Genomic DNA, 70810 nt, shown 5'->3' with positions numbered 1-70810 from the left:
GTGCCCCCTTGGGGAGGATATTGAATACAAGACAAAGGCGTGTGAACTTTATTGGGTGGGCAAGAGTGAGCTACCGGAGTTTCTGACCAGGAGGTAATAGCACCTACATTCAGTTCCTGGTTCTGATCCTTAGTGATTATGGGATCTCTTTCCTTATATATAATATGGCAATAATAACATTTGTATCTCTTGCCTCATAAGGCTGCAGTCAACAAAGAATGTCACAAGCCAGAAAGCAGCATGTAAAAGTGGGTCCTTGTTATTATAATCATTATATAACCAGGTCTATGAGCAAGATTATTCTGGCACTAGAAAAAAAAAACTGAAGAGAGGAAAACCTGAAGATCCTGGGAGAAACTCCTGCTCCCTCCCATACCTAGACACATCTCTTCTTAAAAACCTTGAAGAATGCATTTTGCTCAAGGCCTGCTTCACTGTGAATCACCCTTATCAGCTTGCCCCAAAACCTCAGTGTATCTACTTAGGCATACCTCTGCCACCAGCCCATTATCCAATCCCAAGAAGGCATTGACCCCTCCTCTCCCTCGTTCACCCCCCCCCCAGTCTCCAGGTAAGACTAGTACTGCTTCACCCAGGGAAGCTGGGAGAGTGATTCCTCTGTCCACTCCTCAGATAATTATGAGGCACAGATCTTAGATCTGGCTCCCTCCCCTTCCCCTGACCTCTTTTTCCAGAGTCCAATCAACCAATCGACAAGCATTTATTTATCACTGACTTATTTGTCAGGCACTATTCCAATGAATAAAGTAATCCCTAGTCATAGAATGACATGGGTGGTAGTTATCTTTTGTACCTGTTTTGTCAACAGATATCTAGTTACGTCCCTGAAACATAGTAGATGCTTAAAACACACTTATTGGTTGATTAATTCTTATATCTAACCAAATTCTTTATTCATTTACATTCTATGAGCCTCAGTTCCATCCCCATCCAGCAAGATACCAGGGCCTACCAAGCACAGGCATCTTGCCTTCTGTCCTTCCCCCTTATACATGCCATTCTCTCTACATCCCCTATCTCTACTTCATCTTATTCTAGGTGCAATAATTAAAAGTCCATGTAGGAGGGCGGCTAGATGGTGCAGTGGATAGAGCACTGGCCCTAGATTCAGGAGGACCTGAGTTCAAATCCTGCCTCAGACACTTGACACTTACTAGCTGTGTGACCCTGGGCAAGTCACTTAACCCTCATTGCCCCACAAAAAACAAACAATATACTCAGACGACTCTCTAGGATGGTAAGATATGTCTGAGCTGCTGATGTGCATAGATGTAGAGAGTTACCCGCATGGATAAAAAAATGGATTTGAAGACTGAATTCCCTATCCACGGAGACCTTGGAGCAGTCGATAGCCAGAAAAGCATTTTAAAAGCTGGAAGGGACCTTGGAGTTCATCTAAGAGAAGCAGCTTCCTATGATAGAAAGCACGCTAGACTTGATAGCCAGAAGATCTGGGGCCAAATCTTGATGGCCATTTTCTAGCTATAGAGACTGGGGCCATGCTACTCCACCTCCTTGGGTCTCAGTTTCCCCATCTATGAAAATGAGGGTTCTAACATTGTTTTCATGGTTATAATTTTCTCTGGGAGACAACACTACAGGGGTATGCCGGTAAAGGTTTAACTACTAATTTAAAAAAATGTTCCTAAGACTTACTTCTTTTTTGAGGCAATCAAGTTTAAGTGACTTGCCCAGAGTCATACAGTTGGTAAGTGTCTGAGGCCCGATTTGAACTCAGGTCCTCCTGACTCCAGGGCTGGTTGCTCTATCCACTGTACAACCTACCTGCCCTCAAGACTTACTTTTAAATTCAATCTGAATTATCGACACTTTCTTCTTCACTTTCTTAAGTCTTGAAAATCAGCAAAACAATAAATCAAATTCTGATTTGTCAGATGCCAATTTCTGAGGTGTAAATGTTCACACTGAAAGTTTAACACCCCTCCTCCTTCCCAAGCTAGTTTGAACAGACTCCTGTCTGGCTCCAGTCGCTTCCTCCTTTTCCAAAGGGTTAAGGATCTGGCACCTTTACCCTTTTCCTTCTCCTTCTTCTATCTCCCAACAAACAGAATGATGGGCTCACTATGGGTATAAAAGGAGGCCTGCACTGCCAGACAAGACCAGAGGATTGGTTTGTTTTGCTTAATTGGATGTAAAATTACAAAATTACAGGGGGAGGGGAGAGTGAGAAAAGATAGGGATGTTATTGTGGGTTTGTTTTTTTAAGAACATGAACAAAACACTTTAAAAAAATAGGAGTTTACCAGAAAGAAAAAAAACCCTGCAAACATCTTAGAAGAGGTTGGGAGGATACTATCCCAGGTAAAGGGAAGTGACCCCAAAGATTCACCTGTCCCCAATCCAACCAGATTTCAACTAACACTGGTGCAGAACAGGGTCCATTAGACTGTGAACTCCTTGAGATCAGTGACTATTTTTTTGTTTTGTTTTGAGGTTTATTTGGGTTTTGCCTTTATATTCATAGTGATTAGCACAGTCCCTGCCACATAAATGCTTATTGACTTGATTTTTTATAGGGCTCTAGAGAATCGGACAGAAGAAAGACTATTTCACACACACACACACACACACACACACACACACACACACACACTCCCCAGGGTACATATCTCAAACCCCAGGGTTTTCCTATAGACAACTCCCTTGCGGCAACAACCCCGCAGACAATTAATTGTCTTTTGTTCAAAGAGAATGAACAAGATCACATCTTAATTGTATCCATTATTCTCCCTCTACAGTAGAGTCAACACAAGATTAGGCTTAATTTACAGGAGAAGAAAAAAATACTAAATCATCTTTCAATGGTTGATACAAATTAGATCATCTTTGTTTGGCAATATTCACTTCAGCCAGCAGGGGGCGGGCAGGGATGACAATTTCCTCTCTATGGTGGAGAGAAGATAAAGGATTGAGATGGAACCAAGCTCCTGAAAGCCGAGTGTGTGTGTGTGTGTGTGTGTGTGTGTGTGTGTGTGTGTTTGTATGTGTATATCTCACCCTCCCCAGTCTATGTACCTTTGTACTGGTATGCCAAGAATGCCTATCTTCTTCATCTCTTAGAATTCCTTTCTTCAAGACTCAGCTCAAGCATCACCTTCTACATGAAAACCTTCTCAATCCCCCCAGTTGTTAGTGTCTCCCACAAAAATTATATCTATGCATTAATTTATTTCCCTTATTTTTTTGGTTGTTGTTAAGTAATTTTTCAGTTGTGACCAACTCTCTGTGACCCCATTTGTGGTTTTCTTGGCAGATATACTGGAGTGGTTTGCCATTTCCTTTTCCAGCTCATTTGACAGATGAGGAACCTGGGGCAAACAGAGTTAAGTGACTTGTCCAGGGTCACACAGCTAGGAAATGTCTGAGGTCAGATTTGAACTCAGGAAGATGAGTCTTCCTGACTCCAGGCCTGTCACTCTGTGCACTATGGTGCCACCTATCTATTCTCCTCCCTCACTTTTGATAGATAAGGAAACAGACAGAGGACAAGTGACCCCTCTCCATGGGGCCTGAAAGGATCATAGAATTTATAGCCAGGAAGACCCTGAGAGGTCATGTAGCCTTGTCCAAAATCAAATAACCACTAAATGAGGCAGATCCAGAATCTAAACTAAAGAGCCAAGGTTCCCACCCTCATGCTGTGCTTCATCATTTGGTCTTTCAAGCTCATGGTATGGGGCAGCTAGGTGGCGCAGTGGATAGAGCACTGGTCCTGGATTCAGGAGGACCTGAGTTCAAATCCAGCCTCAGACACTTGACACTTACTAGCTGTGTGACCCTGGGCAAGTCACTTAACCCTCATTGCTCATCAACAACAACAACAATGAAGCTCATGGGACCCTGTCCCAACCTAAGGATACAGCAAGGGTTTAACCTTCCAGAAATTCTGGGCTGGGCCTGGACCACTGGGCGGGGAGAATCCAAGGGGCTTGAGTGCCCAGCTGTCAGACGGTTGTTCTCAGGGATCACCAGCTCCAACGTCTAGGAGCAGACACACTTTGCCTGGCCCATGGTTCCCCAGGTTCCTCATTACCATCTCAGCTGGTGGTGCTTAAAGCTCTGCCATGTCCTACCCACCAAAAATGCTTCCTTTTTATTTATTCCATATGGCTCTGAAGGGCCACACTCTCGTTCTGGGGCTCAAGCCTCCATTCCCCTTTTCCTACAACATGTAGACACCATCAGACCCCCTTTTCCTCCTCTTTATGGTTTCTTCCCATTGGAATGTCAGAAGGAAATAATTTTTAGTTAGTAAGTACTTAATAAAAACTTGGTCTAGCCATCTATTTTTCCATATGCTAATTGGTACATATTTTATTTTCTCCCCCTCCTTGTAGATAGTACTTGAGGGCAGAACTGTCTCATTTTGGCCCCCAGCACAGTACCCAGCACACAGTAAGGACTCTGCCTAAATGCTTTTTGAATTAAATTGAATTAAACAGAGACATTCCATCACAGCATATCTCTGTCTCCTTCCCCAGACCCTAGAATGTTCAAGGCTTGAATTTGCTTGTGGTTTGTAGCTCATGCTCCTCCCTCATGTTCTCTTCCAACCTGAGCCTCCATCCCTAAACCACGTGAAGGTCATGTTCCCCAGCCCTCCCCCCAAAATTCAACCTTCTGCATCCCGATCCCAAAGGAACAGAGAAGAACATACTTCTTCTATTCCAAGAAGTTTTCCATCCTAGGCAAAAGTGATAGCAGACCAAAGAGCAGCCCTGGGGTGTCTGAAGCTACCTCTTCACTAGGTCCCTTATTCATATCCTGGGGCAGGATGATTCTGGAAAAGGGTTCTCACCTTTTGGGTGGGGAAAACCAGGGCATTCTCAGATGAAGTTATATAGTCTATTCCCACAATCTTCATGTGAAGGGAGACATAATGCAGGAATGAAAGCACTTTGGGTGGAAGAGAGAAAAGAATCCAAGTCCTGGCTCCTTTTCCAGGACACCAGCAATACCCTCACCCACAGAAGAACCCAGAAAAACTTGGCCCACGGGACTCAGTTTTCTTATCTGGAAAATGGGAGGATTAGGCTACATGATTTCTAAGGTACCTTCCAGCTTTAACAATCTATGAGCCCGTGAAATCACAAAATTTTCTTTCGTTTAACCACTCTGGTCCTCGGTTTGCTCTTATTTAAAATAAAGGGGTTGTACAGGACAGTCTCTGAAATCCCTTCTGAGTTCTGAGATCTTGCTGACCTATGAGGACCTAATCTGGGGAACTCCCTTGACAATACTGACACCTTGTGGCCACCCTGAGAACTTCTTGTGATGCTTCCATACAAGCCAACCTTGTTTTGAGTAAACCCAACAATAGCTAATAATAAGTTGATTGATGCGTAGCTATTCATTTCACATAAAATATCTCTTCTGAGCCCCAGCATAGCCCTGTGAGGCAGGAGGCATTGGCATTGGCCTACTGCTATAAATAAGGAGGTTGAAGCATAGACAAATATTGTGACTTAGCCAAGGTCACAGTAACTGGAGATGCCAAGAATCAAGGTTGGGTCCTCTAACTGCAAATAAAATGATCTGACTATACCTTTATATCTTTTCATAATGATCTGTCATGTTTCTATAGCATTTGAAGGTGATTAGAAGCTTCACAACAACCTTTAGAAGTGCATGATCACTTTACTTTTGAAGAAACTGAGTCTGGGGACTACCCTTCAGTAGTTTTGCAGAAATGACCAAATCAGGAATTAGGAGAACTTCATTTTTTAAATGTGTCATCAAACAATATGGTTCCCCCAGGACATGGAAAATGAGTTTACCAAAAAAAAATTGCCTATGACTTTTTATAAATGCATCTCCTCCTTCCCACCTGGACTTAGAATCAAGGACCTATCTAGATTTTCATTCCATCTTTACCACTTATAGGCAAGTTGCTTCACCTCCTAAAGATTCTTTTTCTATAAACAGGGAATAATAATATTTGCACAATATCCGTTGAGATAAAAGTACTTTGTAAACCTTAAACTACTACGGTTCCTAGTCATTATAATACCTTTCCAAATACTTTTGCTGTTCAGGCGTGTTTGACTCTCTGTGACCACTTTTGGGGTTTTCTTGGGAAAGAGACTGGAGTGGTTCTCCATTTTCTTCTCTAGCTCATTTTATAGATGAGCAAACTGAAGCAAACAGGATTCAATTACTTTCCCAGGGTCACACAACTAGTGTCTGAAGCCAGATTTGAACTCTTCCTGACTCCAGGCCCAGCACTCTATCCTCTGCGCCACCTAAGGCTGAACTCAAGTTCTGTTGTCTCACAACCAACATGAGGAGAGGTAGAACTGGGACAAGGGATCCCAGTGAAGGAAAGGCTAGAACAGGTTTAGGCCTATGCTGTGGGATGGTGTTTAAATGTCAGTAGGCATAGCTTCCCTAACCAGAGCTCTTGCAAAGCACTTCACCCCCATTATCTCATTTCTGACTCATAACAACCCTGTGGGGTTGGCAATGTGGGCATTATTCTCCCCCATTTCAGAGATGAAGAAACTGTGACTCAGATGTTTAGGACTTAAACTTCAGTTGACTTGTCACAAAGCTAAGTAAATGGCAGAAGTGGGATTTGAACCCAGACTTTCCTGTTTCCGGTCCCAACCTTCCCTCAGCAGAACCAAAGAAGTCTCAGCATTGGTAAGTTGGGCTCAGCGAATGCAAACCACTTCAGTTCCTGGTAAACCCAATACCAACTGGTGAAATAAAAGTATACCAGATGTTTTTAATCACAAAGTATTCCTGTTTGTTTCCTTGAGCAGAGAGGAAGGTGCTAACCCCTTGGTCTGGGGTCACCCCTGGCAACCCCCAGTGCTAGGTCACATAAACTCAGAAACTCAAGAATCAATGTGTGTTGCTATAAAAAGAGCCCAGGACTAGAAAGCCAAAAAGGAAGTTCTTGGTTCTTGTCTTGGCTCTACCTCTTATTAGATGTGTGTCTGTGGGCAAGTCACTTGCTTCCTGGAGCTCAGTTTCCTTTTCTGTAAATTGGGAATAACAATGCTTTTCCTTACTTGCTTACCCCATAGGGTTTCTTTTATCAAGATCAGATTATATTATGGATGTATACCACACAAACGTGAGCCCTGGTCCAACCACCTGTGGAATTTTGTGCTCAGTCCCGGGTACCACATTGTAGGAAGGATGTTGGAAAGCCAGAGAGCATCCTCAGGAGGGCAGAGTGATGAGGAGCCAAAATATGGTCCATGCCACATGTGAACGGTGGAAGGAATTGAGGAAGACTCATGGAAGACATGAGAGCAGTCTTCAAGTATTTGAAGCCTTGTTGTATGCTAAAGAGATTAGATTTGGCCTCAAAGGGCAGAATTAGCCACTATGGGGAGGGGGTGCTTCAGAGATAAACAGACTTGCTAACGGGGATCTAGAGCTCTCCAAGAGAGAATGTATTGCCTCGGGAGGCTGGATGCCTTCAAATACAGGCTAGATCAACACTTGGTGGTAGGAATTCTTTTAGGACAAGAATCTGGTACAAATTCGGGGCATTATTCATAGTCAATGCCTACCACAGTCCCTTCTTTGTCCTCCAAATTACACAACTTTGCAATTTTGTCACCTGCCCCAGAGGAGAGAATTGTGGTCACCAACTCCAAATCACAGTGCTTTGTACACAGCGAGCACTTAATAAATGCTTTTTCATTCATCCATTTGTTCCAGCTCCAATGTTACGCCTTCTTGCTGAAGGGCAAACCCTTCATATCATCTGTGCAGATCATGGGAGGGTTGGAAGGGTCCTTGGAGTTCACCAAATCCAACCCCCCCCTTATCTTGCAGATGAGGAAACTGGGGTCAAGAGAAATGAAGTGACTCTGCTGCTGGATTGGCCTCTAAGATCCTTTCCAGCACAAAATCCAATGACCCTCACTCAATAGTTGGTCATTCTCGGGGCAGCTAGGTAGCACAGTGGATAGAGCACTGGCCCTGGAGTCAGGAGTACCTGAGTTCAAATCTGGCCTCAGACACTTAACACTTACTAGCTTGTGACCCTGGGCAAGTCACTTAACCCCAATTGCCTCACCAAAAAAAAAAAAATAGTTGGTCATTCTCAACAAGACACTTGTTCTCACTGAAAGGCATCTGGGCACAGGAGCACTTCAGTGAGAGACTCTATCCAATGTGTTCCTGGCAGGTGGTGCCAGTGGCCGACCCATCCACCAAAGGTCCCCAAAGAGAGCCAGGACCCAGTGGCAGCAGACACAGTGGTTTTATTAATTGCCCTCCTCCAGAGGTATCAACTCAGCCCATGTCAGGTCTCCTCAGCCTCAATCAAAGTGGGTGGCAGAAAAACCAGATAGCTTGACTAGAAATTTGCCCCCAGTTCTGTAGAATAAGGAAACTAGCGCTGGCTATTAAGGGGTTGAGATAATCCTTTGAGGGGGAAGAGGCTTGAACAATGGAGCCAGGGGTGTTAGCAACCATATTTCTGGCCCCACCACCCCACCAGCCACCATGGTCAAAGGTGCAACTGCAGAGGGAATGGGAGCTTAGTTTATATAGATAGTGCCAGGGGAGAGGGGGTGCTGTTTCAGCCCCACTTTATGCAAAAAATGTAGACGGATCAAGTGCCTCCTGAGGCATTCCAAGAGGGCCAAAGGAATGGGTTGGGCCAGACAAAGACTTCCCTTGGTTCCTCTGGCTCCTGCCACCAGAATGCTCAAGTATCAGCCAGGCTCCAGGCTCCCAGCTCTCTGATTCTCTCTCTCCTTATCTCCTCCAGTCCTCACAATCCCAGCCCTTGTTCTCTGGCCAGACCCGGCAGCGGCTGCTGAGCCTGGCCCCAGATCCCAGGCCCTCATATGAAGCCCAAAGCACAACAGAGCCTGGACTGATCCCAGTTCTAAAAACAGGAAGGGTTAGGGCCCAATGAATTACTTTTTTTCAGGCATTTTTGTCTAATTCATACTGGGAAACTTTGATTAGAAGAGAAGATAGTTGGGCAGACATGCAGACAATATGCAGGTATAGGCTAATGCATACTCTTCCCCCTCCTCCAACCTTTTAGGAGTTCCCATGGGAGCAAGGTATAAGAACAGGAGGGACACCCAAGGAAGAAAGACAGAAATCAGAGAGTACATGGTGTAGAGACACAAAGCCTAGCTTCCAGGACACCCTCCGCCAGGTTTCTGCCAGAGTCAAGGACCCACAGAAGAGGAAGAACTCTAGAACTGAGCCCTTCCCCAAACTACAGAGCAGCACCCAAAGTTGAGACAGCTCCTAGCCCCTGGGGAGGAGGGCCCAGGTCAGGTTAGGGTACCACCATCACGCTGCTGTTGGTCACTCGAACACCAAACCAACCCTTCCAGTAGACTGTGTCCTGGCCTCCGTGCTCAAAGCGGACAAATCGAACTCCTGGTCCATAGTTTGTGAAGGTATGAGAGATCTGAGGAGATGGAAAGCAGGGTCTCTGTCTCTGTCTCTCTCTCATACACACACACACACACACACACACACACACACACACACACACACACACACGCTCACACTTTCTGCCCCCGTTGCAACCAAGGAGACAACAATAAAACCAAGCCTTCCAAAGCCCCCTCCTTTCCTTTTCCTTCCCAACAGGGGCTTGTGTATTACAGTTATCCATATTTTTGGCTTACTCACTGCCACTAGTCCCCTCCTTTAGAACCTACCTTCTTTTGGGGGGTGGAACAGGGTAGTGAGGGTTAAGTGACTTGCCCAGGGTCACACAGCTAATAAGTGTCTAGTGTCTGAATCCGGATTTGAACTCAGGTCCTCCTGAATCCAGGGCCAGTGCTTTATCCACTGTGCCACCTAGCTGCCCCCCTAGAGGTTACCTTCTTAAACTGAGTGTGAGGGTTGCAAAAAATTTGACAATAGTAAAAGGTTCTGTATACCTATTTTATATACCTATATACCCAAGGTCTCCTAAAAATTTCTCAGGAGAAAAGTAGTGAGAAAAGTTTAAGAAGCCCTGCTTTAGAATATGTTTTTTAAAGAGCCTTCTGTGACAACCTTCCCCCTAACATACATACATACATACACACACACACACACACACACACACACACACACACACACACACACACGGCAGCTAGGTGGTGCAGTGGATAAAGCGTTGGCCCTGGATTCAGGAGGCCCTGAGTTCAAATCTGGCCTCAGACACTTAACAATAGCTGTGTGACCCTGGGCAAGTCACTTAACCCTCATTGCACCGCAAAAAAACAAAACACACACACACACACACACACACACACACACACACACACACACACCCCTCCCTTATTTTCCACAGCCTCAGTTTAAAGTAACCAAAGTAACACTTTGCAGAGGAAGGGAAAGAGTTCCTAAATTTTCTTCCCCTGAAATGAATGCAGGGTCAGAGGAGCTCTGATCATATCCACTGACATTGCCTGTGTGACCTGGGGTGATAACCTCTCAGGACCCCAGTTTCCTTAACAGCAAGTCCAGTGGCCTAGAGTAGATGACCTGTGAGGTCCCTTCCAACTCTGTTCATGATCCCACGATTCTTTGTTGAGTTAGAGTGAATTCCCGGGGAGTAGAGATTGTCTCTACCCACAAATCCTCCCCCAAAACCAGTCTTTGAGTTCTGTTCTCCCTTAAGACAGGGCTGATTAGCATCAGATACCAGCTAGAGAACTAGGGCACCATGGATCTGGGTTGGAACCTTTCCAGTCCAAGGAACTACCCGTCTCAAGCTCTTTTGTTCCCAGACTAGCCTGCTTCAACCTTTTTGGCTTTCCTAGCCCTGAAGGTGAGAGACAACTAGCTCTCAGTCCATGAACCTTCTCTCCTTCTCCCCCCCACCCCAACCCCTACCACTAACCCATTCCCCTGTTCTGAGCTGCCCCAACCCTTCCTCTCTCTGTCATAGGAGACAGATATATATCTACTTCTCAGATTTCAGAGACAAGGAAGAACTGGTTCCTGAGTCCCTGTCCTTGGGGCTCTAGCCTCCTCTCTACTGCTTTTACCCTATCCCCTGTCTCCATCCATTTGCTACCCAGGGCTCCAGGGAAGAAATCTCATAGACCATCTAGTCTAAGCTTTGCCTGACCAGAAATCCCTGCTACAACATTCTTGCTAAGGAATCACCTAACTTCTACTCGGGGATGAGAATCCACGGTCACCCTCTTGGAGAACTGCAGCTGTGGGAAGTTTCCCCTTTACATTAAACCTCTACAATTTCTCCTCACTATTCTACATTCTGCATGGCCCCCGAAAGTCAGAACAAGTCTGTTCCTCTTCCAGGGAAACAACCTTTGAGGCAACAGTCCTGCTTCAAGTTAATCCTTCTCTTCTTTCTTTTTCTTTTTCTTTTTTTTGGTGAGGCAATTGGGGTTAAGTGACTTGCCTAGGGTCACACAGCTAGTAATGGTTAAGTGTCTGAGGCCAGGTTTGAACTCAGGTCCTCCTGAATCCAGGTCGGTGCTCTATGCACCACCTTCTCTTCTAAGCCCCAGGTTAAATATTGCAGCTCCTTCCCAGGGTGTGGTCATGTGGTATGCAGTCCTCCTCTGAACCCAGTTAGTTCATTTCTTTTCTACTCATCCTATGCTTTACAGTTAGTGATTTTTGTTTCACCCACCATCACCAGTCCTTCTTCCTCTAAGAGCACCATGACATCGGGAGGTGATGTCATGACTTGCGGTGAATTAAATTTAAGTGAAGGAATGCTGTGCAAAGTCACCAGCCTCACTCTCTCCTCCAGAGCCTCCTTGTGTCCAGTCACAAGATATACATTGGGAGGACTAGAGATGCGCCTGGATGTTTTTTAAGGCAATTGGGGTTAAGTGACTTGCCCAAGGTCACACAGCTAGTAAACGTCTGAGATGACATTTGAACTCAGATCCTCCTGACTTCAGGGCCAGCGCGCCATCCACTGTGCCACCCAGCTACCCCAGTCCTAGACTGTAAGCTATGTGGTATCAGCTGCCTGGCCGCCTCTCCCTAGTTTCCCAGCCGGGGGAGATGCCCCCACCGCACCCCCAGTCCCCTGTGCTCTGTCCCCCGGCGCGCCCTGCATCTCCACGTGCTGCTCGTCACCTCGCTCCAGCCTGTGTCGCCGTCCTGATCCACCGCCACCGTCCCGCTCTTGTATTCGGCCAGGACATCCTCGTGTTCTGACAGCAACTTCACACCCAGCTCGTACAAGCAGCCGGCATCGCTCCTACCGGAGTACCTGCGGGGGAGCCCTCCCCTCAGCCCAGCTCTCACCCGCAGCCCTCTCCACCTTCCCGAGTGCTCGCCCACCTAACTCCGCCCACCCCAAACGAAACTAACAAGTCCCCGCAGTTCTCGGAAGGGGGAGTGATGCTGTGTACACCCTGGCCCCCCGCCCACCTCCGCCCTAGCCCGCACCCCATCCCTCTCCGCCCTAGCACCCTTCCATCCTCTCCCCTCCCCCTCTACAAAAAAAGAAATCAAGTCACCGCTGCCCTCGGCAAGGGGAGCGAGGCACTGTACGCCCCAGCCCGCAACTCAACCTCCTCCCGAGCCGAAAGTTGTCCTCCCTGCCCCCCGCGGTGCGTCCCTCACCAGTCCTTGACCACAATGGCGGGCTGAGTGGTGTCCAGCAGCTCCTCCCAGTACCCCTCTGCCCGGAGGTCGATCACTTGGGCTTTGCGGCAACACCTGAGAGAGCAGGGGTTAACGGAAGCGAAACCCACCCGGGCCCCTCTCTCCCTTCCCCCAGCCAGGGCCCGTCCCGCTCCCTCACTCGTAGGAAGTGACGAAGTATTTCTTGACATTCTCATCCTCCGGAAATTCACAGCCACAATCGCCGGGAATGTCCTCCACTTTCCAGCCGTCTCCACCGTGCTCGATCTCCCCCCAGGCCTCGAACTCATCTGTGGAGAGCCAAAAGCAGAGCCTGTCCACCCGCTGCTGTCAGGGCACCCTCGGTTTCCCTTCTTTAAATCAACTGGGCCCGGGGCCGCTAGGTGGCGCAGTGGATAGAGCACCGGCCGTGAAATCAGGAACACCTGAGTTCAAATCCGGCCTCAGATGCTTAACACTTACTAGCTGTGTGACCCTAGGCAAGTCACTTAACCCCAATTGCCTCACCGGAAGAAAAAAAAAATCAAATGAGCCCAAGGCTGGGTAATGTGGAGAGAAGAACAGGTGGGGCTTGGGCTTGAGAAAGATCTTTAAAAACCAAAAAGTGTAAACTGGGGTTAGCTGTTTGAGAATCCAGCCTTGGTCTAGAACTGGTCTAATGATTGGAACACACGGAGTGGGGCATCTGAGCATCTGGGAACCGCCATTCCATGGTTACTCCTTCTCCTGGGCCCAGTGAACTAAGAAGGGATGGTCACCAAGTCACAAAGTACCCTGTTAAGTGACAAAGTACCATCTCTCGTTTTTTCCCTACCCCTAAGTAATCAAACAAACATTTATTAATGTGCCAAGGCTCTGTCCTAGGCAGTAGGGATACAAAGTCATGAGTCAAACAACCCTTGCCTTAAAGGAGTTTAGCCTTTATTCCACAATCACCCGGGGGTCTTTGTCCTGAACACTTTGAGGTCTTCCCCAACCCCACCCCCCTCACAGAGTTGCAGGGACCCATCAAGAAAGAAGGGGGGGAGGGGAGGGAGGAAAAAAGGAAGGAAGGAAGGAAGAAATACTTCGAAAGCATCTCCAAACTAAATGGACATTCAGACTTTGCTTGAAATGAACACAAAGTTTTAAAAAATTGATGTTAAAATTTGTTTTTACATATATTTTGGAAAATAAAATTCTATTCAAAGGAAAGGAAGGAAGGAAGGAAGGAAGGAAGGAAGGAAGGAAGGAAGGAAGGAAGGAAGGAAGGAAGGAAGGAAGGAAGGAAGGAAGGAAGGAAGGAAGGAAGGAAGGAAGGAAGGAAGGAAGCCTCTTCCTTCTAAGGAAGAACTACCCCCTCCAGGGGCAGTCCTTCTGGACCGCTCCAATCACTCAGAACAGAAACCAGCTCCTAGTCCCTTCTTCTTTGAGATTTGCAGGGAGGGGGAGAGGGGGAGATAGAAAAGATTTGAATCCACCCTTTTATGACACCTTTCTCCAATGACTGTTTCCCAGAAGTGAATAGATGGGTCAAGTCTGCAAGGGATGGCTAACAAATTGGATGACTAAACTGGGATCCCCAAAAGACCATAGCAACCCATAGAGATTCAGATTTAGAAGTATAAAGGACTTTCAAGGTCCTCCAGGTCAACCCCCTCAGTCTATAGATGAGGAAACTGAGGTTAGTGATTAAATGATTGGCCCATAGTCACACAGACAGTATGCAGTAGTGCCTGGAGACAAACTCAGGTCCTTGACACCCCATAGCCTTTATCTATATGTTGGGCTGAATCTATTAATGTACAATTTAGTAGAAATAGAGGTAAAGGGGGCAGCTAGGTGGTGAAGTGGATAAAGCACAGGCCCTGGATTCAGGAGGACCTGAGTTCAAATATGACCTCAGACACTTGACACTTACTAGCTGTGTGACCCTGGGCAAGTCACTTAACCCTCATTGCCCCACCAAAAAAGAGAAAAGAAAGAAAAGAAATAGAAGTAAAGTCCTGGCCTTGGATTCTTAAAAAAGGCTCTAAGTAGAGTATAGGGGTAGACCAGTGGTGTCAAACTCAAATGCTGCTTCTAAACCAGACATAAGGATCCCTGTGGGCCACAGATTGACTTAGAAAACCAGATATTAACATTAACTATGCTCTAATGTATTTTAAAATTACTTTTGTTGGGGCAGCTAGGTGGCACAGTGGATAGAGCACAGGCCCTAGAGTCAGGAGTACCTGAGTTCAAATCCAGCCTCAGACACTTAACACTTAGAAGCTGTGTGACCCTGGGCAAGTCACTTAACCCCAATTGCCTCACTTAAAAAAAAAATTACTTTTGTTAAATATCTCCTAATTATGTTGGGGGGCGGGGGGAGCAGGGAAGCAATGAGGTTAAGTGACTTGCCCAGGGTCACAAAGCTAATATGTGTCAAGTGTCTGAGGCCAGATCCAATTACATTTTAATCTGGTTCATCATAGCCCTTGGGAGGGTTGTTTGACACTCTGGGCTAGAATAGTACATGTAAAATAAAAGATCTAGGGTTCTGAGTGGGCCACATTTCTGTATGAGTCAATATGCCAAAAGAGGGGATGGTATCTTGGGCTACATTAACAGAAGTAACAGCCCAGGTCAGTCCCTATCTAGTGTCCTGAATTCAGTTCTGGGCCTCACATTTTAGACAGGACATTGATCAGCTAAGGAGTGTCCAGAGGAAGGAAGTTAGGATAGTAGAAAGTCTCAATTCCATGACATAAGAGGAGAATTTAAAGGATCTGGAGTTGTTTAACCTGGATAGAAGAAGATATGGGCCAGGGGTGTGTGTGGCATGGAGTAGAGTGCTATGGTCTCCATCTTCAAGTATTTGAAAGGCTAGTTCGGGAACAAAGGTTTAACCTTTTTCTACCTGACTCCAGAAGACAGAACCAAGGGCAATGAGTGGAAGATGTGGAGAGGCAAGTTTTGGATTGAGGTAAGAAGCTTCCATACTTTGGGATACTTTGGATACTTAGAAGTATCCAGAAATGATAGGCAGCCTCAGGAGGTAGTAAGTTCCTGCCTGTCATCTAGAACTGAAAGTGTTCTTAGAAACCTAGTCTAAATGTGGAAATATGTTTAATGCAACTATACATGGATAACCCATATCAGATTGCTTTCTGTCTTGGGGAAGGGGAGAAAGAAGGGAGGGAGGGAGAAAAATTTGCAACTAAAAATCTTAGGAAAACAAATGTTGAAGGCAGCTTGGCAGCACAGTTGATAAAGGACTGGCCCTGGATTTAGGAGGAGCTGAATTCAAATCCAACCTCAGATACTTGACACTAGCTGTGTGACCCTGGGCAAGTCACTTAAGCCTCATTGCCCTACCCCCCCAAAAAAAATTTTTTTAATTTTTAAAAAGAGTTATAACAAAAATTAGTTATAACCAATATAACTAAATCACCAATTAAGGTTATTTAAGAATGACCCTACCTGGAGGAGTGGGTGGATGAGGTGATTTGCAACTCTGTGTAGTCTATGACCTGTCCCCAAACCCATTGCCTCCAGTGCCAATGACACAGGAGCTTTTACTGCTAATCAATCAGCTGTCCTTTTACTTGCCTCAGCTGCCAGGTTGGGGTAGGGTGGAGGTGGAGGTGGTAGTTATAAGTTCAAATTGAGATTTCTGCCTTTCCTTCCCAACCTCTCCTCTCTTTTCTTTTCTTTCCCCTTTCACTTCCCCTTCCCTCTCCCTTTCATCTTCCTCCCCTTCCCTTTTATCTCCCTTTTTCCTTCCCCCTTTCCCTTCTCTCTCCCTTTCTTCCTTTCCCTCTCCTTTTCTCTCTCCCTTCCCTCCACTACACACTCTCTGTTCCCTTCCTTTTCTCTCTTCTCCTTCCACTCCCCTCCTTTCCCCTTCCTCTCCTTCCTTCCCACATCCTTTCTGTTCCCTCTCTCTCCTCCTTCCCCTCCCTCCTTCCCTTTCCCTGTATTCTCTCTCCTTTCCTACCACTTTCCCTCTCCCTCCCCCTACTTGTCTCCCCTCTCACTTTTCCTCCCTTCCCTTCACTCCCCTCCCTCCTTAGATCATTCTTCTTTACCTTCTCCAAAAACATTCTTGAGCAGATTCCTCTTCCTCTTGCTGAGAAAGTAGAATACCTGCCAGTTGTCTCTATCCTCCTCAACCTGGTCCTCCCCTGCCAGCCCTTCCTGCTGGCACTTGAGGACCCAAAGCGAAGCGCCATCTACCAGGGCCTTCCACTGCAGGCACACCAGGCGGCACATGAGCACCAGCTCAGCGGCAGGAACTGAGGCCAGAATTTGGATCAGGACAGGCTCAGGCAGGGCCTCCATGCCCACTTCCGGCTGATGCAGACTCTCTGGGGACAAAAGAAAACAGAGGTCTTGTGAGTCCTTTGCCTTGGAATGGTGGCTTCTCTTCTTCAAGGTTCCTCCCTGAAAAGAACAGCTAAAAAATATCACCTCCCATCAGCTCTCTCTCTTCTGTCATATTAGGGGATTGTGTTAGACTCATTGGCTTCTTGAGGTCCCTTCTAGCTCTACATGTAGGATCCTAGTATCCTCAATTTCACAAACAATGCTCTGGAAATACTAGGCATTTAAATGATGTTTCTTTGAATTGAATAGAATATTCCAGGGACAGTGACAGAGACTGTAGTACATTAGGTAACAGAAACACAGGGCTCTTGGGCTCTGAGATAGCAGTACCACATATTTCTCTAGTGCTTGGAGTGTTTTACAAGTGCGTTCCCCAGAACATCCTTGAGAGGTGGGTAGTGCAAATTCTGTTAACCCCATTTTTACAGATGAGGAAACTGAGGCTCCAGGGACTTCAAGGGATCATATTACATCCCTAGGATCCTATTATCCTTGGAGTGCTAGAGTTGAAAGGGACCTCATCTAGTCTATTTAATGCCCTCATTTTATAGAAGATCCAGGGAGGATTAGTAATGTCCTCCATGTGGCACCCAGGTAGAAAATATAAGAGGTGGGGCTCAAATCCATGTCAGCTGACTCCAAAGCCAGAATCCTTTGGATCTCTAACAGGCTTCCTCTGGATGCATCATAGGACATTCAATCTAGAGCCAGAAGGATCCTTAGAGACCCTCTAGTTCAATGTCCTTTTATAGCCAAGAGACTGAGAGTGGGGGAGGGGGAGCAGCATATGAAGTTCAAGATCACACAGGCATCTGAGCCAGAATTTGAACCTGGGTCTCATTACTCCAAGTTCAGTGCAAACGTATCCAATTCAAGGTCCAGCTCAAATGACACCTCCTCCAGAAAAACTTCCTTGATCTTCACCGCCCCCCCCAACACTGACACAGTTCCTTCCTCTGAATACATAGAGCACTTTGTTATCCTTCCCATATACTGCTTTATGCTAGAATTATTGATCAGTCAATCAACAAGCATTTATTAAGCACCTACTATGTGTCAGCTCTGTGTTAGACACTGAGGCTACAGATACAAAGAATAATACAATCCCTACCCTTGAAGGTATTCACATTCTACCTATTTGCCTACCTCATCTCCCTGACAAGCCTGTAAACTCTTCAAGGGCAAAACACATCTCCAGGAGTGTTTTGCCAAGGGCTTTACACATAGTTGGCACTAGATAAAGATTGATGTGAAATGGAATTGTGTGCCATTTTAGGTACTGAATGCATGTAGCCCAGCTTCCCCTAGACCTTTGCCACAGTCATGTGGGAAGAAGATAAGAATCATTTCTTCCCATTTACAGAAAGGGAATCCGAAAGAACCATTGGAAGATTTGAATGAACTGATGCAGCGAAGTAATCAAAAAGAGAGAAACTGACCATAAGTGATGCAGAAGAAAATAAGAAAATGAAGGAGGTATAATTGTAGCCACCAATCTCGAACCCTTCAAGACAGGACAGGAAGTGCATCTTCTTCATTCAAGATGGGGTACAGTGTTGCAAACACTATCAGATTGGGTCACTACATCACTGGTTTACTTTGTCATTTAAGAAAGGCTGGTGGAGGGGGGCAGCTAGGTGGCTCAGTGGATAAAGCACTGGTCTTGGATTCAGGAGGACCTGAGTTCAAATCTGGCCTCAGATACTTGACACTTACTAGCTGTGTGACCCTGGGCAAGTCACTTAACCCTCATTGCCCTGCCAAAAAAACAAAAACAAGAAAGGCTGGTGGGGATAGGGAGGGAATGCAAAAATGATTTTGATATAAAAAGAAACAGCTTTGAATGCTATACAATGATGATAGCGTGGCCCTGAAGCATGGCACCTTCCTGACTTCTATACAGAGGTGAAGACTAATGGTGTGAAACACAGTTATGATTGATTAATGCCAGTTTTGCTAAACTACTTTTCCCTACCCTATCATTTTTATCCTATATTATAAAAAAATAACACTGAAAGAATGGGGGATATCTTGAAAAATGTAAATGTAAAGTAAAAAAAGTATCATTTTTTAAATTAAAGAAAAAAGCATAAATAAAATGAAAGAAGAAGAAATCAAGAGAAGCTGAGGCCCAGAAGGGTTTGCTGACTTTCCCTAGGTCACTGAGATTAAAAGCCTGGGCCACTAAGGCTCTCTACTCCTTAGATGAGGACATTCTCTTGGAACCAGGACCCAGAAGTCCTAACCACCCCTTTGTCTTCAAGGTCCAGCTCAGGCCCTGGCTGGACACTTGATGCTCTCAGGAATGTACACCCTACTTCAGTCAGTTCTCCTGGCCCCTGGCCCTGTGCGCTGAACCTAGGATCTGATTACCTTCTTACCCCCCTATCTCTTCCACACACAACTACCTATATTGTTGCTGGTTGGAAAGTTATCTGGCTCCTGGAAACTGCCACAGGAGCTGACTCACTCACCTAGATTTGGCCCCTGAGACCAGGGAATTAGTGGACACTGCGAACAACAGGTCCTTCATTCTGGGGCCATGCAGAGGGTACAGTGGAGAGACAGTATGGCACCATGGAAAGAATGCTGGCGTTGGTATCAGGAAACCTGGGGTCAAACCCCAGTTCTGCTATTCAATACCTGTGTAACCCTGGGCAAGTCATTTCATGTCTCTGAGACTCATTTTCCTCATCTGTAAAATGAAGGTATTGGACTAGATCAGGGCTTTTTCAACTTTTTCCACTGGAGACCCCTTTTCGCCAGAGAAATTTTTACTTGACCCGGGGTATATAGGTATATAAAATAGGCATACATAACCTTTTACTGTTGCCAAAATTTTCGCAGCCCCCACATTCAGTAACTTGACCCCAGATGGGGTTGAGACCCACAGTTTATGAAGCTAGGGACTAGATGAGTTAATTCTATGAGGCAAGTATAAGGTAAACCATAGGTCAAGCTAATCAAGAATGGGTGGAACTTAAATTATTAGATCTGATTTAAGTAGGAAGGGAATTTAGGGATCTCAGACACACAGGTTCAAATACACCTGGACAAGATTCCCTCGGAGGACATCAATCAATCAATAAGGATTTATTAAGGACTATTATTATTATTATCATTATTACTACTAATAATAATACCAAGCATTGTGCTGAAGATAAAAAACAAACGAGACAGCCCCTGTCCTGGAGGAGTTTGGGTATGGGTGCAAAATGAGCAGGAGATAAACTTAATCTTAAAATAGTTGTGTGTCGTCCCCCCCCCCCCCCCCCCCCCCCCCCCCCCCCCCCCCCCCCGCCAATCCAGCTCTAGTCTTAGCTTTCCCCATCAAGCCCAAAGGTACAGCTGGAGACATCCCCATGTCCCCAGATGTGCACACTGACTCAGCAAACGGAGGAGCATAGCTTCATGTCTTCAATCACTTTTATCTCTCTGCACACACTCTTGACCAATCCCCTACCGTGCATAGCACTCGGTGGGTTTCCCTTTCCCCAGGCACCTAAATGCAACTTGGCCCTTGCTGCCTTGCTGCCCAGCCTGGCACCATTGACAGATGAGAGTGCCAGTGAGGTAAAGAAGGGAGCAAGACAGGTATCAAATAGTGAGAAGAGAAAGGAGGGCAGGGGAGGAGCAGGGAAGAGAAGGGAGGAACGGCTGTGGGAGCAGAAGCTTAGAGGGAAGGGGAAAGGAGCCGGGAGAGGCACGAGAAGGAGATATAGCACACCTGGAGATGCCGTAGAGAAAGAGATCACGGGTGACAGATTGAGACTAGGAGATACTGAACCAGTCTGAAAATTAAACAATGTTGCTTCTCCCTGACATACCTGACTCAGCTTCTGCCACAAATCCACCCCTCCTCCCCAAACTGAGACAGGCGCACAAGCCTCAAGTAAGTACTACGTCAGACCCCATTGGCATGGGCTCCTCTGGAGAGGCCCAGAAGCAGTTGATGGAAGAGACTAAAAGGAAAATTCGGTCTGTGGCCCAAGCTGATGGGGGAAACTGAGGCCGGGGGTAGGTAAATCCGGTGCATCTCGTGCAAAAGCCCAATAGTGCCAAGCTCCTCTCCGGGAGGCCACCTTCCCGCACTTTTCCTGGAAATGGGAAATTACTTTGCTGCCCTCTCCTGTACCCCACCTCCCCTTCTTCACCACCCATCCCGTTGGGGGGGAGGGGATGACTTCGGTCCCCCATGGTCTGGCGACTTCCCTGCCCTGCCACGTCTCCCCCGAGCCAGGCTGGGAAGAGTTCATGGTCCTCTCCGGCTCCAGCCAGGTCCTTTCTCCTTCTCTCTACCTGAGTCACCGTCTCCTTCCATGTCTTCCTGGGGCAGAGGATGCAGCTATGAGTGGAGGAGGAGCGGAGGAGCGCCGCCCCTGAGGTTCCTCTACCGCAGGTCCCTGGCAGACAGATGCTACGCCCTCCTCTGCCCTGCACAGGCTGTCACGGCTCTGCTCGGCTCTCCGTTCTCCGCCGGTGCCGGTGCGGGCAGGCTAGGCTGGTCAGAGCTTCTTAAAGGGAACCGCTACCCCGCCCCAGCCCGCCGAACTCCTCCCCTGCCCTTGGCTCGGGGCCCAAGCCGGCTCCTCTGGGAACTGAGAATCAATACGGGCCCCTACTGCGGCGCATTGCCCTGCCTCGTAGTCAGCTCTTTGGCCCTGTGGCCACCCAGGAAGGGCACCCAGGAAGCCAGGAGTCCTCGGAGGGCCAGGACATTCATTCCTGGGACATGGATGGGCGGGGGGGGGGGGTGCGCTTTCAGAAAAGAGGCCTAGGACGGGAGTCCGCATCTGCTGGACTCTGCCAACTCTCCTGCGGGGGGGGGGGGGGGGGGGGGGGGCTGCCAGGGATAGAGGAATTGAGGGAAGGGGGGGCTGCTTCGGGATCGAATTGAATTGGGGAGGGGACAGTGCCAAGGGTCTGGAGGAAGGATGTTGCAGCCCAAAGTAGCAGTGGTCTGAAAGTGGAAGATATGGGAACCTAGACATTCTGTGTGTCACCTGAAGCAAGTCATTTCAGATCTTTATTAGGTTCACTTTCTCCCTCTGGAAAATGAGGATCTTGGACCCAACACTCTCTAAAGGACTACGACCCCCCCCCTTACATTCTCGGTTCTAAAGATTCCCCCCCCCCCGTACTTCCCCCCCCCACTACCACCACCACCCCTGCCGAGCTCTGACATTTTAGGATCTTTCCCGGCTCCGACTTTTCGGTTCTGAGGCCCCTCCAGGCCCCTCCAGCTCTGCCATTCCAGGTTATAAGGTCACCTTCACCTCCAAACGTGTCTCCACTTGGGTTAGTATTGGGGCCAAAAGCTGCATAGGAAGGTGGCATTTTCGGAAGCAACATTTTCACCTGATTCTTCCCTCAGGAGGGTGCTGGCCGCATCTAGCTCCTCTAGACACTTCAGATAATTGGATTTCCCAGAGCTGCCCAGTGAGCACAATGGAAACCCAAGTGGATGGAGAGGGGGGCCTGATGGGGAAGGAGGAGGCCTGGATACCAGTCCTAGCTCTGCCAGTAACTGTTGGTGGAACTTGAGGCAAGTCACTTCTAGACTCCAGGCCATACTTCCCTCTTTCAAATAAGTGACTTGGGCTAGACAACTGAATCTTCAAATCTAAGGTCCAGCTTAATTCCTATATTTTTTGTTATAAAATTACACACACACACACACATACACACACACACACACACACACCACTGCCCTGACAGCCTATTTTCTTTTTTCTTTTTTTTTTTTTTTGGTGAGGCAATTGGGGTTAAGTGACTTGCCCAGGGTCACACAGCTAGTAAGTGTCAAGTGTCTGAGGCTGGATTTGAACTCAGGTCCTCCTGAATCCAGGGCCTGTGCTCTATCTACTGCGCCACTTAGCTGCCTCCACAGCCTATTTTCTAAAAGTCTTCCCTGCACTGAGAGTCTCAGAGTCAATATTCTAAAAAATTCACCCAACTCTGATATTCCAGTTCAAAAGTCTCTCCAAGCCCTGACCTTCTCCATTCTAAGGAACCCTCCCAGCTCTATGTTCTCAGATAGAGGTGTGTGGATTCAAAACTCCTGAGTTAAACCAGATTAAAAGGGAATTGGGGGGGGGGGGCAGCTAGGTGGCCCAGTGGATAAAGCACGGGCCCTGGATTCAGGAGAACCTGAGTTCAAATCCAGCTTCAGACACTTGACACTCACTAGCTGTGTGACCCTTGGGCAAGTCACTTAACCCTCTTTGCCCCACAAAAAAACAAACCAAAAAAAAAAAAGGAATTGGGAAATATTTAATAAAAAAATGTACAATAAAACATAATTTAAAAATTAAGTCAATATGCAATGCTCAGGGATGCTTAGGTACTAACCTCCATTTTTATCTGAGTTTGACATCACTGTTCTAAGGAGCTCCCCTGATGCTGACATTCTATGGTTAAGGGTCCTCAGAACTCCGTCTATATTCTAAGACGACATCCCCCACATACACACTCTAGCTCTGACATTCTATGTTCTAAGAAACCCCTCTGACTCAAACAGTCTGTGATTTAAGCTCAGCTCAGAAAGACTGTTTTAAGGTGTCACCCATCCAGAAGTTTGGACATGTATACAAACACACACACACACACACACACACACACACACACACCAGCTTTGATATGTTCTAAGAGCCTTTCCAGCTGTAATCTTTGGTTGTGAGAGTCTTTCTAGTTCTGATTTTCTCTAGAGAGTCCTACCACTTCTGACGTTCTCTGTTCTAAAAGTTCTCTCCAACTCTGACATTCTATGTTCTAGGGAATGCTCCTGGCTCGGATAGATTTTCTAAGGGTCCTCGGAATTCAGTCTCAGTTCTAAGATGTCCCCTGTCGCCCCCGTCCCCCCACACACACTCTCCATCTCTGACATTCAATATTGCCGAGCTGAGCCGAACATTCTGTTCGAGGGCCCTGCAGTTCTGACATCCTCTGTTCTAAGATTCTCCCCAGCTCTAACACTGTTCAGATTCTGGGATCCTGGGAGTGGGCGGGCCCGGCAGCCGGGGGTTGGGGGATGAGAGGAGGCGGGACTCTGCAGGGCCGAGGGGCGGGGCCTCAACCAAGACCAGCGCTCACTCCGCCGGCTGAGCGGCCCGCCGCGCCTGGAGCTGGGAGGGGGTCCCCGCCGCGCAGGATGCTGGGGGTCTCCAAACGGCGTTGTCGAGGTCACTGCGGGGGGCGGGGGTGGTACGATGGGGGAGCCGGGAGAGAGTCAGCCCAAGAGGGAGGGGGCTCGGGCTCCCTGTGGCCGCGGGGCCGTACGGAGGGGCCGAGGCAGGAGCTGGGAGCTAGTGCGCCAGGGTCCTTGTCCCCCAAGGGCAGTGCCGCACTGCAGGCCGGGCGGGGGCGCGCGGCGGCGGCGGCGGCAGTAATTTTCCAGGCGGAACTGGCAGAAGCCAAGGGAACTGGGCCCGCAGGGAGCGGGAGATGGAACTGCGGAGGGAAGGGGAGGGCGAGAAGTGGACAGGGTCGGGAGCCAGCCCAGCCCAGTCCGCTGGTTTGACAACTGAGGAAACTGAGGTCCACAGAGAGGCGAGAGCTTACCCAAGATCTCACTGCGATTAACTAACTGCCATTCACGAAAGGGTTCGAGCAACAGATGCCCACCCACGAACACGCGCGGGAGCACACGCACACACACTTACCCTTAACTGCAGATTATCCCTGATTTGAAATGCGACCAGGGACACAAATGATCCACGATACAACTGATCCCTAGAACGTATATATTTGACTGTCAAATGGATACGACTATTGAAAGATCAGATTTACAATCCTAATCTGATTTTGTACAGTGATGCTATGCATTTTAATGATATTTAAATGGAATGGAATTGGGGCTTGAGCCTGGGTCCCAGTTCTGCCATTGACTTTATCTGGCTGATTGTGGGAAAGTCACAACCCCTCCCCCATCTCGCTTTCCTAAATCAGTAAAATGAGGGAATTAGTGTGACCCTGGGCAAGTCACTTAACCCTCATTGCCCCCCCCCCCGGAAAATGAGGGGGTTGGATTAGATCTCAAAGTTCTCATCCAGCCCTTACCCACTGTCAATGGGAAGAGATTCCCCTGAAGGGCCAATCAACCGACGAGCATTTATTAAGTGCTTTCCTATGTTCCAAGCACTGAGACAAAAATAAATAAATAAATAAATAAATAAAGCCAGTTCCTGCCTTTGGAAGGTTTACAATCTAGCTAAGGGAGACAACATATACATATATAGGCATATGCCAAAAAGATACAAGCTAATTTAAGGGAGAGGGCACCAGCAGGGGGGTGGGATCAGGAAAAGCTAATCGTAAAGCCATCTCTAAACAGTAGCCCCTTTTTAATATGCTGATAATTGTACTATATCATATAATTGGTTTCCTTTGCAAGTCTATTTTATTTTATGAATTTAACATCATTAACAACCATAGGCTTTGTACATACTTGCTTGTTGTCTCCTCTATTAGGTTGTGAGCTCCTTGAGGGCAGGGGTTGTCTTTTTCTTCTTTTTATATCGCCAGCGTTTTACACACAGCCTGGCACATAGTAGGCACTTAATAAATGCTTATTGACTGACTGGCTGATTGACTGAGTGACTGACTGATTTGCCAGGCAGCCAAAGAAAGCCATGGCACAAAAAGAAGGGTTAAGAAGCCCTAGTTATTGTTTGAGCTGAGCCTTGTAGGAAGGTAAAGGATTTTAAGAAGAAAGGAAGGAAGGCATCCCCAGCCTGTGCAAGGACAGAAATGGGATATGGAGTTTTGTGTGTAAGGAATAGTGATGCCTCTTTAAAGCTCATGAACCTAAGTGATTAAAAGGATAGACTTTAAAAGAAGAGTGGGATTGGAAGGAAATATCATGGGCTTTGTTTTCAATATGTTGAGTTTGAAATGGCAGGAAGTCATTCATTCAGTTTGGTGTTGGTGACTTGGGACTACACCTCAGGAAAAGGACTAGAGATAGGTAGATAGATAGATAGATAGATAGATAGATAGATAGATAGATAGATAGATAGATAGATAGATAGATAGATAGATAGATAGATAGATAGATTACTGACAAAGAGATAAAGAGATGGGAGAGAGGATAGATGGTGACAGTGATGAATGGATGGATAGATAGATGGATGATACAGATAGATAGATAGATAGATAGATAGATAGATAGATAGATAGATAGATAGATAGATAGATAGATAGATAGATAGATAGATAGATAGATAGAGATAGAGAGATAGAGAGATAGAGAGATAGAGAGATAGAGATAGATAGATAGATAGATAGATAGATAGATAGATAGATAGATAGATAGATAGATAGATAGATGACTGACAAAGAGATAAAGAGATGGGAGAGAGGATAGATGGTGGCATTGATGAATGGATGGATAGATAGATGATAGATGGATGGATTGATTGATTGATCCAGGACTCATAGACTTAACAGTGGAACCCATAGGAAGTGAAAGTTCTGACTGCATCCCCAGGTGTCCTTTGCTTTTGTCCCTAACCCATCCCAAGCACTGTGGCTATGGACCCTGAAGACCACACCCCCCATAGGCATATTCCTGGGGTATGTGCTCACGTGTGTGTGTGTGTGTGTGTGTTTGTGTGTGTGTGTGTGTGTGTGTGTCCCTGTGTGCCTAGCCCCAGGGCAGTGAAGAATCCGGCCCTCCATGAAGGTATATGAGCTGTACACATTGACTCACTGGGGCCGTGGTCAGTGTAGACACTGCCTTTACAGACATGTTTCCACTATTCATGCATGTTCCCAATACCAGATGGAGACCATCATAGACACTGGCCCTCACAGACCTGTGTGTGTGGTGTTTGCAGATCCCCAGCCCACCCTGAGCGTTGGGACCATGGCTTCCATCAACGAGTTGCCCAACAATATCCTCCTGGAGCTGTTCTCCCTGGTGCCGGCCAGGGAGCTCCTGCTGCACTGCCGGCCAGTCTGCAGCCTGTGGCGGGACCTCATCGACCTAGTATCCCTGTGGAAACTGAAGTGCCAGCGAGAGGGCTTCATCCCCAAGAAGTGGAGCCAGCCTGTGTCTGACTGGAAGGTCTTCTACTTCCTCTGCAGCCTCCGGAGAAACCTGATCCGCAATCCCTGTGCCGAAGGTGGGTCCCCTTGCCCTTGGTGCTGTGGTAGTCTGTACATGGAGAAGGCCGAGTATAAGCAACAGTGGTGGGTACAACACTAGCCTTGCAGTGTAGACACCTATCGCATACTCCTCCATTGCACACAGCACAATGGACACAATAGGGTAGATGCCTATCATATACTGTACAGAAAATCAATACACTGCACACCCCCAATGTACCTTCTTGTCACTCTGCCACGTAGACATCCGCTATGGACACAGGATACATGACTACAACAGCCCTTTGGAAATGTCATAGTGTGCATGATCCTGACTATAAAGTGTGAGTAGCGACAGTGTGCACGATATGGACTGTGCAGTGTAGACAGGCACGGCATCTATAATACTAGCTGACGTTTATATACAAATATATGCACATAGGGGCCATTAGGTGGTGGAGTGCATAGAATGCCAGGCCTGAAATCAGGAAGAGCTGAGTTCAAATCTAGCCTCAGATATTTACATGCTGTGTGACCCTGAGCAAGTCATCTCACCCTGGTTTTCTCAGTTTTTTCATCTATAAAGTGTGTATATGTATATACAATTATACATGTCTATTTATACACATATTTTTTCAAGGAGAGCCTTTTATTTCTGTCTTTCCCCAGAGAGAGCTGCCTACACTCCCCCAGCCTAGGTCCAGTACTCTCTGTCCCCCTTCTCTCTTTCCCCTACCTCCCCCTCCTGGCTGATGGCACTGTCCCAGGCTCCAGTCCCAGTTAGGAGTAAGGAGACAAAGATGGAGCCCCTCCTTCTCCCAACCCAGCACAGGGTGTTCCTAGAGACAAAGTGCATATAGACATCAATACTGTATGTCAGGGGGCAGCTAGGTGGCGCAACGGATAAAGCACTGGCCCTTGGACTCAGGAGGACCTGAGTTCAAATCCGGCCTCAGACACTTGACACTTACTAGCTGTGTGACCCTGGGCAAGTCACTCAACCCCCATTGCCCCGCAAAAACAAACAAAAAAACCCCAACTGTATGTCACACTGAAGGTACAGCGTAGCCAACTACAGTTGTCATGAATGAGGACAGCTGGAGTGCAGCCCTCCATAGCATACAGTGCAATCCGTTCATGGCACACATGGGACTCTGCCATCTGCCACACACTGTGCACGTGTAGACTGAGACTGTCTGGCTCATATCATGAACATTTCTGCCAGGCACTTTTACGTAGTCACATGTCGAGCTGGATAGTTTGTCTCAATCGATTACACTCCAGGGATGGGGCATGCCACAAGGTATCCCCTGAAAAGTCATCAAGCATTGCCCGCTAGCATGGGAAGGATCAGAGAGAGGTCTGGCCAGTCCCCTCCTTTCAAAATGAAGGGTGACTCACAGGCACAGATAAGCTGAGAAGACATTCAGAGGTGTCATCTCCCATTCCCACCCCCACCTCCAATGTCACTGTGGATGTGAGAAGGCAGGGGAAGAAGAAAACCTTGGCTGCAAAGAAGTGAGATCATCCCAGCTCTTGAGTGGGAGGACAGCAATGTATAAGTGGCAGATCAGTGGTTCAGTGGGAAAAAGTCTGGAGCCAGAGGAACCGAGTGGGAATCTTGGTTTCACTGTGTGACCTTTGCCCTCTCCAGACTTCTGCTTCCTCCTGTGTAAATCAGGGAGAAGGGGATTGGACTGGATGACCTCCCAGATTTAAGCCTGTCATCCTGTGTCATCAACAGGCATCCACTCCCACCCCTGGGCCTCAGTGAGGGGGCTGGTAGTGACTGAGGTGACCTCAGCACAGCCCTAGAAGAGGCTGCCCACCTCTAACCTTTGCTTTGCTCCCTAATAGAAGGCTTTGAGTTTTGGACCCTGGATGTGAATGGAGGAGATGAATGGAAAGTGGAAGACTTGCCGGGGGACCATGGGAAGGTGTTCCCCAACTCCCACGTCAAGAAATACTTTGTCACGTCTTATTAGTAAGAACTGGTATTGTTGAGGGTGGGGGAAGCGTATTGGCCCAGGTTAAAGGAGCCATTGGTGGATGGTGGAAAGGGAACTGGGGGGCTTTCTGGGGGAGGGGTCTCCCCATCTTCCTACCCTGCCTGTCACAGATGACAGAGCCAAGAGAAGTCCACAGGGCAATGGAATGACTGATTTGAACCCAGAATCTCTCATGGTGACCTGATTGCCCAAGGAATGAGGACTGGGGACAGAGAGAGGATGTAGGGAAGACCCGAGCTACTTTCCTCATCTCAATGTCACCATGAGGTAAACGTCTCCCGCTAGGACCCTCCCCTTTTATTTCTTCTCCCTTTATACTTTTCCCAGCACCTGCCTCAAGTCTCAATTGGTAGACCTGAAAGCTGAAGGGTATTGGGAGGAGCTAATGGACCGGACCAGGCCAGACATCGTGGTCAAGGATTGGTAAGTGGTGGGAGTAGGAAGGTGCCCCACCCCCTGGAGAGGTTTCTAGGAGATGAGTGGTTGTCCTGCCCTGAACTCACCAGGAGTGAGCAAAAGAATAGGAGGGAATCAGTGTGGATGTGGGTAGGAAGAAAGTGAGAATATCCCCAGGGGCCTCCTTTGGATTCTACTCTTTTCATTCAGTAATTCATCCAACATATGTTTATAGGCATGGGGTTGGGTGGGAAGTACGCGAATGTGTATGTCCCAAATGTATATGACATATACAAATGCATATGTCCCGGCCGTGGTGGAGAACACAGCCTAAAACTGGAAGAGGGATGACATTTATTCTGCTTGGCCTCGGGGGAAGAACTAGGAACAATGAGTGGAAGGTACAAAGACAGGCTCTTCTTTAAAAAAAAATTTTAAGTTCTCAGTGATGAAAGTACCCCAAAGAAATACACAGGTGGTTACACATCTCTACTGAGATGTGTCATCAGCCCCTCAAACTCATCCTATCCAAACCAGAACTCATCATCTTTTCCCTTACACCATTCTTCTTGCTTCCACTAGATGAACTCAATATTTCACTTCTCACCTCCTTGTATTTGCACGTTGTCCTTAAGGGCCTTCAGTGTGTTCCCTCTTGTAGTCAGTTCCTAATTCCACCACCCCCCAACTTCTTTCTCAAACCTCCCCAGGTTTGCTGCCAGACAAGACTGTGGCTGCAAGTACCAGGTCTGTGTACAGCTCCTGTCTTCAGGGCACGTGCCCCTGGGCACCTTCCAGCCAGATCCTGTTGCCATCCAGCAGTGGAGTGATGCCAAGTGGAGAGAGGTCAGGAGGGGGAAAGAGTGGGGGGCCAGAGTGGCCTCTCAATGGGACGGGGTTTTCCGTTGTCTAAGACCATAGTGCCCCTGGGAAGCACCCAGCCCAGATCCCTTCTTCCACTACCTGACTAGAGGAGCTAGCCTAAGGCTAGAGGCCAGGGAATGATTGGTAGAATGTTTGACACGGGGTTGGATAATGGCGAGTCTTGGCTCTTCCACCTACAATACAATTAGCAAGAACACCTCCTCAGCTACTTACTGCCCTGGGAGTTATAGAAAAGAGAGAAACACATTCCCTGTCCTCTCTGACCTTACACTCTACTAAAGGGATAAGGGAAGAGCAGAATGTTTTCTACTCAGTACTTTAGAGATACTTAGAGTGAGTCCTGTAGCATATAAGGGGGAAGGTTAAAGATTTGGAAAGAGCTTCAGAAATATCATCTTGTTTTTTATTGTCACAGAAACCCTGAGAGGTAGGTGCGATTATTATTCCCATTTTTTACAGATGAGGAAACTGAGGCAGATAGACGTTAGATGACTTGCCCAAGGTCACATATAGCTAGTAAGTGTCTGAGGCTGGATTTGAACTTGGGTGGCCCTGACTCCAGGTTCAACACTCTCCATTGCACCCCTAGCTTGCCTACTGTTTCAGGGATAAGTTCCAGGTCATTCTCGGAGCATCTTTTGAGATTGCTGAACTACAGCGGCCATTCTGGCTCTGAACCCCTTCCTATCATCGAGCTATTTTGTGGCCAATTCCTTTGATGGTGGTTGTGCATTGGATCGCCATTAATTGGCAGAATATCCATTTCTCACAAAATTACCTTGAGACTCAGGACCCGCTGGCCCTCAGACGGTCTTTAAGCACCTTTCCAACTCTCTGTCCTAATGAATCAAGCGGAGCTGTCAAGCAGATTCACAGGACACCAAGCATATGCCTCTGGCCCCTGGTTCCCTGCTCCCCTGGGTTGGTTGGTTTCTTTGGGCAGAGGTTAAATAGAACCCTCCCTCTTAGCCCTCCTCCTCTTCCCTTCTTGCAGGTCTCCCACACATTCTCCAACTACCCACCCGGTGTCCGCTATATCTGGTTTCAGCATGGAGGAGTGGACACGCACTACTGGGCGGGCTGGTATGGGCCCCGCGTCACCAACAGCAGCATCACCATCGGTCCTGAGCTGACCTGACTCAACCCACAGCCCCCAACTGCTGTACCCTGACCTACTGGTGAGTCAGTCTCATGGGGCTGTCCCTCGGTCTGGGCCCTCGAGGGGAGGCAGCTGGGCATAGGCTATTCCTTCCAGCTCAGTGACTTCCTACCTCAGTGACCTTGGGCAAGACATTTCCGTTCTCTAGGCCTCACTCCCCACATCCATAAAATGAATTAGACTAGCTGATTGCTAAAGTCCTGCCCAGCTCTGACATTGTGTTCTAAGGCCCCTCCCAGCTCTGACATTATCCATTCTGTTCCCTTCTATAACAGCTCCATCATCCTAGGTCCTCCTTCTTTGCACTACTGTTACAGTCAACTCTCAATTATCCAGGGACTGTGAGCCTGACAGGTACATTATCCAGGCCCCTCTTCGTCAGACAATGATTCCTGGTTGCAGTCGGGAGCCGAGTGAAAGAAACCACTGGACCTGAAGTTAGGAGATGTGGGTTTGAAACCCCGGCTCTAACACTTCTTGTATGACCTGGAGCCAACTCACTTTACCACCTCTGAGCCTCTGTTTGTTCCCCTCTAAAGTGGGGATGAGTCTAGGATGGTTCTGAGGAAAGCACTTTGTAACCCTTAAGGATAATATAGAAATGTGAATGATTATGATTATTGCACTCTCAAGAATATTCAGTTCCCATGAGGAAGGCAGGGCAGATGCCAGCCTCTCCCTCTATCAGAGGAGGAAGCAGGCTCAGAGAGGGAAAGAGATTTGGCCAAGGTCACAGGGACAGGTAGCTGTGGCTGGGACTAAAGCCCAGGTCCCAACCAGCTGCCTGCTTTGAGGCCCTGTCTCTATTAGTGCCTCTGAATAGAGAAGGGGGTAAGTAAGGAGCCGGAAGCCAGCTGGGCCTCTTTGGGGCAGGGGCAGAGCAGTTATGGGGAAGGTCTTAGCACAACCTGGGGCTTGGGGCCACAGTGGGGTTGAGGTATGAGCTGGAGTCTGGGAGCCTCCCTAGCCCAGCCCGGATAGTGGCGAGTTGACTAGCTAGCTAACTCACCAGCCGCTTTGAACTGTCTTTTCTCCCCGGCTTCTCTAGTCCTTCTTGATATCCCCTCTTTCCAGTCACCAGTGTCTCCTTCACAAAGCCTGAAGAGGCTCCTGGGAGCCATTAGGAGCTTCAGGGAGAGAGAGGGGGTAGATAGATTGCTGGGCCTGCCCCATAATCCCTCACTGACACCTTGTCCCCCAGACAAACTACCCCCCCCAGATTGTGCTCTCAACTCAGAGAGGACAGAGGTCCAAGGAAGACCTAGCTCCTCTGTGTGGGGAGTGGGGTGAGTTATGTGAATCTGGGGCAGGCAAGGTCCTGCTAACCCTGAATTATCCACAGGAGGGCTGGGTGGCATCCAGAGTCTGTTCCAAGGTGGACCTAAGGACCTAGGGTCTAATGGGACCCCAGAATTCAGCTTGGGCAGGTGGGGATCAAGGGAAGAAGCGCCCTCTCCCAAAGAGCCAGACAGCACCAGCCCTACCCCCTCCGCTCCCCACCCCTCCTCCTGGGACTGGGGTGTCCTCCCTGCCCTCCCTCCCAGCAGCCCCCACCATGGGCCAAGCCTTGCCTACACTAATGAGTATTCAGAAGCTCCTGGCAGGAGCCACCGTTCTCAGGACTTGCCTCCTCTCTTTCCCCCTCTCCCTCCTGCTGCTTTGAACCCCACACCTTCCTGCTGAAGTGCCATCTGCTTTCCTCCTCAGATTCTTCTCTTTGGAGCAAGTAGCCAAATAAAAGGTGTTTGAGGTCAAACCTGTGAGCTGTGGTTCCTGGGGACAGCCTCGGTGTTCTCTGAAAAAAGGGAAGGCCGAAAATTAATTAATTAATTAATTAATTATTAAAATTAAAAAAGAAAGATGAGAAGGTCGAAAATAAATAAATAAATGTTTTTTAAAGATTAAAAAAGAAAAATGGGAAGGTTAAAAAATAAATAAATAATGTTTTTAAAATTAAAAAAGAAAAATGGGAAGGTCAATATATAAATAAATTTTTAAATATTAAAAAATGACAAGGTTGAAAAATAACTATTTTTTTAAAATTAAAAAAGAAAAATGGCAAGGTCAAAAAATAAATAAATAAATATTTTTTAAAATTAAAAAAGAAAAATGGGAAGGTTGGAAGGAGAAGGGGTGTCTCAGGGCCCTCCCAGCTCTGAATCCTGGGATGCCAGGACAGAGGAGACATTGGATTCTCTGCCAGAGTCCAGAAGAGGATGGTAGAGGGACTTCTTACCCCTGGCTAGGACTCACACCCTAGAGGCATATCAGGCTAATGATGTTATCTGAAAGAAGGAGGGAGTATGGGAGAAGCAATACCCCAGGGACTAGGGTCCAGAGGTTGGAGTCCCAAATTGGAAATGAAATCCGCATCAGGGCCAGAGGCTGTACTCCAAATCTCACATGCTGACAGAGGACAGAGCAGTGATAGATGGAGGAGATAGGCCTGCAGGAAGGAAAGCAAGGGGGACTTAGGAGAATGAGAAAGAGATTGACTGAAGCTCGGCCCAAGGACTTGCCATCTGAAAATGGATCTAGTTCCCTTGAAGAAGAAGCTGCCCTACTTAGTGAGGTAGTGATCTGCTTGTCAATGGAGGTTGTAGATCGCATTCCTGCATGGGCTGACAGATACAACCAGAGGTCTCTTCCAGCTCTGAGAATGAAATGAGAGGAAAAAAGTGACAAGACTTGGGGGTCACAGAACCTGGGTTTGGATGCTGGCTCTGCCCCCTGGGTCACGGTACTTCGCTGGCCTCAGTTTCCTTAATGGTAAAATGAGAGGCTTGAGCTCATTAGAATTTCTAAGGTCCGTTCTGCTCTGGGTCTATGAATCTCTTCACCTGAGCTAAGGAAGTCTGTGTGAGCCCAGGGCGCAGCGAGGAGAAGCTAATTAATGCTGGCCAGCGAGCGACCCTGGAGTTTTGCAGGGATGATAACGGCCCAGTCCCGGGGTTAGAGCCCGATGACCTCAATCCTGCTTCTTCCTGTTCCCCAGAAGGCAGAATGGAGGCTTGAGTGGGAGGAGAAACGGCACTTCCAAAGCCTCTAGTGAGTGAGCTCGGGCCCAAAAAGCTACGTGGCGCTCACTACCTAATCAGGGGTTAATAAGAGAACCGGGTCCTCGGGCATTAGAGCGCACATCCTTCCCCCTGAAGTGGTTTGTAGCTCACAGCGGCTACGGATGAGTGCGCTCAGATGCGGCAGCCTGCAAAGAGCCCTGAAGGTGGTCACTGGGAACCAAGAGGAGACCCACGCGGACAAGGCTGGTCGGGAGCCTCTGACGGGAGTAGGGGAAGGCGAGCACGGATGAGGTGATTTGCTGAAGAAGGGCAGAGGATGGGACGTCTGTAAACCACCACCTGTACCATTAACCCTCTAGCCTGTCTCCAGCGACCTGGTCTGCAATCTCATCTTTACTACTGGGAGGCGGTCTGAGGATCCAGCCAGTGACACTGATGAGTCGGGGCTGGAGAGGGCTGAACGGAGGCCCCCATCACCGCTCAACTTAGCCCCCCAACTTGCAGACTCTCCCTTCTGTCTCATCTGGCCTTAGTGCAGCTGCCCAAATAAGGGGACCTGACCATACCGTTCTCCCTCCCGAAAACCTTCAGTAGCTCACTATTGTCCAGGACGCCATAGGAACATCCCAGCCTGGCATTTGAGGCCTCTCCACAGTTTGACCCCAGACTCCCTCACTATAATCCACTGGGCCCACTCTCTATGCCAACCAAACTAGACCAGTAACTGCCCCAAAGTCAGAATTTAATTCTCTCCAGTGCCTCCCAATAATTTCATTCTCTCTCGGCCTAGAATACATTATCTCATCAGCTAACTTTTCAAAATATTTATTTCTGTTATCTTCGAGATTCAGCTTGACTTTGGAGGCAAGAAAGGGATTAACAGAAAAACCTAAGACCCAAGCTCTAATTCAGATATAAGCTCTAAGAGGGATTCAGACCCCAGTTAATGGATAACTCCTTCCTTAATATAAGTCAGGGCCTAGGTTCTCTTACCCACATTAATCACCACCCATAACAAAAACATAAAGACGCAGGCCATGGAGACCTTAACTATAACAGTGATATACTGGGGGTGGCTAGGTGGCACAGTGGATAAAGCACCGGCCCTGGATTCAGGAGGATCTGAGTTCAAATCCGGCCTCAGACACTTAAAAATTACTAGCTTTGTGACCCTAGGCAAGTCACTTAACCCCAATTGCCTCACCCCCCAAAAAAAAAGTGACAGGGTATAGAAATTCAAACTAGTGTAACGATTAGAATGACGCCACCTGCTGGAGATTTACTGTAGAAAAGCCCCGCCATGAGGTGACTGTCTCTGAGGGCAAGATCATGGGTCTTTTCTTTGACGTCAGGAGTTTGCTGGTAGGAGGAAGAAGGGGGAGCCTGGCGCTCTGTCTCGCTCTTTTCCTGTGGACTCTGGCAGAGAGCGGAGCTAGAAATGCGCTCTCCCTTTAATAGATAGATGAATGTAGGCCTTTCTCTCTTTACCAAATTCTTATTCACCTTAATAAATGCTTAAAAGTCTAACTCTTGCTAAAGCTTATAATTTATTGGCGACCACTCATTAGATATTTTAGACAGACTAGCTAGAATTTTAGCCTTAACACTAGAAATAGATGATAAATGAAGATATTTTGAAACTAAGTATGGGAATCAAAAAGTGACATGCGCAGAAAAGGCCAAATTTGTCCCCAGATTCACCTTATGACATGTAAACCCCCAAAACACACCTCCATGGAAAAAGGTACCTGGCCTTGGGATTTGGCTCAAGCTCCCAGGAACTCCAAATTAGGATAAACCCTCCCCTGTACCTCCCTAAGGTGGAGATTATTATAATGAGACTGATAATCAATTTATCCATACTATAAATATAACTCTTTTCTTTCTCTATTTGAGAGATATCTTTCCACTTTTCTGGTTTTCTCCCTGTGGTCACCCACAGTATGGCAATAAAATTTGGGAAACTGAGTCACTGAGTCTTGTAATTCTTTTGGGAAGACTCACAAACAATTTGACCTGAAATTCCATCCCACATCAATCTCAGGTGCTGTAAGGACCCTCCCTTCATCCCTCTCCACGCCCAGGGGAGACCCCCTTTTCCACCACTCTCCCTTCCAAATTGTCTTGTGTTTGACTCTTCACTGTATTGTACTAGAATAAGGAATGTCATCAAATGAATGTGTGATGCAAAAAGAATGGTTACATGGCAAGAGGAAGGGAATAATAACTAGTCTTTATATGGCACTTTGTGCATTAGCTTATTTGACCTTGTGAGGTAGGTGCTCCTCTTATCCCCATTTAAGAGACAAGTCCATGTACTTCAGGAAAGACCACCTGCAGGTTGAGTGAACTCCCTGTGGCAGGCTCAAAGGAGAACATGGAAGAGAACCACAGAGGATAGGGAGGCATGTATAGAGGAACAGCACAAATACATCAGGGTATTGGAATATAAATCATATCCCCTGCTAATCAATCGGAAAATGGCTGAACGAGTTGTGGTATGTGATTACGATGGAGTACTATTGTGCTATAAGGAATGAGGAGCAGGATGCTCTCAGAAAAACCTGGGAAGACATATGAATTGATGCAAAGTGAAGCGAGCAGAACCAGAAGAATATTGCACACAGTCATAGCACTATTGTATGATGATCATCCATGAATAACTTAGCTATTCTCAGCAATACAATGATCCAAGACAATTTCAAAGGACTCAAGATGAAAAATGCTATCCATCTCCAGAGAAGGAACTGAGAGCATATGAATGCAAATCAAAGCATGCTGGTTTTCACTTTATTTTTTCATGCCCTCCCCCAGCCTTTGGTTCTGTGTCTTTTCACAATATAGCTAATATGGGAAAGATGCATAAAACAAAAAATGCTTTGGATTACAAAGGGAAAAAAATAATTTCCCAGTAGAATGTAAGTTCTTGAGGGCAGGGACTGTTTTATTTCTATCTTTGTATCTCCAGTTCCTAGCAAGGTGCCTAGAATATAATAAGGGCTTCACATATTTGTTGATTTTTCATTAGAATTTACCAGGAACACCTGGATGCAATCTCTGTAGATTACAGACATTTTGGAATCCCTTGTGCTGATCTCCCTTACCCCCAACATGCTTGTGGACTGCCCTCCATCTCTCATTTGGTTCCATGTCAAAGAAGGCTTGACTTAATGTTTTCTGGAATGAGCACAGAAAAGAAAGAAAAATCTGATTCTGGGGTTTAGAGAAACCCGGGCTGGAATCCTGCCACTCACGCTAGCTAGCTATGATCATGGACAATCATCCAACTGCTCTGGGCCTCAGTTTCTTTATCTTGAAAATTGGAGATTGTGTGAAATATCGCTTGTGCCTCTCAGAGATATTGTGAGGATTAGAGGAAATAAGGTGGAGAAATTGATTTGCAAAAATAAAATCCCCATTTAAGCATCAACTATAATTACCATAATGGAGAATTAGAGCATATCTGGTTTAAGGATGAGACTAAGCGCAAAAGTTAGACATTATGAATAAGAGGTAATCTAGTGGAGTGAATGGAGGAAATGGCCTTGGGGTCAGGAAGATGGGCTCCGATCCTGACCCACCACCTATACTGACTGTGGGACCCTGGGCAAGTCACTTTCCAAGACAACTCTAAGACTTGCCAGGGAGGTGCCAAACTGCATTAGAAGAGGGAATTTCTGCATTGAGAGTTCCTTATATCAGTGAAGTCACAGGTCTGATCAAAAGTAGTGGTAGTGGTGGTGGTGGTGGTGGTAGTGGTAATAGTAGTAGTAGTAGTGGCCAAATACCAAGTTAGCTGAAGGAGTTAATAATATGAGTTTATTTATGTCTGTGCTCTCCGCTGCTAGTGTAGGTATTTGGGAGATGGCTTTGGTAGCCCTGTAGGCCCTGTAGACTAGTCACACTGTTTAATAATCAGCAATGGAAATAATGCTAAACTAGGAAAGACCTAGGTCCCATCCTGGCTCTAATGTTTACAGGAGGCAGCTGGGTGGTACAGTGGATAGAGCACTGGCCCTAGAGTCAGGAGGACCTGAGTTCAAATGTGGACTCAGGCATTTGACACTTACTAGCAGCAGGGCAGCTAGGTTGCACAGTGGATAGAGCGCACCAGCCCTGGAGTCAGGAGGACCTGAGTTCAAATCCGACCTCAGACACTTAACACTTACTAGCTGTGTGACCCTGGGCAAGTCACTTAACCCCAATTGACTCACCAAAAAAACCCAAAAAAACCATCAGGGGCCATCTCCAGTCGTCCTGATATGTATTTTGCCACTGGGCCCAGATGGCTCTGGAGGAGAGAATGAGGTTGATAACCTTGCACGGCCCTCCCTCACTTAAATCCAAATCAGTGAAAGTCATCACCTCCCAATATCATGGTCCTCTGCAAGAACAAAGGACAAACAGTACTTACTGGCTGTGAGACCTTGGACAGTTCACCTGAATCACTCTGAGCTTCAGTTTCCTTCATCTGTAAAACAGGATATTATAACAGTCTTGGGTACAGGATCCTGCAGACTATGCCAATTGTAGGGCATGGGCAGAGGCTCAGATATATATACCTCCTAGATAACAGCTTCATACCAAAGAAAGCCATTGGCAGCTCCAGGGTTAAAGAGATAGAATTTATTTAAAGGAGACTTACTTAGAGGGGGGTTGGTGTCCAGGACGACCAATGGACATTATGTGAATTCCCATCTCCCTCTTCCCCTACCTTCCCTGATATTTACACATATAAGCATACCTGACAGAAAGTTTTTGTCTATGCAAGCTCCAATTAGAAGTACAGGGGCATCGGGGCAGCTAGGTGGCACAGTGGATAAAGCACTGGCCCTGGAGTCAGGAGTACCTGAGTTCAAATCTGATGTCAGACACTTAACACTTACTAGTTGTGTGACCCTGGGCAAGTCACTTAACCCCAATTGCCTCACTAAAAAAAAAGAAGAAGACGTACAGGGGCATGTGCAAAGGGGGTTGATTGGTAAAAGGTTGCATAACTTCCCCGTGCTTGGTTAGCTCATACTGTATGCACTTTAAGGGCAGCACAGAAGTCTCTTCCTAATTCGGATATTCTGTTCTACATATCTTGGATCCCACACTCCACCTATACTTCCCTGGGAAGCTATTGATAAGAAAATCTCTAAGACTGTCAAGGACACAAGCTAACGATATAACAGTGTGCCTGAAAGATGCACTTGCACACACAGCTCCATTTGTGTAACAGGGTGAGTAGGAGATCAGATTTTCCTTGTGAGTCCCGGCCATACAGCTGAAGCCATGGTACCCTACAAATAGTCACACTATACCCCTTAGTTTTGAAAAACAAAAACGATTCTGTAAATGTGTTTATTAATATTGAGGGGGGAGCTGGAACCATTATTTCATCACTGAGCCACTTTAGGTGCGAATAACAAAACGATAATAGCAATCGCTAGCATTTATATAGCATCTCTTTTTTTTTTTTTTTTTAGTGAGGCAATTGGGGTTAAGTGACTTGACCAGGGTCACACAGCTAGTAAGTGCTAAGTGTCTGAGGCCGGATTTGAACCCAGGTACTCCTGACTCCAGGGTCGGTGCTCTATCCACTACGCCACCTAGCTGCCCCTTTTATATAGCATCTTAAGTTTTGCAAAGCAAGTTGTATAAGTTAATAATAATAGCTAATATTTAGATAGCACTTAAGGGTTGGAAAGCACTGTTCATATGCAGAAGATACAGGATCAGTCACTCATCTCTAATAATACTCTTAGGGGACGATGGGTGTTCAGGGAGGTTTAGCCTGTCCTGCTTATCCCCCTTTGGTGTCCACCTGATCCACGAAACTCTCACCCATGGCTCCAAGAAGCCATAGCATGTGCAGTGGCCACATTCCAGTAAAAACATCTTGGCAGATGGGCTAAACTAGATCGAGGGTAAGCAATAGGCCTGAAACCTGTCAGGGGAATGAAGGGAGCATCTACCCCAAGCATGTGAATGGACAAATGAGAACAATTTGTTCCAGTGGTCAGGAAGGCGACTGAAGGGGGAGCTGTGGAGCTACTTAGAGCTTGGTGAGACATCGAGGAACCCAAAGTCATCTGCTGCCTCCCTGTCCATCACCAGTCATCCTGATTTTTGTCCTGCCACTGGATTTTGATGACTGGAGGAGAGAGTGAGGCTGATTGATGACTTTGTGCAACTCTGCCTCACTTCAGTCCAATTCACACTCGAGTCAAAACATTGACTCTGTGATGTCATGGGTCCTTCTCCAAAACAAAGGGCAAAAAACAACTCTCAGAGTGGCTACTGAAGCCACTGAGAAGTGACTTGCTCAGGGACACACAGCCACTATGTGTCATCCTGATTCCAAAGCCTGCCCTGTAACCACTACACTAAGCTCTCTTTCATTAAAAATGAATATTCCAGTGGATAGAGCACCGGCCCTGGAGTTAGGAGTACCTGAGTTCAAATCCGGCCTCAGACACTTAAACACTCACTAGCTGTGTGACCTTGGGCAAGTCACTTAACCCCGATTGCCTCACCAAAAAAGTGAAAAAATTAAAAAAAGAAAAAAAAATGAACGTTCCAGGAGGCAGCTAGGTGGCACAGTGGATAAAGAACCAGTCCTGGATTCAAGAGGACCTGAGTTCAAATCCAGCCTCAGATACTTGACATTTACTAGCTGTGTGACCCTGGGCAAGTCACTTAACCCTCATTGCCCCACACCAAAAAACAAAACAAAAAAAAATGAATATTCTGAATTTGGAACACAAAGTTTTAAAAATGGGTGTTAAAATTGTTTTTACATGTCACTGGGGAAAAAAATAAAATTCTAAACAAATGGGGGAGAAAGGGGGGAAATGAATATCCTCCCATAGTCAGTCAACACATTGATTAAGCAACTACTATGTGGCAGGCACAGTGATAAAGACAGCAGGCCTGGACTAAGCACTGTGTAAGCTCTGAGGGACAACAAGAAAGACCAAAGACAATACTTGCTGTCACTGAGCTGGTGTATCTGATGTTTTGCCTCATCTTCTGCTTTTCAATGACCCCCAACTTTTTCAAAGCACATCATTTCATTTGATCCTGATAAGGCCGTGAATTAGGCAGATGGAGTCATCTGTCTTTGCAGATGGGAAAACTGGGGCCCAGAGAAGTTTCAAGCTCAAAGAGCTGATTTGCTGAATTCCAATTAAGAAGCATTAAGTGGTTCCTGTGAGCCAGGCACCTGTGCTAAGTGATAGAGATGCAAGCTAATAAATGGGAAAATCCCCTCCTTACAAGGAACTGTCCTTTTTTTTTAATTATAAAAGTATTTTATTATTTTCCAATTACATGCAGAAATAGTTTTCAACATTTGTTTTTATAAGATTTCTAGTTTCAAATTTTTCTCCCTTCCTCCCCTCCCTCCCCCCTCCCCAAGACAGCAAGGAATCTGATATAGGTTATATATGTACAATCGCATTAAACATATTTCTGCATTAGTCTTGCTGTGAAAGAAGAATCAGAACAAAAAGGAAAAACCTCAAAAAAAGAAAAACAACAACAAAAACAAAAGAAATAGTATAGTTCAATCTGCATCCATATTCCACAGTTCTTTTTTTTTTTTTTTCTGGATTTGGAGAGCATTTTCCATGATGAGTCCTTTGTATTGTATTGCTGAGAAGAATCAAGTCTATCATAGCTGATCAACACATAATGTTGATGATACTGTGTACAATGTTCTCCTGGTTCTCCTCATCTCACTCATCATCAGTTCATGCAAGTCCTTCCAGGTTTCTCTGAAATCTGCCTGCTCATCGTTTCTTAAAGCACAATAGTTTTCCATTACATTCATATACCACAACTTGTTCAGCCATTCCCCAGTTGATGGGCAGCCCCTCAATTTCCAATTCCTTGCCATCACAAAAAGAGCAGCTATAAATATTTTTGTACATGTGGATCCTTTTCCCCTTTTTATGATCTCTTTGGGGAAAAGACCTAATAGTGGTATTGCTGGGTCAAAGGGTATGTACAGCTTTATAGCCCTTTGAGCATAATTCCAAATTGCTCTCCAGAATGGTTGGATCAGTTCACAGTTCCACCAACAATTCATTAGTGAAGGAACTGTCATTCTAATGGACTAGATTCAAATCCATTCAGTTTAGCAAATATTTATTAAACATCTGCTTTGGGAGAGGCCCTGGGCTGAGTGCTGTTTGCTGTCTTGGTGCAATCCAATAAGAAGGTGTCCTTGCTCATCTTAGGTTGGCTATTTAATCCCAGGTGGCTCCTCTCTGCTAAAGGCCCAGACATTCAATATCCCCTCCTGACCCACATTTCCTCACAGGCAGCTTCTCTAAGCGTACCTGCACACCAGTTTCTGCATCCTATTAGCATCAATAAGATGGGACCAGAGATGGCTGGCTTCCAGTACCCTTTACAGAATACAGAGATCCTGTGGGATGAATATGCCCCTTCTCAACTCTGACACCATCCCCACCCTGATGCAGGCCCTCATAGCCTCATACCTGGACTACCGCAAAAGCTGCTGGGGCCCCGGGGGAGGGGGGAGGCAGGGTGTCTGCCTTGACCCTCTCCCCGATCTAGTCCACTTTCCACTCAGCCATCAAAGTGATTTTTCTGAAGCAAAGGTCTGACCATGTCATATACACCCTACCCTGCCACCACCACCCCCTCCCTCCCTAACCTCCCCTCCCCACCCCCCACTCAGTAAACGCCAGTGGCTCCCTTTCACTTCCAGGATCAGATACAAAATGCTGTTTGGCATTCAATGCCCTTCATAACCTAGCCATCTCTTATGCCTTATTCCTTACCACATACTCTCCCATCCAGTGGCACTGGCCTCCTGGCTGTCCCACATGTCCAGAAGGCTCTCCCTCCTCCTGTCTAATTACTGACCTCCCTGGTTTTCTTTAAGTCTTTATTAAAATTCCACATTCTACAGAAAGTGAATCCTTCTTAATTCCACTGCCTTCCTTCCGTTAATTAACTTCTATTTATCCTGTGTGTAGTTTGATATATGTATGTATGTGTGTTTCTATATGTATAGGTATATATATATATGTATAGGTATATGTATATGGGTGTATATGTATATTTATGTATATATACACACATATTTGGGGTTTTCTTGGCAGATACTGGAGTTCTTTGCCATGTCCTTCTCCGGCTCATTTGACAGATGAGGAAACTGAGGCAAACAGGGTGAAGTGACTTGCCCAGGGTGTCTGAGGCTAAATTTGAACTCATGGTCTTCCTGATTCCAAGCCTAGTCTTCTATCTACTATGGCGCCACGTAGCTGCCCCATCTTAAGGACAGGGAGTGTCTTTGGCCTCTTTTTGTACACACACAGTGCTTACCACAGTGCCTGATGCTTAAGAAATGTTTCCCAGTGAATTGCTTGGATGGGACAGGGTTCTGCAGGAGAGTCTCATTCACCAGAAACATCCTGGCTCTAAATGTAGGAGACTTGGGTTCAAATACTGCCTTTGCCACATAGGAGTCTCGTGGCCTTGGACAAGTTGTGATCTTAGGGCCTCAGTTTCCTCTTCTGTAAAATGAGGAAGCTGGGCTAGATGACCTCCGAGGTCCCTTCCAGCTCAGAGCTACAATTGTTATTTGGACTTCTCTGTGTTTCTCACCCCTGGAGCCCAGACCAGGGTGGGATTGTTTGTGAGGGGCCCTTCAGGCTTATACCAACCACCCAGATCATCAATAATCCCCTCATAGCTTCCTTAGCAATGGTTATCCAGACCTTGCTTGAACACTTCATGTGATGGGGAGCTCACTGCCTCACCCATTCCCTTATTGGGTACTTTGTTGTTGTTGTTGTTGTTTTAGTGAGGCAATGGGGGTTAAGTGACTTGCCCAGGGTCACACAGGTAGTAAGTGTTAAGTGTCTGAGGCCGGATTTGAACTCAGGTATTCCTGACTCCAGGGCCAGTGCTTTATCCACTGCGCCACCTAGCTGCCCCTATTGGGTACTTTTTTAAAGTTCAAGGGTCCCTTCCTCCAGGAAGACTTCCCTGATTCCCTCATCAGTAATGACCTTTGTACCTCCCTCATACATAGTTCACTGGATCATAGACTTGGAACTGAAAGGGACCTCAGAAGCCACCTAATCCAATCCCCCCATTTTTTTTTTGGCAGGGCAATGAGGGTTAAGTGACTTGCCCAAGGTCACACAGCTAGTATGTGTCAAGTGTCTGAGGCCAGATTTGAATTCAGGTCCCCCTGAATCCAGGGTTGGTGCTTTATCCGCTGCTCCACCTAGCTGCCCCCCCATGCCCCCATTTTACAGATGGGGAAACCAAGGCCCAGGGAAGTTAATTTTCCCAAGGTCATCTAGGTAGTATTAGAGGTGGGATTTGAACCCTGGTCTTCTGATTCCAATGCCAATGTTCTTTCCACCATACTATAAAACTATTCCCCATTGTACTTGTAATTCAATTTAATTTACAAGCATTTATTTTCTTTATAAGTTTATTTATTTATTTATTTATTTATTTATTTTGGCAAGGCAATGAGGGTTAAGTGACTTGCCCAGGGTCACACAGCTAATAAGTGTCAAGTGTCTGAGGCTGGATTTGAACTCAGGTCCTCCTATATCCAGTGCTAGTGTTTTATCAATTGTGCCACCTAGCTGCCCCCAACAAGCATTTATTAAACTCCTGCTATATGCAAAGTAAGACAGCTAAGTGGCACAGTGGATAGAGAGCTGATCCTGGAGTCAGGAAGTCCTGAGTTCAAATTCTGACTCACACACTGACTAGCTGTGTGATGCTGGGCAAATCACTTAACCCTGTTTGCTCATCTGTAAAATTATCTGGAGAAGGAAATGACAAACCATTCCAGGATCTCTGCCAAGAAAACCCAAAACGTGAACATGAAGAGTTGCACTCAGGACTGAAATGACTCAAAAACAACAACAATATGCAGAGACCTTGGTATGGTGCTGGTGGAGATTTTTAAAACTTGGAAAAGACACAGGTCCCTGCTTGTCTCTCTGCATCTCCTCCAGTGAGGTGCCTTGCACATAGTAGGTATGTCATCAATGTCTGTTGAATTGACAAGCTTCTAATAATTAGCAAGCTCTTCCCTAGAGGGAGGCAAAACCTTCGGATCATTTCTACCTGCTAGTCTTCGTTCTGCTTTCTGTCAAGACAGAAAATAGGCCTGATCTGATCATAATTAATAAAAAGTCAAATAGGTCGATAAGATTAGGAAATCATACACCTTTGGCTGGAAAGAACCTCACAAGCCACTCGGTCCAGCCCTCTTCTCTTTTTGTTTTGTTTTTGTTGTTGGTCTTGTCATTTTACACATGAGCAAACTGATGCCATGAGGAGTGAAATCACACAGGTAATGGCAAAGGCAAGATTTGAACCTGGGTCCTCTTCATCCAGATCCACTAGCTATTGTTTAATCAAAGACCCTTCTACTTCATCCAGTGGTTGTAGACTTGTAGAGGCTGAAAACATGAATCACTGGATCATAGAACCTGAGGGGTGGAAGGACCTTGGAGACCACCTAGTCCAGCCACATCATTCTAAAGAAATTGAAGCCAGAGAGGAAAGTGACTTACTTACAGTCACACAGTGTGCAAGCATGAGAGCTAGGATTCAGACCCAGGCCCTCTTCATTGTATTCATCTTCATGTTCTTATTTCTCATATTTTTCATTTAAGGAAGATAATAACTAGCATTTATAGAGTGCTCTCAGGTTATAAAACACTTTACAAATATTATCTCATTCAATCACAACTCCAAAAGGTAGGTGCCCCATTTTACAGTTGGAGAAATTGAGGCAGATAGACATTAAGTGACTTGCCCAAGATCACACAGCTAGTAAGTGTCTAAAGCCACATTTAAACTTAGGTCTTCCTAACCCCAGGCCCAGTGCTCTATTCATTGTACCATATTGCTACTCACTGCATACCTGATCAATATTTATGAGTCCCTAAAGGGTTCAAGGGCAGCTAAGCATCACAATGGATGGAGTACCAGACCTGGAGTCAGGAAGACTCATCTCCCTGAGGTCAAATCCAGCCTCAGACATTTACTAGCTGGGTGACCTTGGGCAAGTCGCTTCACCCTCAGTTTCCTCATTTGTAAAATCAGCTAGAGAAGGAAATGGCAAACCATTCCATTATCTTTGCCAACAAAACCCCAAATGGGGTCACAAGACTCAACAACAAATGGGTTCCTGAGGTTATTTACAGATATTTTGGCGACATCTCATTCTGGAAAGTTCCCTGACTCTAATGTCTCAGCTTTGTTAGGACACAGAGTACATGAAGTCAACAAACACCTGCTGTGTGCTAGAATTTCCACCAGAGAAGGAAATGGTAAACCACTCTAGCATCTTTGTCAAGAAAACTCCACGGACAGCATTGGCGTGCTGTGGTACACTCAGTCATGAAGAGTCAGATACAACTGAATGACTAAATAACAGCAATGCACTAGGCCTTTCGGGTACACAAAACCCATCCCTGCCCTCAAGGAGTTCGTAGTCTAATGGGGAAGACAAACAAGTCTGTACAAACCAGCTATGTATTGAATCAGTTAGGGACAAGCAACAGAGGGAAGGCAGTAGAATTAAAGGGGAAGGAGAAAAGCTTCCTGAAGGGAGCCAGCAAAGCCAAGAGGCTGAGATGAGCTGGGAGAGAATTTCAGGCATAGGACACAGCCAGAGAAAATGCCCAGAGTCAAGAGATGTAGTACAGTTCTCTCTTCTGCACTGCCACTTTCCCCATTGCAGTTTGAAGAAATTAAATGGGAACTTGGGGAGAGTTTTGCAGAAGCCACAGATGACACACAGCCAGCAGACGACATGGAAAAAGTTTAGAAACTCAGAAATGCATAAGATATACATATAGTATTGTATAATGTCAAGAAAAAAAAAAGAGAAGGAAATTTGCCAAGCCAGAAGACTCCTTCTCTGGTATGAAGGAAGGCCCAAATAATTTTATGTGGATTTCCCAGATAGCGGAAGTGATAACTGTACCTTGTTTGAGGAACAGCAAGGAGGTCAGCATCCGTGTAGAGAATGATACATAGTAAGACTGGAAGGGGAACTAAAGTCATTTGGAGAAATAATATAAAGTCAGTAAGAATAATTCTACAGCCTTGAGTCTAAAAGGCATTTTATTTCTCTTCATTTTCTATAACAAAAAAAAAAAAAAAAGACCGGGGCAAAGAGCAGAACTGAGGCAAAGGACTAGTACAGTTATCGCTTCCACATCTTGGGGTTTAGGGGTACAGTGCCGCCTCGATCAGGAATATCCTCATAAAATTTTTGGCTCTCCCTTTGTACCAGAAAAGAAGTCTGAATTTGTTCTTTTTTCTTCCACGGGGTGTTTACAGTACCTTATTGTAAAATTTGGGCTAAGTATTTGGTCTTAGGTCCTGTGTCATCTGCTGGCCTTCGTGTGTCATCTGCAATTTCTGAAAAACTCCCCAAATATTCCCATTTCATTTCTTATGCCAATCTGTGATATATGGAGACCCTGATGGGGAAAGTCATGATGTAAAAGGGATAACTATATAGGACAAGAGCTTCCTGGGACCAGGGACTATTTGTCTCTGCTGTGATATGTCTAAGCACTGTTTACACTCATGACTGGCTGCATACTACCCTCTGATACAGCCCTCTGTGCTTGGTTGGACAAATAGAATGGGTCCCCCTGGAAGCCTGGTATGTGGCTGAGAGCCCCAGGCCCAAGGAACCCAAGAGTGGGGCCAATCCCTCATGGAACCTTAGGATCCAAGATTTAAAGCTGGAAGGTGTGAGATTATTATCAGGGGCCCCCTACTGAGTGAGCATGAGACCACTCTCAACCAATCAGCTTGAAGCCATTGTGTGAGGCATTTGGTTTTATCAGTTGGTTTAGAGACTTGGTGGTTGGAACCTGATGAGAGGTGGAGCTCTGATCACTCCTGGAGGGTAGTTGGGGTTTTCCTATTCTTTCAAAGACACTTGTTCTCTCTTTGTTAACCTCTAATATATTTTAATAAATGTTTAATACCTAAACTGTTAAACTGTTGTCCTAGTTAACTTTCCTCACACTGGGGACAAGTGACCACAAACATTTAGTTTTACCTGTCACAGTTTTGGCGAGTCAGCTTGAAAAGCTGAACCTAGAATCTTCTGATCTTCAAGCTGGCTTAGAAATAAATTTTTTTTAATTTTTTTTTTTTTGCAGGGCAATGAGAGTTAAATGACTTGCCCAGGGTCACACAGCTAGTAAGTGTCAAGTGTCTGAGGCCAGATTTGAACTCAGCTCCTCCTGAATCCAGGGCTGGTACTTTATCCACTGTGCCACCTAGCTGCCCCTGCCATAATTTTTGTTTGTTTTTGTTTTGGGTTAGAAATAAGTACCTGGGGTAGCTAGGTGGCACAGTGGATAGAGCATCGGCCCTGGATTCAGGAGTACCTGAGTTCAAATCCGGCCTCAGACACTTGACACTTACTAGCTGTGTGACCCTGGGCAAGTCACTTAACCCCCATTATCCTGCAAGAAAGAAAGAAAGAAAGAAAGAAAGAAAGAAAGAAAGAAAGAAAGAAAGAAAGAAAGAAAGAAAGGAAGGAAGGAAGGAAGGAAGGAAGGAAGGAAGGAAGGAAGGAAGGAAGGAAGGAAGGAAGGAAGGAAGGAAGGAAGGAAGGAAGGAAGGAAGGAAGAAAGAAAGAAAGAAAGAAGTACCTGTTTTCTTCCCTTTAAATCAAATGGGTTTCTTTAACCTCCTAAGTACGTTTTTTTAAACTTCAGCCTGGTTAAGCATACAAGGGGCGGAAAAGATCATATTAACGCTTGGTCAATTTGAATTTAATGATTTTTTTTTATTTTTATGTTTTTTTGGTTTGTGGTAAGGAAAGTTTTGAATATCAAGGAGAGGATAAGCAATAGCATAACCCAGGACTCCCCATTAAAAAAGCTACTCATGCTGTGGAATCTAGATGCAGATCGAACTACACAATTTCTATTATTTTTTGTTGGTTTTCTTTTTTGAGGTTTTTCCTTTTTGCTCTGATTCTTCTCTCATAACATGACTAATGCAGAAATATGTTTAATGTGATTGTATAGACATAACCTTTATCAGATTACTTGCTGTCCTGGGGAGGGGGGAGGGAGGGAGAAAAATTTGAAACTAGAAATCTTATAAAAACAAATGTTGAGGGGCAGCTAGGTGGCGCAGTGGATAGAGCACCGGCCCTGGAGTCAGGAGTACCTGAGTTCAAATCCGGCTTCAGACACTTAACACTTACTAGCTGTGTGACCCTGGGCAAGTCACTTAACCCCAACTGCCTTACTAAAAAAAAAAAATGTTGAAAACCATCTCTAAATGTAACTAGAAATAATAAAATATTTATATGGAAAAAAAAGGAAAGCTACTCATGGATTGGGATAAGGGAAAACTTTACAGTGAAATCAAACATGACCAAGGGAAATCTTATCAGACTGTGTTTCATATGGTATACCTTATTAGAGGAAGAATGGCCTGAACATGGGCCATTTAATCCCCAAAGATTGAGGCATTTGCAAGGAATCCCATGTCACTGACCACCTAAACATTTACTTTATTGGAAAGTAGGGGACCTTAGAGATCATCCACCACGACCCTCTCATTTTACAGATGAGCACACTGAGGCCCAGAGAGGAGAAGGTACTTGCCCCAAATCACATAGAGAACAAACAGAAGAACCAGGATCTTCGCACCCTGAGCATCCCTGCTAGGTTTATATCCCAAAGATATCCCCCAAAAGACCTATTTGTACAAAAACACTTATAGCAGCTCTTTTTGTGGTGACTAAGAATTGGAATTCAAAGGAATGCCCATCACTTGGGAGATAGCTGAACAATGTGGTATATGATTGTGAGGGAATATTATTGCGCTATAAGAATTGTCATATGGGGGCAGCTAGGTGGCGCAGTGGATAGAGCCCTGGCCCTGGAGTCAGGAGGACCTGAGTTCAAATCCAGCCTCAGACACTTAACACTAGCTGTGCGACCCTGGGCAAGTCACTTAACCCCAACCACCTCACTAAAAAAAAAAAAAGTAAAAGAAAAAAACATTGTCATATGTTTGTCATACAGGATGATTTCAGAAAGGCCTGGAAAGACTTACATGAATTGATGTATAGTGAAGTGAGAAGAATGCTTACTATGTGCCAGACACTGTGCTAAGTGCTTTACAAATGTTACCTCATTTGATCTTCACATCAAATCTGGAAGGTAGGCATTATTATTATCTCCATGCTACAGTTCAGGACACTGAGGCAGCAGAGGTTAAGTGACTTACCCAGGGTCACACAGTAAGCATCTAAGACTAGATTTTTCCCTCAAGCCTTCCCGACTCCACTCACAACACTAGCTGCCTCCAAATCTGCCCCTACTCTCAATTTACCTATTGCTGCTGCTGGCATCTCTAAATCACCTCAAAGTCATAGCTGGTTCTTCCCTCTGATATACATCCTTATGTTCAAGTCTTGCCCATTCTATTCACCAAAATATCTCACATTCTGTGCATTCACACTACCCATCTATTACTACTCTATCAAGGTCAAGTTCAGCTCTCCCTCAACCTTTCTTTCTTTCTTTTTTTTGCAGGGAAATGAGGGTTAAGTGATTTGCCCAGGGTCACACAGCTAGTAAGTGTCAAGTGTCTGAGGCCGGATTTGAACTCAGATCCTCCTGAATCTAGGGCCGGTGCTTTATCCATTGTGCCACCTAGTTGCCCTCCCTCAACCTTTCTTGATCCCCTAAGCTTAACCTCAGGAACCCACTTGTTATTAAGTCATTTCAGTCATGTCCAACTCTTTGTGACCCCATTTAGGTTTTCCTTGGCAGAGATACTGAAGTGGCTTGTCATTTCCTTCTCCAGCTCATTTGACAGATGAAGACACTGAGACAGAGTTAAGTGACTTGCCCAGGGCCACCCAGGACTTTGATCTTCTCCTTTGACTTCATTAAACTCTGATTCATATAATATTTCCTCGGGTATGTGTTAGATTCCCACACTTTCCATCTCTATGGTAGAGCCACATTCAGTGTCCTCTATTTGTATAATTCCCCCCACACACACACACACACACACCTAGCACAGTCCCTAGAACATAATCAATGTTTAAGAACTGTTCGTTTAATTGTGTCCATCTTCCCCATATCTTTCCAATAGCTTTGGTAGGGTCAGATCATGTGTCAATAAGTCAAAAAACATTTCTTAAAATCCTACTGTGTGCCAGGCATTGTGATAAGTGCTGGGGTTACAAATGAGAGAGAGAGAGAGAGAGAGAGAGAGAGAGAGAGAGAGAGAGAGAGAGAGAGAGAGAAAGAAACAAAGAAGGAAAGGAAGGAAGGAAGGAAGGAAGAAAGAAAGAAAGAAAGAAAGAAAGAAAGAAAGAAAGAAAGAAAGAAAGAAAGAAAGAAAGAAAGAAAGAAAGAAAGAAAGAAAGAAAGAAAGAAAGAAAGAAAGACAGTCCCTGCCCTCAAGGAGCTTACAATCTAAAGGGAAAAGCCAACACACAGAAGGAGCCTGAAGGCAGGAGAGGTACTGTGGAATGCAACTGGGTAGGAAATGAAAAGAAGTTCTGTAAGGATCCCTCCAATCAGAGACAGAACAAATTTGTCTCCCCTTACTAGAGTTTCTATGGCTTGCTCCTCAGTTTCCGCTGAGAGGTGGAGGTAACATTAGTCTTTCAACCTTTCAAACTTTAGGCCCAATTCCTTTTAGGAGATGTCACTACTTTTTCAGGGAGCAAGTCCAAGGGTCCTACACTTTTAGCTACAAGAATTCAACCTCTAATTCACTCACATGGTCCTATTTTTCTAAGTGATGATCAGTATAAGGTGTATTATTGTGCCTTCATTGCAAATGGCCAGAAGGTTGCAAAATGTCGGTAAATGTTTATGATATTTTTGTCGTAATTGTTTCAGATTTGTGATTTCATCTGTGTAAAGACTTCCCAGGGAGGAACCTCTCTTTACCCATACAGATAGGCAATTCACCTGTAATTTATAGTATTAGGGAGTGGTTTAGGACATTGAGAGTTTAAGTAACTTCCCTGCAGTATGTATGGGAATGTGATGTTTAAAATCTAAATGTATGCATCATAGGTAGAATTTTAATCCAGCTCTTCCCAATTCTAGCCTCTATGTCATTAGACCTCTCTTATTATTATTATTATTACTATTAATAAAATATAAATAATATATGTAAAACACTTTTTAAACCCTAAAGTATTTGATAAAATGCCAGCTGTTATTAATATTAATGAGGTATTGGGTCAGCTAAGTGGCACAGTGGATAAAGCACCAGCCCTGGATTCAGGAATACCTGAGTTCAAATCCGGCCTCAGACACTTGACACTTACTAGGCTGTGTGACCCTGGGCAAGTCACTTAACCCCCATTGCCCCACAAAACCAAACCAAAACAAAAAACAAAATATTAATGAGGTACCAATCAACAATTATATTAGAAACCTCAACAGAAGAGCCATAATCTCTTAATCTGCTGCTCATTTATGGACATACAATCAAAGGGTTATAGGATTTGCAAGAGCCCTTAGAAATCATCTAGTCCCAGAGAATCTCTGAGAGCAACAAAGGGACCTAAGAGCATCTGGTCCCACCTGTCCTTAAACCACAATCCCATTTACAACATGCCTGAGATGCTGGTATCTAATCTTTGATCAAAGGTCTCTAGTGAGGGAGAACCCACAATCTTCCAAGACAGATTATTCCACTTTTGGACAAAACTCATAATCGCATAACCAGGGGCTCGGGCCCAGCTCTAGAACACTTTTCTCATCATTGGAGATCGATTGCCTGCATGAGGGACAGAACTTGGGAGAAGAGAGATCCTTGTCATCTGGTTTTCATCTTCAAAAGTGAAGGTTCTCTTTAGGGAGAAGACGCTGAAGGGAGAGAGGGAAGACGACATATAAAGGAGCCAGGGAATTTCCCCTTGGATTAAATCTGAGATTTTTCACTCTTGATTAAATTCAATATCACATGGCTAATAAGCAAGTTTCTGAGGCAGGATCCAAACTCAAGTCCTCCTTACTCCAAGTCTAGCACTCTAACCACCAGGTCACCCAGATGCCTCTATGGATGGATTTCCTAAAACATGGTGCTCAGAGATAAAGGGAAGTACTCGAGATGTGATCTGACATGGCTAGAAGAAACCTTCGGTTCTTCCCCATTTTTTAAAGGGAGGCCCTCAAAGTAGGCATAGATCATTTTCATAGAGATTATATAAAAATTTAAAACACAGGTCTGTGGTTATCCAGCTGTTAAGGTCTTCTCAGTTGTCATTTTTCTAGCAAAAGTACTACTGATGCATTCTTTTGTAATCTTTCTCTCTTTAAAGATATCTTGAGAACTGATGCCTACCTAAATACATTTAGCTGTGTCACCTCTGGCGGAAATGTCTTCTACTTGTGCTTGGGAAGCTTTGGATGCCCCCTTCTGACTTTATCTTCTTCAATGCCAGTATTGGATCTCTATAGAGATCATTGTGTAACAAAGTGATGGTTCTACTCTGGTCAGCTGAGAGTAGATTACTAGTAAAGACACCAGCAGTCCTGTTCCATTTCCCACACACCCAACATCACAAGGATCAGAAGCAAATAAGCTATTGAAAATGATCGTATTCTTGGCATCTTTCCAGGCCCCACTCAAATCCCAAATCCCAACTTCTTTCACAATTTCATCCCTCAACTAAAATTGATCTCTTCTTTCTCCCAATCCTTTATAGCACTTACTACTTGCCGCATTCATTTGGCATTTTATCTTATGTTTGAACCAGAACTGGTCATTTCTGCAACTGGGGCAAATAGTTCAAAATTCCCTAGAGCACACCCTCAGTGTTTCACTTGGGGAACAGATATGCTGACATGGGCATGGTTACTGTTCATGAGGGAAAGGGGAAATGGGGAGAATGGTAGGCTGGGCTAGTAGGTTGGGGAGCACTATGGCCCAGAGTCAGGAAGATCTGAGTTCAAATCTGGCCTCAGACACTTGACACTTACTAACTGTGAGCCCCTGGGCAAGTCACTTAACCCCAGTTGCCTCACCAAAAGCAAAACAAAAAAATAAATCTGGGCTCAGACATTTACTTGCTGTGTGACCCTGGGCAAGTCACTTCACCTGTTTGCCTCAGTCTCTTCATCTGTAAAACGAAGATCGTGATAGCACCTACCTGCCAGGGTTGTGGTGAGGATCCAATGAGATAACAACTGTAAAGTGCTTAGCACAGCATCTGGCACACAGTAAGTACTAAATAAATGCTATCTACACATTTCCCCTTGTACTCGCATTTAGTTATCTATTTTTAAAGTTTATTTATTTATTTGCTCATTCATTCATTTATATATTTATTTTATTAAAATTTATTTTATTTTTTTATCTATCTATCTACTTATTTATTTATTTAAAGCTTTGAGTTCCAGATTCTGTCCCTCTCTCATTCCCTCCTTTCCTACTCTTCCTCCTCCCTGAGGTGGTAAGCAATCAGATATAGGTTATACATTGTGCAATTATGTAAAACATTACCATATTAGTCATTTTATATAAAAAGACTCAAGTAAAAAAGAAAAGAAAAGAAAACACAAAATAGCATGTTTCAGTCTGTGTCCAGTCAATATCAGTTCTTTCTCTGGAGGTGGATAGTATGCTTTATCATTAGTCCTTTGGGATCCAATCCCTTTGCACTCTTAAGCAAAACAAATGTAACCTGGGTTGGAAGCCTAGAGGAGAGACTTTTCCTTGACATGTGTGTCTCCAGGATTTAGCACAGCTTTGCCCTCTCTCTCCTCCCTGCTCTGGCTCCCAAGCACCCACACCCGGGTCTCTCCAACCAAGTCTTGCTAGAGAACCTTCAGAAGTCCCTTTCCAGACTCAGAGCTTCCCCTCAACCCAGGAAGTCCTGCTGCACACTACCCCACAACACACCAGCTCCACCCCATTACTGAGAAGCTGAGGCAGGTTTTGAGAACAGATTGTAAATCTTCTGGAGAAGAGCTTCTGGGGAACATAGAAGAACGCCAAGATAAAACAGGTCAGTGTAGATTGGGATTTTTTTTTAATTTTCAAATTTTAAAAATTTAGATTCTTTTCATTTTAAAATTTTAAAATTAATTTTTTTTAATTTAAGAAAAAGTCTTTTATAACCTGGTCCAGCCTTCCTTTCCCTCAGAGGTGACTCTCCATCTCCAGCCTGGGGGCCTCTGCACACATGGTCCCCATCCCTGGAATGCCCTCTCATGTCACCTCCCCCCTTAAAGTCCCTAATGTCTAGCAAGGGGCCAGTACTACCTTCCAATGTGAAGCTTTTGCTGATCTCTCCAGTTTCCTGTTGTTCCAAAAACAAACTACTTTGTATTTTTTAGAAAAGAAACTTCTCCAGAATAGGGATTATTTCCTTTTCCTTTTTTGTATCCTTGGCACATTGTACATTCTTGATAGGTGATTTTTGCTTGATGGATGGCAAGTAAGAGAAGATGAGGTCCAGATCAAGGCTGGTGGCCCTGTGAGTGGAGAGAAGGTGGATTTGAGAGATGGTGTGGAGGTGTTTGCAGTGGTTCAGGCATTTCACTCGTGTCTGACTCTTCATGCCCCCTCTTGGAGTCTGGGGGCTTTTGGTATAGAGATTGAGGGATGACCCCTAGGTTGTGATGCTTAGAATAATAACGATGCCCTTGACAAAAGGAAGTTCAGAAGAGGGGTGAGTTTGGGGAAATGATAATGAGTTCTTTTTTGGACATGTTGAGTCTGAGATGCCTGTGGGTTATTTGGTGAAGAGTCCCTCAAGGAGTTGATGATAGGGGACTAGAATTTAGGAGATGAATGGGGTTGAGATATAGAGATTGGGGAATTTTTCCACAGAGAGGAAAATGGTTTCTGATGGGCTCACCAAAAGAGAGAAGAGAAGGGTCCTAAGACATAGCCCGTGTCCAGTGTGGAAGCATTTCCTCAGCCCCTCCCCAGAAGGACCAGGGCCAGTATGGATATGACCTCATTGCCATGTGCCTCTTCCCTCATGCCAGCACCATGGCCAGCATCAATGAGCTGCCTGAGGAAGTCCTCCTGGAGTTGTTCTCCCTGGTGCCAGCTCGGGAGCTGCTGAGGCGCTGCCGGCCAGTCTGCAGCCTCTGGAGGGACCTCATCGACCAGGTGTCCCTGTGGAAACGCAAGTGCCTGCGAGAGGGCTTCATCTCCCAGGACTGGGACCAGCCAGTAGACGACTGGAAGGTCTTCTACTTCCTCTGCAGCCTCCAGAAGAACCTGATCTGCAACCCCTGTGCCCAAGGTGGGTCCTGCTAGTTTGTGCAGGTTCTGCTTCCTCCAAGGAAGTCCAGAGTCTCCTGGACTTCATTCAGCTGTCTTGGCGGAATTCATTCTCTTCCTTCCTGTTTCTTTCAAGCTGCAGGGGCAGTGTCTAAGACTGCCTTCTTTATTCAGGACGCTAGGGAGTTTGGTTATTCTTCTGACCTCTGGCTTCTTACCTTCTCCTCTCCTATGGCTTGTACATGTCAGGGCTTGCCACCTCTATCAAGTGTTGAAAACCTAAAAACTACAATTCTATAAGGGGGGAGACACAGAGAGTGAGAGAGAGAGAGAGAAAAGGGAGAAAGATCTTTCCCATGGTCCCCAAAGAGTTCTTTGAGTTCTAGTTTCTTAGCAATATCCTTTAAAACACTTTTTTTAAAAAGTGATATGCAAATGACTTTGATGGACCACATTGCACCACAGCCACCCCCACCTTCCTGTCTTTGAGCTGCTTTGTACATCTATTCGAGGCGATGTTTTTTCCTTTTTTTTCTTTTTCAGGTCTTCATAACTGTCCCAGGCTGCTTTTCTTTTGTACATGTCATCTTTTTTTCCCCTTGTCAGTAACCAAGATGTCCATATGGTAAAAGAGCAGTGCTTTATATCTATAAAGGTCAGGAAATCTACCGGTTCCTTCCTCTGTGTCACATATCTGATATCATCCCGGACCTCTCATGAATCAACTAGTCTCCACTGGTGGTTTACCTCCCAGATGTCATAAAGTATTAACTAGTCAGTCCCACAGGCATTCCTCCCAGCACCCTGAATCAGGGCCTCCTCTCCCTTCACAGGGCTGTCGGCATAGGGGATGCATTGTAGGTGACTTCATTCCCGACCTGAGAACCTCCAGACACAATTCCATGGCCATAAGTCAAAAGGGATTCATTCCTAAGTCAGGCCATCACTGATGACTGAAGTCATCCATTATATATGGCCCATCGCTTGTCATTAAAGCAATACTTAATCTCAGAGCATACTCTATCCCACTGGAGTGTCTCAGCTTCCTGGACAATCGCATTCATTAATGAGAAGAGGATGCTCCAGTGAGTGAAAATGATGTGTAGCTCTCCAATATGGCCATAAGGTGGCGCAGCAGATAGCATGCCAGGCCTGAAGTGAGGAAGACTCACCTTCCTAAATTCAAATCCAGCCTCAGACACTTACTAGCTGTGTGAACCTGGGCAAGTCACTTAACCCTGTTTGCCTTAATCCACTGGAAAAGAAAATGGCAAGCCATTCCAGTATCTTTACCAAGAAAATCCCAAATGGGGTCACAAAGAGTCAGGCATGACTTAAATGACTGAATACACACCCAGTTCTCCCAAACCAGTCACCTGAAGCAGATTCCATTTGGCTCCTGTCATAAGAACAGTAGCTTTTTCTACTTGTCTCAGAGAGGAGTCTGTAAACCTTTATATACATTCTAAACTGAGGTTGCAGTATTAGCTTTATCCTACATCAGGAGTTCTTAACCTGGGATCCATGGACCTGCCTAGGGATAGATCTCACGGAGTTCATGAGAAAAACAATCACATCTTTATTTTTTTGTAACTTTTAACTGCTGCCTAGCATTTCCTCCAATTACAGATGTAGGTAACAAAACAGTTTTTTGAAAAAGGGTCCTCATGCTTCACCAGACTGTCCTGGAGGCCCCTAACACACACACATACACACACACACACACACACACACACACACACACACACACACACACACAGAGGCAAAGTATTTATGTTCTGGAGGAGGAACCAATTAAATCCTGCCAAGGTGCTAGTCAAGGTGTTGAGTTATATCCTTTCCAAGGTTGTCTCCTTGGAACTGTGGTTTGAGCACTGATGAGCCATGGGAGACATTCCTAGCACAGTCATCCTTTCTTTTACTTACAATTCCCCTGGAGCAGTAGATTTATCCAGTGGGATAAAGTATTGATGTTCTTGGCTTTAGGCAGCAGGCATCATGGTGGTTAAAATGGGATCTTTTTGTGGTTTCTTTGGGGTTTTTGGAGGGGAGTAGGTGGAGGGTATTTGGGGGCTTGGGTTTTTTTTTTTTTAGTTTTGGCAACTATCGGTTTTGGTTTCATATACAGGATGAGTACAATGGAATTTCAACGAAAGCAGAGGGGGAGGTAATGACACATCAAAGAACAGATGGGAGGAAGGAAATGTCTACAACAGGCAAGATGGGAAACAGTGGGTTAATATCAGAACTACAAGTGATATGTCAAGTTTGAACTTGAAGGTAGAACAGGTTAACACCAGGGTCATAGTGGTCTCAGTTTCATTTTGCAAGTTCTTCTTCATTATGTGATATGCTCATCTTAAGGAAATTATGGTAAGAGAGTTAAAGCAGAAATTATCTTGTGTCACTAGCCAAGGTCAGTTAAGAACACAAAATCCACATTAATATTAAAAACAGTTCAGTCATTTCTTTGTGACCGCTTTGGAGTCTGCTTTAGCATCCAGGCAAACTTCAGCCTGTCCTGAAAACGTGTATGCTATAACAAGGGTGTAAAGGGGCAGGTAGGTGGCGCAGTGGATAAAGTACCGGCCTTGGATTCAGGAAGACCTGAGTTCAAATCCAGCCTCAGACACTTGATACTTAACTAGCTGTGTGACCCTGGGCAACTCACTTAACCTTCACTGCCCCGCAAAACAAAACAAAACAAAACAAACAAACAAACAAAAAACAAGGGTGTAAGAAAATAATGAGGGGCAGCTAGGTGGCGCAGTGGATAAAGCATTGGCCTTGGATTCAGGAGGACCTGAGTTCAAATCCAGCCTCAGACACTTGACACTTAACTAGCTGTGTGACCTTGGGCAAGTCACTTAACCTTCATTGCCCTGCCTAAAAAAAAAAGAAAAGAAAAGAAAAGAATGGGCTTTTTGCCAACACCCAAAAGCCCTGTATTGATTTGGGCTGATTGGATTGACTGAAAGTGATTGACTTCACTGATTAACCCACTTAAAGTTAATTCAATTGAAGCCATACCTGCCTGACTCTGAAGAGGGTATTGTTCTCAGCTCACCTCAACACCAGATCACCCATAAGCCCAGTGAACCAATGGATTTGGGTGATGCTAGCCAATTAGATTGAAGCAGTGTGTAAAGACTGCCTCTTCCAGGGACACTGGAAGGAGTTTGGACACACACAGTTTGGGTCTCTTGAATAGGCTTGGTGGCAGAAGACTTGGGAGAAGAAGCAGGCCAGGCAGAACTCTTATCTCTCCTCTAGGGTAGATAGGTTTATTAACTTTCTGAACTACACGTGTTCTCTCTTTACTCTTTAATAAATGCTTAATGGGGCAGCTAGGTGGCACAGTGGATAGAGCACCGGCCCTGGAGTCAGGAGGACCTGAGTTCAAATCTGGCCTCAGACACTTAACACTTACTAGCTGTGTGACCCTGGGCAAGTCACTTAACCCCAATTACCTGACTAAAAAAAAAACACAGAGAAAATAAATAAAAATAAATGTTTAATGCCCCCCAAAACTGGTTCCAAAGCTTCTAATTTATAAGTAAACCCTAGCTAGCTTTCCCTACACTTGGGACAGGAATAAGGTGACCCCATATTCGTTTTTTTTTTTTTAACACATTTAGTTTTACTCATCACAAAGGCATACTCTTAAGTATAGCATTTTGTCAAACTGTATTAACAAAACAAAAGAAGCCTGTTATGTATGCTGCTAACTTCATCTTCCCAACGTGATGGATTTGGTAAGATGCCACAATATTCTTGTTATTAAATCACCTTTCAGTCCTGTCCAACTCTCCATGATCCCATTGGGGGTTTTCTTAGCAGAGATCCTGGAGTGGTTTGCTATTTACTTCTCCAGCTCATTTTTCAGATGAGGAAACTGAGGCAAACAAGGTGAAGTGACTTGCCCAAGTTCATGTAGATAGCATCCCTTTTCTTTCTTTTTTTTTGGGGGGGAAGGGAGAGGTCATTGGGGTTGACTTGCCCAGGGTCACAACAGCTCGTGTCTGAGAGTTTAAACTCAGGAAGGTGAGTCTTCCTGACTCCAGGCATTGTACCACCTAGCTGCCCCAAGGCCACAATATTGTTGGGATATTCAAAACAAAAAAGAGGTAGCTGGCTCAGTGAACAGAGTGCTGGGTCTGGAGTCAGGAAGACCTCAGTTCAAATCTAAACTCAGACATTTACTAAGGAGCAGTTAGGTGGTGCAGTAGATAGAAATCAGGAGGACCTGACTTAAAAAAGATACTAGCTGTGTGACCTCGGGCAAGTCATTTCACCCCAATTGCCTCCCCACCATGAAAGAAAAGAAGGAAGGAAGGAAGGAAGGAAGGAAGGAAGGAAGGAAGGAAGGAAGGAAGGAAGGAAGGAAGGAAGGAAGGAAGGAAGGAAGGAAGGAAGGAAGGAAGGAAGGAAGGAAGGAAGGAAGGAAGGAAGGAAAAAGATATGTACTAGCTGTGTAACCCTGGGCAAATCACTTAACCTCAGTTTGCTTTAATCCAGTAGAGAAGGAAATGGCAAACCGCTTCAGTATTTTTGCCAAGAAAACCCAAGGACTGTATTCATGTGCTATGGTCTAAGGAATCACAAAGAATCAGACATGACTGAACAACAACAATAAATCCAAGAAAAAGTAGAATTTCCTGGCATGGATGATTAATTAGAGCCCTCTTCTATTCCCATGAGTATTAATCAGTGATATAATTCCACAGAGGTAGTGATTATAAATTCTGGATATTAGGCCCCAGAGCTGTGAACTGCTAGATACAAAGTTCACTTGCCTGATCACAAGACCAAACCCAAAATGGGTGGGATGCCTTCGTGTGACATAGAAAGTCCAACAACCTATTTTTGTAGCTCCAGACCACCCTCTCTTGCCCATCACTTAGTCTGGCCCTCATGGAGGGTCAGAAGCAAGGTCTATCAGCCAATGAGACCCTGCATTTTACTTTGCCTCGTCTGAGTATCTGGGTATCAAGCCCTATAAAAATAAGACCTCAGATTGTGAGGAAGATCTGAGGTTCACTTCGTTGGAGGGACTTTAATAAAGTGCAATTGGCTTAGAACTCTGCCTCAAGGGGCAGCTAGGTGGTGCAGTGGATAGAGCACAGGCCCTGGATTCAGGAGGACCTGAGTTCAAATCTGGCCTCAGACACTTAACACTTACTAGCTGTGTGACCCTGGGCAAGTCACTTAACCCTAACTGCCTCACTAAAAAAAAAAAAAAAAGAACTCTGCCTCAGTCATTTTTATTGCAAATTGGATAATTATGGACCCCACATTCCCAACTCATTGTTTTTAGATTTAAAAAAAAAAGTTTATTGATATTAATTAAAAGAGATATTAATTAGGTGAAATTGTGGTATAACCATGCAAAGAAATTTGTGCAATTCTGGACCTTTTTTCCCCATTAATTTTCTTTTTCTTTTTCCTTGTAAAGAGGATTAAATAAATGTTAAGGGAGTTGGGGTGGGGAGTAGAGACCCTAAACATGCTTAAATCAGTCAGATCCTCAAGTTCATCAAGAGGTGAACTGAAAACCATTGATGGCCTGATGCACATTTATGTGAAAGCTAGAATGCTGGCACTTACCTCCATCAGTCTTGGACTGTGGCAATGGTAGTTATATCCTTGACTCATGTGGGTTAAGCCAAACACAGGAGCAAGGTATCATCTTGGGCAAAAACAAGTCTTTTAGATTGACTAATATAAGGAAGCTGCTGTTTTTCAGTCATGTCCAATTCTTAGTGACCCCATTTGGGGATTTCTTGGCAGAGATATTGGAGTGGTTTGCCATTTCCTTCTCCAGCTCATTTGACAAATGAGGAAATTGAGGCAAACAAGGTGAAGTGATCTGTGCAGGATCACATAGGTAGTAAGTGTTTGAGGCTGGATTTGAACTCGGGTCCTCCTGACTCCACACCTGGCACTCTATCTACTGCACCACCTAGTTTCAAGACTGTGCTAATTTAAACTACCTTTAATTTTTTTAAATCCTTTTTTTCTTCCAATTCACAACTCTGACTAAACCAGATTAATTATTGCAAATCCCGCAATTGATTTTTCTTTGTTTTCATGTAGTCAATTGATGATTATTGGGGACACTAGGTGGTGCAGTGCCATCAGTCCTGAACTTGAAATCAGAAAGATTAACCTGAGTTGAGTTCCTCCTTCAGACACTTCCTGGCTATGTGACCCTAGGCAAGTCACTTAACCTCTCTGTCCCTCAGTTGCCTCATCTGTAAAATGAGACTGACAATAACAACCACCTCCCAGAGTTATTGTGTAGATCCAATGGGATGAACCTTAAAGGGCTATAAAAACTCCAGCTCTCAGTAGCAGCAGTAGACGTGTTTTTCTCAGATTCATTGTAAAACTTTGCTGCTGGGTGATTAGGTGTGAAACTTTCAGGTTTACTTGCATAGTTTTTCCTTTTGCCATAAAACATATTCCAAAGTGATGAGGCCTGAACTACTGAGGGGGAGAGGGGAGGGCAACTGCAAGACGTGTTGTGGATGGAGGATCTGTCTGGCTTTGCTTGCGGATCCCTCAAAGGGCCATTCTTTTTCTAGATGGGTTCAAATTTTGGAAACTTGACAAGAACAGAGGAAATAAATGGAAAGTGGAAGACATACCTAGAGATCATGGGACAGAATTTCCAGATCCCAAGGTCAAGAAATGCTTTGTCACCTCCTATGAGTAAGAGGAACTTTGGCTTGAATGGGCTATGGGGGGAGGGAGGGAGGGAGGGGTCTTAGGCAGCTTAATACTTAACCCTTCCAGGGATAACTTCTTTGAGCTGGAAGTTCATTTTTTTTCCCTTCTTCAAAGGATGAAGATGAGAACACAATTCGTTGCCTGATGCATAGTGGGATTCATAAATGCTTGTCGATTGAACTGAGGGAGCAGCAAAGTGTCATAGTAGATAGAGCACTGGCCCTGGGATCAGGAAGAGCTGAGTTCAAATATGACCTCAGACACTTACAGGCTGTGTGACCCTGGGCAAATCACTTAATCCAGATTGCCGCAAAAAAAATTTGTTTTTGAATTGAAATTGACCTGCTCACAGAACCCCAGAGAGTAGAATTTAGTTAGAACTTTGTTCCCCTGAAGCTTGAGAAAAGTGCTTTGAGACCAAGCCAAAGGCCCTCCTGCCTCATACATTGGAGAGGAGATTTGCCAAGCAGGAAATAAAAATCCTATGATCATAGAATTTAATGCCATAAGGGACCTTAGATACACCTGGTCTATTCCCTTTATAGCTAAATGAGATGGGAAGGAACTTTTCTTTAAAAACAATTATTGGGGGCAGCTAGGTGGCACAGTGGATAAAGCACGAGCCCTTGATTTAGGAGGACCTGAGTTCAAATGTGGCCTCAGACACTTGACACTTACTAGCTGTGTGACCCTGGGCAAGTCACTTAACCCTCATTGCCCGCCCCCCAAAAAAAGTTTGATAAAAACAATTATTGATGTTAAATAGCATTAAATTAAATTAATTTTTATTGATATCTTCACCTCCAAATATATCCTTCCTTTTCTCCTACTCAGCAAGCTATCCCTTGCAACAATGATTAAAAAAGAAATTTTAAAAAATATCAATTCCACAAAACTAACCAACATATCAATTGAGTCTATCTGTATATGCAGTGTTACATAGCCATAATCAAAGGAGAATTCATTTTGTATATATTCTTTATATATTTGCCTGGAGGGACTGCTAGGTGGTGCAATGGATAAAGCACTGGCCCTGGATTCAGAAGGACCTGAGTTCAAATCCAGCCTCAGACACTTGGCACTTACTAGCTGTGTGACCCTGGGCAAGTCACTTAACCCTTATTGCCCCACCAAAAAACAAAACAAAAAAACAACAACAACAATATATTTACCTGGAGATGTTATGTAATCTTCCACACGCTTAGAATATAAGTCCCTTTGAGGTCATGGACCATTTTTACTTTTGTCTTTATATACACAGGTCTTCATGAAACACAGAAGGTGCTTGATGTTTGTTGCTAGTTTAAGAATGAAAGAAGCTTATCACAGGAGCATACATTTAGAGCTGGGAGGGCTTAGAGGGCATTTAGCTCAACCTTCTCTTTTTATAGATAAAGAAATTGAGACCTAAAGAGGGTAGCTGACATGCCCAAGGTCACACACACACACACACACACACACACACACACACACACACACACAGACACAGCTAATAAATGGCAAAGCCAGGAATTGAATTGAGATCCTTTGATTCCCCAGATCAGTGCCCTTTGCAATCTACCAAGCTGCCTTTAGGTCACACAGCTAGGAAACAGAAGAACTGAGATTCCTCAGATTCCAAAACTTGTCCTGGGCTTGACTTTCACATTTGCTCTATTTGAAGGAAGGCAACTGTTTGGGAATCCGGGATAGGTCTTCCTCTTGTTTTCATGATTGAGGGAAATGACTGGTGTTTGGTGAAAGTCCCTAATCTCTGTAGGCGATTGAAGGAGACAAACTAAGCGGTTCTTCCATGTTCCTGTTAGAGACAGAACCCAGGGAGGAGGAGCCACAAGGTCCAGTTGAGAACCTCAGCCTGATGGATATTCCCAAACACACAGGCCTTTGCTGCTCCCCACACCACCAGCCCTTATACAAGAGAATGGCTGGGGGCACCTGTTAGGACTCATCATTGGTGAGGAGTAGAAAGATCCCTGAATTTGAAGTCAAAGGACCTGGCTTTGGATCTTAACTCTGTCACCTGGTAGATTTGTGATCTTAGACAATTCTTTTTTTTTTTTTTATTTATTTATTTGGTGAGGCAATTGGGGTTAAGTGACTTGCCCAGGGTCACACAGCTAGTAAGTGTCTGAGGCCAGATTTGAACTCAGGTACCCCTGAATCCAGGGCCAGTGCTTATCCACTGCGCCATCTAGCTGCCCCTTAGATAATTCTTTAACTTCACTTATCCGAGCCTCAGGCTCTCCATCTGTTCAACAGAAACAATAACACTCATATTACCAACCTCAAAGGGCTGTTTTTGTTTTGAGGTTCAAATGACAGAGATCATGTAGTTTACTTGGTCCAGTGTAAATAGTTAGCTAAATATGGATAAGAATTAGACCTATACTTTTTTCAGTATAAAGAACTTCCTCTTCCAATACAAATTAGCACCTTCTTTGCCATTCAAAGTCTTTAAGAGTTGTGAAGAGCACTGAAAGGTGAAGGGACTTGCCCAAGGTCACATAGAATGTGTCAGAAGAGGGACTGCAACAAAGGTCTTCTTGCCTTCAAGGCTATCTCCCTATCTACTGTCTCTGCTATGTATTGACCCACTATTGTTATTAATCAGCTCCCAGGAACCTGTGAAAAAGCAAAGGGGAAGATGAAATGGATTCATGATCAACTTCTTTGAGTTGGCTCCTTACCGAAGACTTATAAGGAGAGACAGACAGAGATAGTGGGGGAGGGAGGAGTGAGAGACAGAGAGAGAGAGACAAGGAGTGAGAAATAAAGAGAAAGAGGAGAGGGGAAGGAGGGAAAAAGAGAGGATGGAAGAAGGAGAGAGAGAAAGAGAGAGATTGAGAGAGAGCAAGAGAGAGCGAGAGTGAGAGCGAGAGAGGGAAAGAGCGAGAGAGACTGACTCATGCTTCATGCCTATTGCTAGAATGGGATGTGAGGAATAATTACAGCTCTAGGAGTGACTAAGGATCAATCAGTCACATGGGTTTCAATGAGGAAGGGCACAGTCCTCTCCTGAGCAGACCTGGGGCTGAAAACCTTCTCATGTCTCTCCAGCACCTGCCTCAAATCTCAGCTGATAGATCTGAAAGCCAAGGGCTATTGGAAGGAATTGATGGACAGTGTGAAGCCAGACATTGTGATCAAGGATTGGTGAGTAGGGCTGGAGCCTGGGGGAAGGGAGAACATTCTCACATCCATGAGCTCCTTCATTCTCACCATGACCTTGTGAAGAAATGGTATTTCCCATTTTTAAGATAGGGGAACTGAGAGCCTCTTTGGAGCCTTGCCCAAGATCATACAGGATATCAGTGAGAAGATTAGCAGTGTATGAGAAAGAAGGCTGGACCTAGACTCATAGATCCTCAGTTCTAATGATGTTCTACCTCTTGCTATCTTTTTAGATCTTGAGCAACTCACTATATCACCCTGGTCCTCGGTTTCTTCATGTGAAAATGGGCAGGTTGGATTAGATGACCCTTAAGTGTCCTTCCAGCCCTAGTGCTATGACTATGAAAGCCAAACAGAACTTCCTGGTTTCTTTCTGCTCTGCTGGCAAATTGTGGATCCTACACTTTCAGCTTGCTGTGTTTCACAGTTCATCTTTCCTCCAAAAGATGGTGCTTGCCCCCTTTTCCAGGGACCAGTTCTATTCCCAGACCAGCATGTGACAGCTGCTTCCCAGGGAAGCCCCACCACTGGACCTATGTCAGATATGTGTCTTGGGGAACTCCTCTCTTTAAGCAGTAGATTAGGGCTTCTTTCCCAGTCTTTATGAATTTGGTGATGAGTATAGGTGTACTCTACTGGGGCAAGAGACTGTTCCTGCTGCCCTGGGGTGTTCAATTAAACTTCATTTACTCCTGGTGACAAATGAGCTTTACAGTATGACTGTGAGTCCCAGGAACACATGGCTAAGGAACTCAGAGAGCTCACTAGCCTTAGCCATTCTCTTCATCCCTAGAACCTTCCTTTTCTTCACCATCATTTCCCTCTCCCCATCACTCTCCCACTCACAGGTTTGCTGCCAGAAATGATTGTGGCTGCACCTACCGCATCTGTGTGGAACTGTTGTCAGATAACTTCGAGGTCCTGGCTAAATTTAAGCCGGCCCCTGTGTACATCGAGCAGTGGAGTGGAGCCAAATGGAAAGAGGTCAGGGAAGCACTGGGAGGGGAAATACATAGTGGGCAGGGGTGGAGAGAGGGAGGATGCTGCTGCTTACAGTTTCTCCATTTGAGCTCCTCCAGCAGAATTCCTGGCTTGCCTTATACCTCAGAACAGCTTTAAAAGTTACATGCTGGGGCAGCTAGATGGCGCAGTAGATAGAGCACTGGCCCTGGATTCAGGAGGAACTGAGTTCAAATTCGACCTCAGACACTTAACACTTACTAGCTGTGTGACCCTGGGCAAGTCACTTAACCCCAATTGCCTCACCAAAAAAAAAAAAGTTACATGCTGAATTTATCATATATTTTTAAAGAAAAGCAAACTTTACATAAGAGACCCACAGTTTCACATACAATCCATGTTCCTTACTACTACTGTGTACATGGAAATGCCCATTTCCAAGGAAGTTTGGGTGCAGTGGAAAGAACAATGAATTTGACATGAGCTCAAACCCCAATTTTCTACTTACTACCTGTTTGCAAGTCCCCATCATCTGCTGTCTATGCAGGAGTGGACTTTTAGTAGAATCATGATGGAGGTTACCACCAGTAAATAACTAACTATCCCCTCTGCTTTTCTCAGGTTTCCTACACATTCTCCAATTACCCCCCAAGAGTCCGTTACATCTACTTCCGGCATGGAGGCAAAGATACTCAGTTCTGGGCTGGCTGGTATGGCCCAAGTGTCACCAACAGTAGCATCACCATCAGCCCTGAAGTCAGTAGGAAACCCAGTTCTGCAGAAGGGGAGGACCCTTTCAGGAAACGACCTAATACGCTTAAAGCAAAAACTGAGGATGTCAATTAGGGAATGATGAGACAAACTGATTGTAGTACATGAATATAATGGTACATTACCATGCCATATGAATATGAAGAAGTCAGAGACTTATATGAACTGATTTAGAGTGACATTTAATAGCCATGTGAGCCTGGGCAAGTTACTTAGAGGGTCATGGGAAGTTAAATGGATAATTTTTATTACATCAAATTAAAAAAGATGTTGTACAAACAAAACCAATACAGCCAAAATAGGAAGAAAAACAGGAAACTGGAGAGGAAGTTTCACAGCAAGTTTTTCTGATAAAGGTCTCATTTCTCGAATACATAGGGAACTGAACCAAATCTATAAAAAGCAGAACTGTTCCTCAATTGATAAATGCTGAAGGGATATGAACAAGCAGTTTTCAGAAGAAATAAAAGCTATCAGTAGTCATATAAAAATGCTCTAAATCATTAATTGAGAAATACAAATTAAAACAACTCTGAGGCACCTAGTCAATTGGCCAAAAGGACAAAAATGACAAATGACAAATGCTGCAGAGGATGTGGAAAAAACGGGTACACTAATGCATTATTAGTAGAGGTGTGAACTTATCCAACCATTCTGGAGAACAATTTGGAACTATGCCCAAAGGACTATAAAACTGTGCATATCCTTTGATCCAGCAATACTGCTGCTAGGTCTGTATCCCAAAGAGATTAAAGAAAAAAAAAAGGAACTATTTGTACAAAAAATATTTATTGGAAGCTGAAGGGATGCCTATCAATTGGAAAATGGCTAAACAATGGAATTTATCTTTCTGTCTCTTGCTGCTGAACTTTGTTGGTTGTGTATAGAAATGCTGATGATTTATGTGGGTTTATTTTATATCCTCCAACTTTGCTAAAGTTGTTAATTATTTCAAGCAGTTTTTAGTTGATTCTTTAGGATTCTCTAAGTATACCATCATATCATCTGCAAAGAGTGAAAGTTTTGTTTCTTCCTTGCCTATTCTAATTCATTTTATTCCTTTTTCTTCTCTTATTGCTATAGCTAACATTTCTAGTACAATATTAAATAACAGAGGTGATAATGGACATCCCTGTTTCACCCCTGATCTTACTGGGAATTCCTCTAACTTATGCCATTACATATAATGTTTGCTGATGGTTTTTAGGTAGATACTGCTTATTATTTTGAGGAAAGTACCACCTATTCCTATGTTCTCTAGTGTTTTTAATAGGAATGAGTGTTGTATTTTGTCAAATGCTTTCTCTGCATCTATTGAAATAATCGTATGATTTTGGTTAGTTTTGTTATTGATGTGGTTGATTATATTAATAGTTTTCCTGATGTTGAAGCAGCCTTGCATTCCTGGTATTAATCCCACCTGGTTATAGTGTATTATCCTGGTGATCACTTGCTGTAATCTCCTTGCTAATATTTTGTTTAAGATTTTTGCATCAATATTCATTAGGGAAGTTGGCTTGTAATTTTCTTTCTCTGTTTTGGCTCTGCCTGGTTTAGGTATCAACACCATCTATCTCTCCATTTTTGAACCAATTGAACCAATTTGAGATGGTTTTGATTTCATCATACAATATTAATTCTGGAAGTATTGTTCTCCCATATTCTAAATTGTTTGTTTTTCCAACTGATTATTTGATCAAATTCTATAATGTATTTCCCTGGCAAATTGGTTGCCATGGCAAGTGTAAATTAATTCTAGAAGTATTATTTTTGCTAAGCTTAAAAAAATCAGTACAAATGTTACATAAGGGTTTTGTTTGTTTGTTTGTTTGTTTGTTTTTTAGTGAGGCAATTGGAGTTAAGTGACTTGCCCAGGGTCACACAGCTAGTAAGTGTTATGTGTCTGAGGCCGGATTTGAACTCAGGTACTCCTGACTCCAGGGCCGGTGCTCTATCCACTGCACCACCTAGCTGCCCCGAGGGTTTCTTTTTTATGCTATTGTATCTACTTTTTTTTTTTTTTGGTGGGGCAATGAGAATTAAGTGACTTGCCCAGGGTCACACAGCTAGTGTCAAGTGTCTGAGGCTGGATTTGAACTAAGGTCCTCGTGAACCCAGAGCTGGTGCTTTATCCACTGAGCTACCCACTGCATCTACATTTTGAAATTAATAGTATGGGCCTATTTTCACAGAGATTGTTATTCTTTTAGGATTGTGTTTTAACTTGTATTAAAATATGTTCTGATTTTTCACAAAGATAATTGAATACTTAGTAAAAAAAGTTATTACTTAGAATTATTGTATAATTGTACATTATATTTTGAGTCAAGGCAAATTCACATTTTTGTGGTCATCCTTATCCTCAGTTGTTAAATCCATATGAGACTTGGATT

At 45.0% G+C, this 70810-nt stretch overlaps 3 protein-coding genes across 5 annotated transcripts; 2 read left to right on the top strand and 1 right to left on the bottom strand.

Annotated features, from left to right (window-relative positions):
* Positions 1-8250: 8250 nt before the first annotated feature.
* On the bottom strand, positions 8251-21691 carry FBXO2 (F-box protein 2). Of its 2 annotated transcripts, XM_043995156.1 has the most exons (7): positions 21256-21691; positions 20684-20747; positions 16659-16937; positions 12767-12896; positions 12586-12681; positions 12094-12229; positions 8251-9442 (listed from the first exon to the last, which is right to left on the bottom strand). In XM_043995156.1, the coding sequence occupies exons 3-7, from the start codon at positions 16909-16911 to the stop codon at positions 9308-9310; spliced, it is 750 nt and encodes a 249-aa protein (XP_043851091.1). In that variant the 5' UTR covers positions 16912-16937; positions 20684-20747; positions 21256-21691; the 3' UTR covers positions 8251-9307. The 2 variants fall into 2 exon arrangements, with proteins under 2 accessions (XP_043851091.1, XP_043851090.1); XM_043995155.1 differs by lacking the exon at positions 20684-20747.
* On the top strand, positions 20808-33243 carry LOC122749009 (F-box only protein 44-like). 2 transcript variants are annotated; one of them, XM_043995154.1, is made up of 7 exons: positions 20808-20973; positions 26793-27080; positions 28900-29026; positions 29379-29474; positions 30158-30293; positions 31327-31510; positions 31767-33243. In XM_043995154.1, exons 1-6 carry the CDS (start codon positions 20952-20954, stop codon positions 31468-31470), a joined length of 813 nt encoding a protein of 270 aa, XP_043851089.1. In that variant the 5' UTR covers positions 20808-20951; the 3' UTR covers positions 31471-31510; positions 31767-33243. The 2 variants fall into 2 exon arrangements, with proteins under 2 accessions (XP_043851089.1, XP_043851088.1); XM_043995153.1 differs by lacking the exon at positions 20808-20973 and adding an exon at positions 24025-24137.
* A 23294-nt stretch (positions 33244-56537) lies between these two features.
* LOC122750193 (F-box only protein 6-like) lies at positions 56538-68531 on the top strand. The gene is made up of 5 exons (XM_043996868.1): positions 56538-56805; positions 63371-63497; positions 66573-66668; positions 67535-67670; positions 68268-68531. Exons 1-5 carry the CDS (start codon positions 56547-56549, stop codon positions 68490-68492), a joined length of 843 nt encoding a protein of 280 aa, XP_043852803.1. The 5' UTR covers positions 56538-56546; the 3' UTR covers positions 68493-68531.
* The last annotated feature ends 2279 nt before the right edge of the window (positions 68532-70810 follow it).

Source organism: Dromiciops gliroides, chromosome 3, assembly GCF_019393635.1.
Source record: "Dromiciops gliroides isolate mDroGli1 chromosome 3, mDroGli1.pri, whole genome shotgun sequence".
NCBI classification, from domain to species: domain Eukaryota; kingdom Metazoa; phylum Chordata; class Mammalia; order Microbiotheria; family Microbiotheriidae; genus Dromiciops; species Dromiciops gliroides.
The sequence above is the reverse complement of the archived record's forward strand: the minus strand, read 5'-3'. Positions and strand labels throughout refer to the sequence as shown.

Bases quoted from the DNA above. Each gene is read 5' to 3' on its own strand.
- FBXO2 (XM_043995155.1), bottom strand. From the start codon at position 21,277: ATGGAAGGAGACGGTGACTCAG. The intron at 12,897-16,658 runs GTAAAGAAGAAT...GGCTCTCCACAG, and splicing joins CAAGAATGTTTTTGGAGAAG to ATGAGTTCGAGGCCTGGGGG. The intron at 12,230-12,585 runs GTGAGGGACGCA...GCTCCCCCGCAG, and splicing joins GCCATTGTGGTCAAGGACTG to GTACTCCGGTAGGAGCGATG.
- LOC122750193 (XM_043996868.1), top strand. From the start codon at position 56,547: ATGGCCAGCATCAATGAGCTGCCTGAGGAAGTCCTCCTGGAGTTGTTC. The intron at 63,498-66,572 runs GTAAGAGGAACT...ATGTCTCTCCAG, and splicing joins TGCTTTGTCACCTCCTATGA to CACCTGCCTCAAATCTCAGC. The intron at 66,669-67,534 runs GTGAGTAGGGCT...TCCCACTCACAG, and splicing joins GACATTGTGATCAAGGATTG to GTTTGCTGCCAGAAATGATT.
- LOC122749009 (XM_043995153.1), top strand. From the start codon at position 24,107: ATGCTGGGGGTCTCCAAACGGCGTTGTCGAG. The intron at 24,138-26,792 runs GTCACTGCGGGG...TGGTGTTTGCAG, and splicing joins CTCCAAACGGCGTTGTCGAG to ATCCCCAGCCCACCCTGAGC. The intron at 29,027-29,378 runs GTAAGAACTGGT...TACTTTTCCCAG, and splicing joins TACTTTGTCACGTCTTATTA to CACCTGCCTCAAGTCTCAAT.